Source organism: Leptonychotes weddellii, chromosome 8 (assembly GCF_054177405.1).
Source record: "Leptonychotes weddellii isolate Sample4059 chromosome 8, ASM5417740v2, whole genome shotgun sequence".
Classification (NCBI taxonomy): Eukaryota; Metazoa; Chordata; class Mammalia; order Carnivora; family Phocidae; genus Leptonychotes; species Leptonychotes weddellii.
The window spans coordinates 59,746,745-59,818,833 of NC_138376.1; positions in this window are offsets into that span (position 1 = coordinate 59,746,745).

A 72,089-nucleotide genomic window follows, 5' to 3' on the forward strand; every position below is an offset into this window, starting at 1 on the left:
ACTGAGTAGGCTTACTGTGCATATGACATTATAGGAAGTTAAGTACAGATACCTTGCTTTATGATGGAGATATGTTAAAATCAAGTATCCTTCTGAAAGTTTTGTTTTGCTCCTTTGATAATATTTTACAGTTTCCTTTTCATTAGTGCAAACTTTGTAATTCGAGAAGCATTCACTAAGCACTTATGTACCAAGCATGGTAGTGGGCAACTCGGTGGAGACTCAGAGGAAAAAAAAAATCCATCATTATGCCCTCAAGAAGCTTACCATCTGGTGGAAATAAGACAAAGAGGAGCAACGTGGGCAAAGTCAGAGTATCATGGACAAAGATGAGAAGTTTACAAGGGAAAGAAGTCAATCAAGTTAACACTCAAGTCTTGGCACAGGCATCTTTCTTATTCCTAGGATGCCAGGGATAGTCAAAGGAAGATGACAGTGGCAGTGGCTTGTATACTGTTCCCTTGATTTCATTCCCTGCCACCCACCCAGCTCCTGAGCAAACTGGGGTAGATATAAATGCAGCAGAGTGGTCAAGCTGTTGAAATAATTTGTGGGCTAAAAAGTAGTTATGTAAACTTTCAAGACCTTTGCCCATTATGTTGTATATAACTTGAAGGTAGGAAAAGTGTTTTATTTATCTTCTTGTTTTGTTCTGACACATGATAGGTGTTTTTATGTTATATGAGCAGTGAAAGAATGGATCTGATCCATGGTTACTGAATTTGATCTTGTTCTAAAATATTATTCATATTATAAATGTTATGTTTCCAGGAGAACCTTGTAACACCTGGGATTGAAAAGAGAAAAACATGACAGAAAAAGGAAGAAAGAGATATGAGGGCTAGTAACTTAGAGGTTAAAAAAAAAAAATCCTTGGAACTGAAAGATGCAAAATCAGAGATACCATCTCTTGATTTTTAAAATCTTCAGTCCTCATCTCAGTCTACCAAGCTTTCTGCATATTAAATGGTGACTGCTCTGAATAGTGACTCCTTTCACAAACCATATTATTTAAAGCTCTGCCAGGTGTTCTCTCACAGTTTGCAGCTGATATGAAGCATAGTGTAATAGTCAGAGCTCGGGGGCTACCATGTATTCCATGAGTGAATAAAATACCACTAACATGTTTACAATTTATTGGGGGGGGTTGGGAGGGGCAGAGAGAAATGGTCAAAAATATTCTGTACCACAACATTTGATTGAATTAGCTTCCAAAAAAATTACGATGGCTTCCAATGAAAGTCGAATCATCAATTTAATACAAAGTTTTCATGAAAAAGAAATGTCTTTTTTAAAGCTACTCGACATTTGTTTGCATTTATCCATAAAATTATGTATGACCTTTTCCCTACACCACAGTTAAGGGGTAGATCTAAGTCTCCTTCGTGTTTAGAAGCTTGTGGCAATTAGCAGTTATGCATAGCCTCATGTCTTTAAGCTATTTTTAATAAAATGTGCCTGTGATTTTGAACTCTGGCACTTTTAGAATGAAAAGCATAGTTTCAAGGTCTATAGAAAATACTAGATTTTCATCATCATTTTCTTTTGAAAAGACTCTCAGTTTGGTCCTGTGGCATCACCAACACAGTGCCCGGTTCCCACAGTAGTCAAACACCAGTTTGTTTTCCTAAAATCTAGGTTATTTAGTCTTAAGTAAGACCATCTGTGGGACATCAGCCATCTAGTTCATATGGGGCTACATCAAGTCCAGTCCAGTTCCTAATTAATCTTTTCTCAATCGAAAAAAAAATTCATAGGGAACAAACTCAGCCAGGACTCCCTTGGTACACATGTAAAATCCCTGGCATGGAGTGGGTGCTCAGGAAATGGCCGATCTACTAAGGAAATGAGGCCAAATGAGGGATTAGAATCCCAGTCCTTAGGATAAGTCCAGAATTAGTGTTCCTTTTGATGGAAAAAATTCATCTGAAAAATTTAATTGAGTACATTTTCTAGGCATTAACATGCTTTTATAAACAGATCCATCAGTAGGAACCTTCCAAATGAATCAAACCATTCTCATAAATAATCCTTGAAATTCATATGGGCTTAATAAATAGTGGAAAAATTCACTTTAAGTTTTGCCAAATTCCAAATATTGGCAAAAGAAGTCGCACAACTTTTGATCAACACAAAACAATCTAGATATATAAACATATAACAAGCTAAAAACATGATATAAATGTTTAATGACTATATTTAGAAATTACCATAATTATTTATATGTAGTCTACTCATAGCTTTTGCTTTTATATCACAGTTTTCTGAGAAATATGGTTCATATATTTTGAATTTCTTTTTCTCTCATGTACAGTAGGCATAAAAATATTTGCTTGTGGTATGTCTCATTGCCTTGTACTTTTTAAAACTGTTTTCAGATGTCAATCTGTGTAATGTGATAGCTTACCATAAGGATTTCATGAAATGTTTTTTGTTCTTTCAGAAGACCAATGCAGATTTGTAAAATAAATATTTGTTGAAAATACTACCCTCTGTGCAGGACTAAATGGCTGAGGCGGGAGAGGGAGGGTGGGAGGGAGGGGGAGAGAGAGAGAGAGAGAGAGCGCCTTAATCAATATATGGCCTCTCCTGAATGTTGAAATTCAGTAAAAGAATATAACCCAGACTTGAAAGTATTTTCAATGTCAACCTGGTCCAACTATTATCTACTGTAGAAACCTCACACCAATGTCTCTTGAAAGTAATTTTCCAGGCTTTATATGGATATTCCCAGAGACAAAAAAACAGAGTACTTTATCTTCTTTCAGATAACTATAATTTTATAAAGTTCTTTCTTATAGTGTGAGTCAAAAACTGCCTCTCTGAATCTTCTTGCCATTGGTCATTCTTCTTTTCTCTAAATCATGTAGAATAAGGCTTTTTTTCTTATGTAATAGTCCTTCAAATGACTTAATAAAGCTATTATATTTTTAATGGCTTTTCTTCTCTAAAATTAAAATTTTTCTTTTTTCCTTCTTCCCTCCCTCCCTTCCTTTCCATTTTCCTTCCATTCCCTGTTTTCATTGTAGATATGAGGATGGGCATGAGCCTCCTCCCCCAAAGAATCATGCTGAGTGCTTTAGCCATAGTTAAGTGGACTGCTGTGAAAGTCCCAAAACTGAGAAGTTAGGTCAGGCTTTGCAGAGGGGAGGACAAGTTAGAGAGTGAATGGTAGGAAACATGGCTACATGGGAGGTGTGATGGGGGATTGGTGTTCTAAGCAGAGAAAACAACATATACATGGCCTTAGAGGAACCTTTCTTTCCTCAAAAGACTTCATTTATGTTGTCCTTCCCATCCTGGTGCTTTCTTTGTCCCTGTTCCAATCTGGCTACACTTTATGACTTTTGATATGTAGATTAAAAAATAAAAATAAAAAGGGCTCCAGTGAGCACAGAGATAGTTGACCTCATTTCTACACCTCATTTCTATCCCTATTGAGTGTAATAAAAACATTGAACTAGGGTTGGATTTTAACAGGTTGGTTGTTAGGAAGTGAGTTAGGACATTGGACATTAGGGATCGAGAAAATCTAGTGAAGGGCAAGCAGTAGAAGAAGACACTGAAAAGAAAGGGAGGGGGATAATGGTCATTAAAAGGATGAAAAGTGTGGAAGAACATGAATAAGGGGCCTATTTTATGAGTGAACTTAAATGGTGTGATAATCATGGCTTTGAGTTTTCAACTACGTAGAAAGGTAGAAATTCTGTGGCATTGTTTTGAGTTTTGTTACTTAAAAGTTATTCTGAACTACTGCATCTATGTAAAGAAAAACAGAATACATTTTCCCTATGATTTTCTCATATTAAAAGTCATTCACGTTGGTACATTGCACATCTTCACGGCCTGTCTTTTATCTTTTTCCTCAATCCTCTGTGATTGCTTTACTTAATCTATTTTTCTAGAATACCTTCATGCGACTATTAATGGAATGTCTACTTAAAGAAAAAAAACAACAGCCAATCAACCCATTTTTTTCTTTGACAATTTTTTTTATTTTTATAAAACCCTGAATTGTTATACTATTGTGAGGCAAAATTCAGAGCAAAAATATATTTTTTGTTATACAAAAATTTTTCCTCCTCTCTTTTTGGAATATCTTTCTTAAAAATGTTAAAGTGTTTCCTCTAGTGATAAAAGCACATGAATAGGAACACATTGTATCTTCTTGGTTATTGAGCATGGCTCTAATTTCCCCCAATTTTGAATGAGTGATGTAGTTCTTGGGAATATGGTCATGGTCCCATCTAATTCCAATGCCCATGATGCCTACAGTCTCCTCTCCAGATACCCAATCCCACCCTTTCTTCACGGTCCAGCCTTCTGGGTCTTTTATAAAAACTTTACCTTTCACTTGCACAGTTCCCTGTCTTACTTCCCTGGTTCTGATGATATCTATCTAGGTTTTGTTAGTCTGTTTTTACATTTGATTAGGTTCTGTCATATTTAGGGTTTCTGCTTGCATACCACCATGTTTGTGTGACTTGGTAAAAGACACCTCTTTCCAGAAACCAAATTGCAAATAGGCCCACCCATGGACAGGCAAATCAGAGAAGGGGCTCTTGGGGAAAAATTTCAACCCTCACTTGTACTTTGGCCGAGTACCCACATCCACAACTGCACAACTATGTGCAACAATCCTCCTAAAATCTAGCACTGATATTACTAGTAATGGGTGTTCAGGCAATACTTGCATTTATTTCAATCTTTGCATTAGCAAGACACTTTTTAATCATAAGGAGAAAAATGCCATTAAGATCTTTCTTACCCGCGCGCCCCCCCCCCCGCCCCCGCCAAAGTACAAGAACATCCCGCCAGGATAGTGTCTCTATTTCTGGCCAAATAAAAGCAGGAAAATGTAGGAGAGAGGAGGCAACAACTGGGTAATTTAGTGAGCAGGGCTGTCACTGAACTTATGGTCACAATGGAACCGAATGGTTAGACTATGTTTTTGGCCCAAGTAGGTTATGGAGTAAGAATTTAATTTTTTTTAAAGCTGTTCTCATGCTCGCACAAGCTTGTTTTTATACATCTCATTTAATTTCCTATTTTTTTTGGCTGCGATGTCAAAGTTGTAACATTTCACAAGATAGTGTGGTGCCAAGAGGCGATTCTACACATTGGTCATGTGGTGTGTGCTGTTTGGAGCAGCTGTATGATCCTGTCACAGACATTGCAGAAAGACTACATCCTTTGGCTGGATTTCCTAAGCTCCTGGAATTCAAATTCTTAGCCAGTAGCCAGGGGCAAGTCATCCATGCTTATTATGTTACTTTTTAATATCTAGAGATATGCAAACACTGCCTCATTTTTTAAGTTGGGTCAGTTCTCTAAATTATGCCTTATGCAGTTTAGGATCTACAAAATGCATCACAGGAAATCAGGTGCTGTTGCTATGCCTCTTACCATCTGTCGGGTAGTTATTTTTAGTTCCCTCCTTCATTAATCACCATGACTGTGAAGGCAAAGAGACTGCAAGTGTTGCCCGATTGTGTTTATGGTACCGACAACTTCTGAATCAGCTTTTCCTTTCCGCACTGGAGACATCATACTGGGTTACGCCTGGAAACCTATTTTAGTGGAGGAATTATTTAATAGATTGATGTTAGATGGACTAGTCTATCATGACTCTGCGGAATAGACTGATAAGTTTGAGTATAGCTCAAAGGAATAAGAATAAGTTAATTTACTTGGATTCCCTTCTTTCATTTGCCATTTCTGGAAACATGGCAATTCCCCAGCAATTGCTCTTGTTTTGGTTAAAATCAAGTAGTAAAATAGTATTAGAAAATATATGATGTATAGTAACTCTTTTGAATAGATAAAAATTACATGGGTATGTCCTGAGGAGAGAACAAATTATACCCAGAATTCAAAAGAATAAACTATTTTATTAACGCTTCATGAGACTCAAAACACTTTTTTTAGTCTTTTTGTGATATTATGGCCTATTTATGGACACTTAACGCTGAATAAAGATGCTTGGGATTAGGAAGGAAATTTGTCAATTTGTATGATCAGATCCATGGTGATCAAATCTTCACAAAGATATAAGTTTTGGTTCCATCTAACTTCAATGCACACAATTACACAACTATAGACCACAACCTTGCTCATAAGATCTAGCACTTGTATAACTAATAATAGGCAATCGAGCAATAGTTGCATTTATTTCAGTCTTTGACTTGGCAGGATTTCTTTTTTCACCATAAAGAGAAAAATGCCAATAACCATGCTCCCCCTGCACCCCAAATTATAAGATCATCCTGAATTCTAATGTAATTACCTGGTACTCAAAGAATATCCTTTGTATAATTTTAATCCTTTCAATGCTATTGAGATTTGTTTTATGACATATATTCCATCCTGGAGAATGTTTTCTATGTTCTTAAAAAGAATACATTCTGCTATGCTTGGGGGGAGTGTGATATAAGCATCAATTATGTCAAGATGTTTGGATAATATCATTCAAGTCTTTTATTCCTGCCAAATTCTTTGTCATCATGTTCCTGGAAGCGTAAGTGTTGAAGTTTCAAATTATATCTAATATTTCCATTTCTCCTTTCAGTTCTCTCAGTTCTTGCCTAATGTGCTTTGAAACTGTCTTATTAGTTGCATTCACATTCAGAATTTTTATATCTTCTTAATAAACTGATCTCTTTGTCATTATAAAAATTCATCTTTATCTATAAACCTACTTTGTCTGATATTAATATAACCACACCAGCGTATACCTGATGAACATTCGCATGGTATATCTTTTCCCATCCTTTTACTTTTATATCTGGGGTGTTTTTGTTGTAAATAGTATATAGTTGCATTTTGGTTTTTTATTCAGTCTCAAAACTTTTGCCTTTTATTATTTATTTATTTATTTACTAGAGGTGGGAAGGGGCAGGGGGAGAGAAAGAGAAAGAATCTGAGAGATCCTGAGATCATGACCTGAGCTGAAATCAAGAGTCAGAAGATTAACCGACAGAGATACCCAATCACCCCAACATTTGCCTTTTAATTAGAATGTTAGGACCACTTATATATTTATTCTCTTTAGTACTATTTTTAAAATGAAAACTTAGTAAATTGATTTTTTTTTTTTTTTTTTGGTGTACGGCTCTATAAATTTTAACACATTTACAGTATGTATAGCCAACATCAAAATCAGGATACAGTTCCTTCAAACGCCCTGAAGCCCTCAAGCAATTCCTTTTTAATCATAGCCTCTTTTCACCCCTAAATTCTGACAACTACTGATCAGTGCTTTGTTACTATAGATTTGTATTTTTGAGAATCTTATACAAATAAATTATACAGTATGTTAAATTTGAAACATTCCCTTGATAGTGACCAAAGTGGTTGAGTGTATCAATAGTTCAGTGTTTTTATTGCTCAGTAGTGATCAGGGGAATTGTGTTGATTTACAACACTTTGTTTATCCATTTATCCTTTGAAGGACATTGTTTGCAGGTTTTGGTGATTATGAATAGAGTTGCTATAAACCTTCATGTACAGGCTTTGGTGTGAATATAAGTTTTTATTACTCCAGGGTAAATACGTAGGAGTGGGATGACTTGTACGTATATACTGAAATTTTTAGAAACGTCCAAACTCATTTCCAGAATGACTATCATTTTGCATCTTCTTGACTCAGGGTTTGCATCAGTTTGTTAGTGTGAAGGATTTGAAGGTTAAGTCTCTTCCTCCCTCTCTCTCCGCTCATATCCACATAGACACATGTTACATACTTAATAAGTTAAATATTTGTTAATGAGTTAAATAATAATACTGTCTACTATTGCACATTAATTACATGTCAGACACAATACTAGGCACAGACTCTCACTTAACATATAGGAGAATCAAAAGTCCTGGTCTAATTCTACTCATTGAGAGTCCATGACTATGGTAGATACATGTGAAAAGAAACATGAAGAAATTTTTATTGATTTTTATTTCTCCCTACTTTATTCTATCTATATTGAGACTATGAGTCCAGTCATAATATTCATTATAGGACCTGGTATCTAAGTCTTTCTTAATCCTCACAACAACATTTGGAGCATATTATTAACCCCATTTTATAGAGGAGGAAATTGGGCATCAGAGCAGTTGAAGGATGCGTTCAAGTACTTGTCATTAGGTAAATGACAGAACTTAAATCTGTCTTATTCTAATTCTTTTGTATATATTCCCCCTTTATATTGTATAGTTATGTCCCTACTCAATCTTTTTTTTCCATACAAAATGTGTGGTATTTGGGGCATATTTATACTGAAACATAATTTTCTATTTATCTGAAACTCAACTGGGTGGCCTATATTTTATCTGGCAACCATACTCTTTTTATTTGTTTATTCTATTTTTATATAGATAATTTTCTTGAAAGGCTATCTACTTAAGTCTTACTTTCAGTTTTTAAGTGCCATGAAGTGAAAATCACACAAGTCTGAGATATTTTAACAGTTTCCATTCACATTACTTTGGAGGATCAATGATTTCCAAATTAGAGCAAATTATCACATGTCCTAATCAATTACTAAATGATTCAAAATATCTTTATCTTTGATTTTTTCCCCTTCAACATAGATATGAATCTTATATGAAAATTATTCTTGTCTTTTCAGGAAATTGAGCGATAGAATATTTTGAAGAGGAATATTATACTAAGACTTTTCATGACTTACTCCAAAGAAGAACACTGCCAAATTGACTTCATTTATATAATCTCAATTATTCATTTATGTATATGATGAAGTTATGATGGAATTAAACTATAATTGGTGAAAACTTCCTATGTAGCATCTGGAAATATTGATCAAGAGCATATTGTGGATAACTTATTTTCACTTGGAAAAAAAATAGACTTAAATTTACACAAAGTAACTTAAAAAAAGAAAATATTGAATGGGTTCTAGCAATTCATTGCAGATTAAAAAAAATAGTGATAGCAGAATCAGTGATATTTCTACAGAAGTAAAATAGTTCTGTCTGATACAAATGATTCTACAAATTAAATTTCATTTGTAAATATGGTAGTATTTCATATTTTAAAAGTATAGGTAGTAGATGCCCCACAGAAGAAGAGATATTCCCATGCATAAATCTTATTTAAATCTTATTTAACTTTGAACTGAATTCAATAAAAAAAAAAATGACCCACACACAAAAATCATGAAAAAAAAAACAACAACAAAATTTTAAGAGATAAATGATCAACAGAACTAGACACAGAGATGATCTAAATGTGTGAACTCAGGAAATCTAAAATAACTGAAAAATAAATTAACATAATGTAATGAAAAAGGTGAAGAGAATTTATAGAGATAGATAATTTCAGCAGAGAAATGGAAACTATGAGAAGAGCCAAATAGAAATGACAGAAATTTTTAAAAAGAGGATATCAGAGAGGAACAATTCTACTGACAGATTTATTAGGAAACTCAAAATATAGCAGAGGAGAAAAAAAATCAGTGAACTTGAAGTAGTCCAACAGAAATTACTGAAATGGAAACACAAAGAGAAAGCACATTAAAAAAGGAGGTAAGACAGAGCAGTTACAGGGTGTAGGGCAATATCAAACTATTTATGATAGTGTAGTCCAAGAAAAGGAAGAGAGATATGATGGGGCAGAAGAAATATGTAAAGAGATCATAGCTGAAAATTTCTCCCCTGGTAATAAAAGGCATTAAGCCACACATACAAAGATCTCAGAGAACCCCAAGCATGAGGGATAAAAAATAAGTTTATATACATTCTATTAAGACTGTTATTCATTATTAGAAAATATAAAGACACGCAGAAAGAGATAAAGATTTGAAAGGTAGAGAATGGTATGATAGTCTCATCTTGTGAAATAATCATACAATACTCTTTTAAGTTGAAGAAACAAGAAATAAATTTATTTTATTACTTAAATGTTATAAGAATGTGAGCCAGAGAGGAACGAAAATATCATAACATCAGAATTATATTAAAAGGTGTGGTCCTAAAGAGATTAAATCCTCATCAATCACAACAAGAAGTCCTTAGATAAGTAAATCTCTCTTTAGATGTCTAAATTTGATAAATAGAGAAGTAGCACTAGAAATAATTTTTACATATATTAAGTAACCACTGGAGGAAAAAGTTAAATAACTGAGATTAGTTTTGTTAATTTTCAAAAAGGTAAAATAACGACTCTCATTCAACTATAAAATGAAGGTGTGTCAAATATTTTATTCAACTCATTAATTAAAGAAGAAACTAGTAAGATGCTATGACCAGTTTATAGAACATTTGAGATATTAAATATTGTTAGGCAATTTAAGAAAGAAATGTTAGGGTAAGATTGCTGAGTAAGATACAAAAATTGCTTAATGTCCTATAGACAATGTATCCTTTAGGATTATGTTTTATACTGAACCAAAATTGATTACATTCTCTTTTAGACAAAATTATACAGGTTAACATGTAACTTCACTAAGTCTTAGGCTTTTATCATTAGCCTAAAGAGTTGCTTTTGGGGAATTAGTCTAGATATAGGAAAGAGTACTTTAAAAATGTTATTTTAGCCATTTGCATTTAATGCCTTGATAAAAACAAAAATAAAAAGTAAAAAAATATTTGTCTAACAATATCAGCTAACATTTATTTGATGCTCGGTATGAGCTAATAAGCAAAATATCTGCAAAATATTTTATATGTATTTCCTGGTTTAATTTTACCACAATCTTATGAGATATATGATATTATTTTCTTTATGTTACATATGAGAAAAAAGAGTTATGGGGAAGTTAAGAAACTAGGTCAAGGTTACATATACACCAAGTGTCATTTGCCTAGTCTGTAATTTTAACTGTGTTGGAAGGTGATAAAATTCAGAGAACGAGGAGAAGGGGGATGTTTCAAAATGTGAATAGAACACATTAAGATATGAGAATTGTTCTGGAATTTGAATAATTCATTAGGAAAATAAACAAAACTCCTTTCTGATTTGGTATTTGTGTTCAGGAGCAGCCAGGAACAAGAACTGAAGCAGACAACATTTAAAAGCTTCAGTACTCAAACAGTACCACAGACTTTTCATTTGAATATCCTTATTTTTCTCTTGCACAGTTTTAGCCTTGTAAGCTCATTTCAGCAGATTAGCTCTTTGAAAGTTAATAATAGTACATAATTATTAGCATCTTTAGTGAATGCCTTTGCTTATTTAACTGTAGTTTTCTCTGCATGATTACTCAGCCTACCAACTATTTTGCTGTTCAGAATTCATTTTTCAATTACAATTTATGTGATTGTCTTTTGAATATGGAATATGTACTTGTTGCCAAATAGTTTTGTTTTGTTTTTTACTATAATGGCTAGTGTCTTAATATAGGTATGCTTGAGAATATTTTGTCTGTTTTAAAACGAGCTAATTTTTTTTTTAGTTTTGCTATTCAGAACACTATGCTAATAAATGAGTCAATGATATTTTAGTGCCTTTGTGTTTCTTCAGAGTTAATGTTACTATGTTCTACTTAATGGTTATTGCCTAGAGAACCAAGTCTTATTACTGCTGCATACAGAAAAGGGAACATTAATGCTGAAAGAGGAGGAAAATAGACCTAGGTCAGTGTGTGTGTGTGAGAGAGAGAGAGAGCGAGAGAGACTATCTGTATCACCTACTAGTTTTAGCTGAAACCCACCCCACTCAACCCCAGAGGACTCTGCTTTCTGCTTGCTTTCTTTAGCAGCTTATTTCTTTCTCTCCTATCTCACAGGACAGTGTCAGGGGTGGTGTCTTTCTGCTTCCTTTCACTGCTGTAAATCATAACTTTGGCACTTGTCCACCTGTTCTTTTGGGACTAGAACATTTTCTCTCCATCGTTGGTGTCACCCCCTCTCCTTCTGTCATTCACCCTCACTCAGTGCAGACTATTGCCCCTGGACCTGCACCTCCTCCATGATACCTCTATTCTTTTTGCCTCTTTAATATCCCTGGGGATAAAAATTCTAACCCCCCAAATTATTTATTATTTGGCCTTTCATTGACAATAATCATTTTCTCCAATATGTCTTATGCTTTTTTTGTTCCTCAATTTTCCCATTGTTACTTTATTTTGTATTTTATAGGTATTTTTTATTATATATCTTTAATTTCTTTGTCACATCCTTTACTATATTTTTTTGTTATTCTCTTCCTGTTTTTTTCTGGAGATTCCAGTTAGCATCTTAATTTATAATACATAGTTCAGATTAATATCAAATTAATTTCAATAGCATATAATATTTTCATTTCTATATAACTTGTCCTTCAACTTTTATGTTGTTATTGCCACAAATTATGTCTTTATACATTTGTGACTTCTACATTGTGCAATTATATACATCAACTTCAATTTAAAATTGTTGCTTTATACAGTTCTCTTTTTAAATCAGATTAAAAAACTGAGTTAAGACAAAAGATGCATTTAAACTGTATTTTATCTTTACCTATGTAGTTACATTTTCTAGCATTCTTTATTTCTTCATGTGGAATTGAATTACTGTTTTGGTGTCCTTTCATTTCAGCCTGAAAATGCTAGTTAATGACTTCTCTCAGTTTTTGTTTACCTGGGAATGTCTTAACTACTCTTTCATTATTGAAGGATAGGTTTGCTGGATATAGAATCCATGTTTGACAGTTTTTTTTTTTTCCCTTTATCCTTTTACGTATGCAATCCCATTGTCTTTTGGCCTCAATGGTTCCTGATGAGAAATCAGATGTTACTCTTATTGGGCATCCCCTATATGTGACAAATTATTTTCTTGCTGTTTTCAAGATTGTCTTGGTCTTGGGTTTTTCAACAGTTTAATTACAATGTGCTTGGTGTGGATCTCTTGAATTTTTCCTACTTGGAATATTTTGAACTTCTTGGATATGTAGAAAAATCTTTTTCATCAAGTTTTGGAAGTTTTTGGTCATTATTTCTTCCAAAGTATTTCTTCTGCCTCTTTCTCTTTCTCCTCTCCTTCTAGGATTCCAATGATATATATATATTGTTGCCCTGGATGGCATCCCACCAGTCTTCTAGGCTCTGTTCATTTCTTTTTATTCTTTTTACTTTTTGTTTCTCAGACTGGATAATCTCAAATCTCAACTGATTTATTTAAAGTTTATTAATGCTTTCGTCTGTTGGCTCAAATCTGCTATTAAGTTCCTTTAGTGAATTTTTAAATTTCAGTTATTACATTCTCAGCCCCTTAATTTTTATTTAGTTCTTTTTTATAATTTCTATATTTAAACTGATGTTCTCTATTTGGTAAGACATTATTCTCATACTCTCTTTAGTTCTTTAGACATGGTTTTCTGCAGCATACTGAACATAATTAGAATAGCTGATTGAAAGTCTTTGTGTAATATCTGGGTTCCCCAAGCACTTTCTATTGATGGGTGTGTGTGTGTGCATGTGTGTGTGTGCATGCCACACTTTCTTATTTCTTTGCATGCCTTGCAATTTTTTGTTGAAAACCAGACATTTTGAATATTATAATATGGCAACTGTGGAAATCAGATTCTCAACTCTCCCCAGATTTATTGTTGTTGCTTGTTATAGTTGTTGTTTGGTGACTTTTGTAAACTAATTTGGTAAATTCTATGTTCTTTGTTGCATGTGACCCTGAAAGTCTCTTCTAAAGTCTGTGTTCTGTTAACTAGTTATTTTACAGAGAGTTCCTTAAATGGCTATAGCCAAAAGCAAACAAACAAGCAAAAAATCTCCCCGTCTTTGCAATTTGACTCTGTGTTGGGAAATCCTTCTCACCTTCAATGTTTAACCAGACTGTTTCAACTCTTCCTTAGCCTTTATTTCCTACTTCTACAGAGCCCCAAGGTGGGAAGGAAGTGAGATCTTAAGACCTTATGAGATTTTTTCTGAGCATACCCACAGGTCAGAGCATGTGTATGGACTTCTGTATTCCCAAGAGTATGTTGGAGCTTTTCAAAGCCCCGATGTACTTTTTATTCCCCAGCCTTTCCCTTCAAGCTCCCTGGCTGGTCCATAATGGTCCTTGACAGTCCTTGACAGACACCTATTGTTTAAGCAGCAGTGTTCAATATATGGGCCTTCAAATGTATTTTGGAATGTCCCCAGGAAGCAACTTTAACACTGGGTCAGTTTCAAATTAGGCAAAGTAAATCAAATTTTTTGAGCTGGTTCTCCAGGAGCCACCAGAAAGGTTTAAGCAAATAATTATAATTCTTTGTGAATGAGATCCATTCTTCTTCCTCTAGTATGGGGAATGCAGACTGTTATTTGCATGGCTACCACTGAACAGAGGAGAGGGGAATGAGAATGGGGCAAGTTAAAATGCCACAAATGTCACTATTTTTACTGAAAACCAGCTGTTTTCCTTGAATAAATGCTATTCATGTTGCTACACGTCCCAGTGTTCCAAATAAGTTGATTCTGACAGTGTTTGCCCTTTTTTTATGGAGTAGTAGAATTTGGAACTTCTTATTCTGCCCTTTTCACTGGCATCACACTGCATGCCAGATTTTGATGTTACCACTAACTGCCCCATCTCTGAAAATTATGCTATTGGGAGAGAAGCAAGCCAAATTACTGGAAACTCAACATTCCAATGAACAATTTGAGGAACTCACAAATTTGCCAACTTGTTCAAAATATTTTTCAAGAAATCATTTTATTGAAGATGATAAATAAGTTATCTCAAGAATATATTTGATTTACTCTTTATTATCTTTTCACTGTCTTTTCATTAATATGTACCTTATGAATATATTCACGGATGTTTACTTTTTAATATTTTCAATGACAATGTAACAAAAATATAATCCATATGGGAACTTTTTAGTTTACATTAATTTCTTTTTAATCTCTTTTAAAGTCATTTTTGGTTTCACTTATTTCAAAATTTAGAGGATTAGCTGAATGTTTTCAGGTTGACCAATTTGTCAAATTAACAAATTCATAATCACCAAAATTTGTTTTAACTATTTCAAAAGTTTTTCAGATATTTAGCTCAGAGTGGTTTTGACAGCTTTTTAATGTTTTAGCAAAACTTTAATCAGTAAGTTTTCATTATGTATTCAAAACATCTTTTCTTTTTATTATGTTATATTAATCACCATACATTACATTATTAGTTTTTGATGTAGTGTTCCATGATTCATCATTTGTATATAACCCCATATCCACATCCTAGATCTCTCTGCTTCTGCACCTACAGGAATATGCAGCATAGACAGGGATTCTTTGGTGCAGTATTTTAAGAGAAATAAGTTAAAAGGAGTAGAAATCATAAGGGTAAGTTGAATAGAGCAAACAGAGAAGACACTCCAAGGAGATACATGTTAATGGAGGCTTAGAAGATATGAGGAAGAGGTGGTCATGCAAAGCATTTGGGGAACTACCTTCTAGTGAGAAGGAATAGCATATTGTGTTTTCAAAGACCTAAAGCAGGAAAGATCCTCGTGTTTTTTGTGAGCTGAGAAGACCAGTGATTGCTACATAATGTTTTGCATGTGCAAATACTAGATATGTCTAATTGCATGCAACTATACATGCAATTACAGTTGATTCTTGTTATTTAAGGATCCTGTATTTGTTAATTTTCCTACTCACTGAAATTTATTTGTTATGTCAAGTAATACTGATGGCACTTCCATGGTCATTCACAGACATGCACAGAGTGGTGAAAAATTGAGTTGCCTAAGGTGTACATTTCCAGCCAAGGTCAAACTAAGTGACGCTCTTCCTTTTTATTTCATCTCTCCTATGGTAAATAAGTGTCCTCTTTGTGATCTATTTAGTGTTACATTTGAGATTTTTTTTTTTTGCATTTTTGTGTGTTTTATTGAAAGATTTTGCTGTTGAAAATGATTCCCCAAGTATATATTTGAAGTACTGTCTAGTGTTCCTAAGTACAAGAAGCTGTGATATGTCTTATGGAGAAAGTATGTGTGTTAGATAACTTTCATTCAGGCATGAGTTATAGTGCTATTGACCATGAATTCAATTTTAATGAATCAATACATTGTAAATGAGGTGTCTTTAAACAGAAACACACATAAAACAAGGTTCTGCACTGATCAATTGATCAAAATGTGACCAGAGGCTTATAGGAACCTAATCCTATATTTCCCCTCAGAGCAATGATTTAGTTTTTGCTAAGCTGGTGTTCCTGGCAACTTTATAGAATATGGCTACAGTAGATGAGAAGATTCAATTGTACTATATCACATGTTGACACTTACATGACTACTCAGAAGGATAGGAGCTTTATTTGTCTATCTGTTCCCAGTCTCTAACATTGTACCTGCCCCAGAGGTAGTGTTTGATAAGTATTTACTTTAGTGCACAAAACAATGGGGACCATCACTGCATATCATATTCAATCATTTGTACTGTATTTGCTTTATACACTGCTAATCCAAATCACTGTTTATCCTAGAACAATACTTCAGCAACAGTACTTCAACCCTACCACATGGAAACTAATTTAGCTTTGTTGCCTCATTGAAAAATGAGAGCATTTATGGATCTTTAAAATCAAGGTTATCACTAAAGTGTTGATGTCTGTTGCATAACCCAACATGGCTTTTGATTGTTATAAAAGTACCTTCTCTAAATAAAAGCAATAGGTTTGAAACTTTACACCGGATACATGTTGATGTGAGTAGAGTGGAAGGGCACTTCTGAAACTGGTAGCATGAGGGAATAAATCATAATCCTGATGTCTTTTTAGCCAATATTTCCTCTCAATGTTTATGAATCACTCAAAAGATTATGTATACCTCAGAGTGTTTTGCTGAATTGTTAGCAGGAAAGATTTACATACATTTTAAACTGATGATAAGTTGAAGCTAATTAAATTGATTCAACTGAAGTGACCCACTAGTGATTTTGTTTTTGTGGCTTTTATTTTACATTTGTGAAAACCTGCCATTGATCATATATCATGAACTGAATTATTATTAACTAAGTATATATCTTTCATATTCTTATTTTCATCTGTGTCTCAGAGAGTTTTATGTAGAACTTCCTTTTTCACACCTGGAATCACAAAGATAGATGAACTTGTTGGGCTCAGAATAGTGAGGGGGGCAACAATTTCCCTCAATTATTTTATCACAAGGAAATTGTAAGACAATTTCTCTATGTTTAGGGGGTCTCTAATTTTCTTTTCAAGAAAGTGACTTTGCCAGTCTAATCCAAATTTACACTTGTCACAAGTGATTTACCAATTTGGTCATATTGAAGTGAAACAATTTGTAATGCTGGTCTCTAAAGTCTGAAGAAAATTTAGTATAAGAAAATCTTTGACTTCTTTGGAAAAGAGTAAATTTTTTTTCTACAAAATACCTGAGAGAGGCCAATATATATTAATTAGCCTTTCCCTGAGTTTCATGCAAATATTGACAAAACAGCATTCACATTGAGGGTAACTATGATATAAATATTAAGGTTGAACCATGTGAATTGCTAATATTTGAGCATTTTTGATATACAAAATGGCAATTTCATATGATTCAACTTAGTATGATATTACTTTCTAAACAATCAAATACTATTACTTTTCATCTATTTTGGGTATTGACAAGAAATGTTTGAAGACATCAGTGAAATACCTAGAAGAGACTGCCTATTAATTTGTGGCTATTTAAAATATTGATTATTACTGAAATAATCAGAATTACTAGCAAAGAGCTTAAGGTACTTCCTTCCTCAACATTTTGAGTGTTTACAATATGGCAGGCATTGTATTAAGTAATTTATAAACATGCTATAATTTAATTCTCACAGTAATTTGTGAGACTGGTGTTACTATATTTCAGATAAGAAAACTAAGTCTTATTTAATCCAAGTAACTTTCCCAAAGCCACAGGGGAAACAGGTAGGCTCTTACTCCTTTTGTTTCAGACGTCACCTTGGGAAATCTTCCCTAACCTCCCTCATTAGGGGAAGAGCCTCCCCAGACATCCTGTGCTCCCGTGGCATCATGCATCTCTACTTGCTTGTGCATCTATTTGATCACTAGACAATCCAGGAGGGTATGGTCCATGAACATATCTGCAACATTAACATGATACTGGGCATGTAATAAATAAGCTCTTCATAATTATTTGTGAAATGAGTGAGAAACTGGGGAAGCCACTGTTTGATATCACAAAATTTGTTTTGGTATTGGTGCTCTTTACCACAATGCTGTATCATGCTTATATTTGAGAAGGACAATAAATGAAATGGTTAAGTCTTATATGCATATGAATTATAGGCTTTATTTAGTTTGAATAATTGCTTCTGGACTATCTCATGCATGTTAAGAGAAAGCAGACTAAAATTCACTTTCTCAAGTTATAGTCAAATGGGAAATTCACTATTCAATATTCAAAAGTTCTGAGAAGATAAACTAGTCATCTTTAAGATAATCTGCTACTTTAATTATCCCTATCATATTTCTATCTGAGAAAATTGTGTTTTCATTATGCATGTTGTAAAAAATATATTGTAGAGATACCTGGCTAAAAGTGTAGTAGGAGACTAAATTTGTAATGGAAACTCCTGAATGGAAGGTGCATAAATTATTTCACAATTTTTTTCTAATTAAATTCCTTTGTAAGTTTGAACTTTGAAATATAATGAACTTGCAGTCAGGCAGATTTCAAATTCAGCTACTTTAGGAATTATTGACTCTATTCCATTTTTTAAAAATATGAGCTTATTACATACTTTTAAGAGTATTTTTCAATAACTTGATTCCATTGACTCATATTTTTATGTATTTACAAATCAAAATAGTTATAATCAACATAATTACCATATGTCTTATGTGTAAACGTATTTCTAAGTGTTATGAGATAACTGTATTTTATGTTTTTATATCCTACTGCTTTATATTGGAAAATTTCATGTTCAAAATATGTTGTTTTATGCACAGTAGGAAGTAAAACTACTTTTGTTCACCGATAAAACTTCCTCTGGAAAAGCAGTAAAGAAACATATTTTCAGAAACTTTCAAGGCATATATTCATGGTTTGTGTCCAACAAATGGAAAATGATTTATAAATGATAATGTTACTTAATACCTTGCAGTCGGAACCTTCAAACTTATAGAAATAAACCATCTGATTTAATACCCACAGTTTTTAGTTGCTAAAAAGAAAGACAAGCTAAGCTAAAAATGTATAATTTTATATCTTTATTGTAATTACTTTACCTTTACAAGTCTTTGTCTTCTAGTGTTTCTTGTTTCATTAATATTCTAATAATTAGCTCCTAAGCAGAATTCAAGTCTCTAGAAACATCATTTTCTGGAATTCCACTGAGAATCTGAACATTAACAAACAAGACCCCTGGTAGCCATGTTAGAGGCTCTAAATTCCATATACCCCAAATCTGTGTATTTTGTACAGGGAATATTTCAGGCCTACACTCAGACCTAATTGATGTACATTTTAGCCTCAAGTTTAACAACTCAGTTATTTACTTTCCAAGACAACAAAAAATTAGAAATAATCTTGGAAGTGAAAATAAGAATCAGACATACTGAAAGCCATGATGGTGGATCTGAGAAATAGTATAGGGAAACGCAAATCAAAGCACAAACCAGAGATAATCCTCTCACAAACCAGACCAAACAATAGCAACAACAGCAAAAGATACAATACCAACAAAAAGAACCACAGAAATGTAATTTAAGATCATTTAGTTCAGGGGAAAACTTCTGTCCTTTAATCAGTTTCTTCAAGTATCACACTATAATAACTGATGTTTATAATTATGATACAAAATGTTAAACATGATTTAAATCAAGTTAAAATCGATTCATATATTCTAACTGTTTTGCCAATTTATTTTTAGAATAATACACCAGGAACTCTGGAATTCTTAATCAGCCAATACCTATTTTTTTTTTCAAAGATTTTATTTATTTATTTGAGAGAGAGAGAATGAGAGAGCAAGCACATGAGAGGGGGGGAGGGTCAGAGGGAGAAGCAGACTCCCTGCCGAGCAGGGAGCCCGATGCGGGACTCGATCCCGGGACTCCCGGATCATGACCCGAGCTGAAGGCAGTCGCCCAACCAACCGAGCCACCCTGGCGCCCCCAGCCAATACCTATTTTATGAGAACTTCCTATAATCATGAAGTCACTTTACAGTGCTCATTATTGTGATACATGAAGGGGGCCAAAAATAGAAAAGGAATCATTATGTTTTGAGTGTTTACTCTGGGCCAGTACTCTGCTGGACTTAAATATATTACTTAATAAAAATATTTTCCGCCCAATTTGTCCAGGTAATTTGAAAAAGAAAATTAGAAGGTAAACTGGAGACACATATCATGACATATACTCTCAAAAGGTCTGGAAGAGTGAGGCATTCCAGCAACCCTCAGGGAGGAACAGTGAGCTGATTAGGTAAAACTGACCAGAATGTCACATCTGAGCACCATAGCACGCTCGTGTTGGATCCAGCCTTGGATAATATGGCAGGAAAGGCCCAATCTGTGAAAGAAGGAAGGGGTCTTCAATGAAGCAGAAATGTGCATTATACAGTTTGTTAACTAGACTGTCACTAAGTGCCCAACTAACTTACAGTCTCAAGTAAAAGGGAACCTTCCAGTGCAGTTCTGTTGAACGCTAAATGTAATGATAAGAAGCGTAAAGTCTTCCCCCATAACTATATATATATATTTTTTATTGTGAGTGTCCCAAGATGGAGAGGAAAAGGGACTAGCAATCATAACTACTTTTGTTTGGCCCTTTCTGTATATCAAGCACTGTGCTAAGCACTTTAAATTCATGACTTGATTTTACCCGTAAAGTAAGGGGTAAAATTTTAGTCTCCATTTTACAAATAAAGAAGCAAAAGAATAGAGAGGTTACACAGTTTTCCAAAGTCATGGAGTCAGATGGAGTAGAGTGGTCAGTCTGCCTCTAGAGCCCATGCTCTTAAGAGCATCCTAAGTTTATTTGACCAGGGACATTTTGTTCACATAACAGTCACTAACATTTCTAAGAGTAAGGGTGTGTGGAAAGACATTTAAGAACCACTGGGCTAGACTGTGAACAAGTCCAGTTGAGAAACTGCCCCATTCATCTTTGTGTTTCTAGTGCCTTAAGTAGTAGTTATCACAAAGTAGTTAACTAAAATCTAACCAGAATCTGGCCACTAGACATATGTCTTTTCAACATGTGATATAATGACATCTGTTGCAAATACAAGATGATTTCAGTTCTTGACATTGAACTGTACGTGCTGTTGAAGGAGAAAAGGTACAAAATTTTTTTAAAATGAAGAAAAAATTAAAACATTTCAAAATGGTACAAAAGTTAATAAAAATATGTCCAAGATTTCCAATGGTCACACCTAAGGCATGATATTTTTAGCATTTTGAAACATGATTTATAAAAGCCAAGGATAACAAGATTGATAAAATATATTGGCCTGTGGTACCAGTGTTCCAGTAGATACTATCATGTCACCGTTAGGCTAGGTTGGGCCTATACGGCAGTGTAAGTTTCCTTGAAACTCCAATGGCTTCAGATCATAAAGATTGATTTCTTTTTTTTTTTTTAGATTTTATTCATTTGAGAAAGTGAGAATGAGAGAGAGAGAACACATGAGAAGGGGAGGGGTCAGAGGGAGAAGCAGACTCCCTGCGAAGCAGGGAGCCTGATGTGGGACTCGATCCCGGGACTCCAGGATCATGACCTGAGCCGAAGGCAGTCACTTAGCCAACTGAGCCACCCAGGCGCCCCATAAAGATTTATTTCTTGCTCTCACTTCTGACCATTGTGGGCAGTCAAGGCTCTGCCTCACGTAGCCCCACAGGAATCAAATCTGATAGAGGTTCTACCATCCTTTAGTTGCCTCATCTGGAACATACAACCTTCCGGTCACTACCACAGAGAAGAAGACAGGCTGGATACTCACACACAGGCTTCTCACTGTCTCAGTTTGGAAGTGATGTGCATCAGTGTCACCTTCATTTTATTGGCTAGAAAGAGTCATACACTTCCATATAATTGCAGGAGGACTGGGAAATGTGAGAATAATTGGTGGGCATTTTTGGTTAGTTAGAGTAATACCGTCTGCTACAGGCACGTGCCCATGTATTGATAAAATTTTCACTCATCTAAAAGATAAATTGAGGTCATATGCCTGGTCATAATTTAGAACCATATCCAAATGTTGTTACAGAATATGAAGTAATAGTTTTCCAGAGCCAAATACAACCAGAGAGTAGATAAAGAATATGTGCCTATCCCAAATTAAGACACTCAGTCCTCCAGCATTTGAGCAGGAAATAGTCATCCATTTATCAGCAAATGGAATTTTGAAAATACTCTTTAGTAAGACATTGTTCTGTTATTCCTGGGTCCATGTCTATCTAATTATGCAGCGATATCTGACGGAGACACCAAATATTTTGCTGCTGTCTCACAGATATGAAACAATTATAAACAGTAATTTCAAATTAGATGTTATTTAAATTTTTCTAAACTGTTATGTAAGTTTTCAACCTGAGAACCAAAGTCTATTAGGTGGATCACAGATGTCAAAATTTTGAGAAACAGTTCTAGAAACAGTGTGGTTAAGCTCCAGAGGGTCCTCAAAGCATTTTAATTATATGTGAGATTTTAGTGTGAATGAGCATGTTTTCTGGGAAGAGTCATTAATTTCTGAGAGAATTAAAGAACATCACTGACTTTAAGCAATATTTGTATTAAATGAATAAAACAAATACACACAGGTATTATTTAATTAAGAATTGTATAAAATGTGAATTATTCAAGATTAAACAATATTTTGGAGCTATTCAGGCTGCAAAGGTCCCATGTAAGAGTGTCTTAGTACAGCAGTGTACTTGTACAAGAGGGTTTTCTCAGGGTGTTCTGTCCTCTGAAACAAAGAAGAGAAGCAGGACCCCACTGGATTTGAGTACTATGTGAAGAAAGGAAGCAGGAAAAATTGACAAGGAGCAAAATGGTTAAGATATTTAAAAGTTTAAAACATTGCAACATCTCCAAGTGTATTATTTGTATCCAGTATATAAGGAGAAAGTACTAAAAACACATTCAAGACCCTGAGTAACAAATGAATGAGAAAGTAAGAAGCCTGCTCTTCTTCCACTTACATTTAGCACGGAGCAGGTCTGGAAAGCATTTCTTTGGCAACATTTTAAAGAAATGATCAGAAGGCACTTAGTGATGAATGAATAGTTTTAAAGACTTCAGGAAACCTTGGATAAAGGGATTAGCTTGGAGCTAGGGGGTAGAACACAGCTTTCCCGAAGAATCAAGCACCTGGGCTTTAACTTTGCAACTTGAGTTCAAGGCCTTTTTGGCCCCTTTCCCACCGGTAGTCACAGGCTGAAGAAAAACATCTGGACATTCAGGCACCCTGTTAGTACTCCACATGAATCTGGGTCTAAGATTCAGGTTATATATTAATAGGAACAATAGTAATTTCAGAAGAACAGCCAACACATCAGTCATGTTTACATTAAAAGAACCTTATTTATTCTATTTGTATTGCATGGGCATGTCATCCCGGTGGGTACCAGATGTAATTTTGACTGATCAGTACATGAGTATCAAAATACTTTGAAGATGAACTTTCAATTACTGGCAGTGTTAGTCAGCTATGTTTCTCCCTGTATCCTTTTCTGTTGTTTCCCTCAGTAAGGTTACTTAAGAACGATCTTGATAAATATTCAACTTGATAAATATTCATTCAATATTCAGTGGGAAGTGTTTTAAATGCCATGGGAAAGGCATATAGGGGTTTTGGAGAACATGGGGAAGGAAATGAACTCAGAAAAAAAGAGAGAACATAACAGATTTTATAAAGGAAAGCTATCGGGAGGGTTTTGGAAAATAAGGAAGAGCTGGAAGGTGAAGATAAATAATGGAAGCAAGAGAACAGCATATGTCCAACGAATGGTAGAAATTTCAGTAGACATGTGTGCAGTGCCTACACAGTGGAGACACTGGAATGAAAACAGAGATTCATCTACCAGTTTCAGGTGGCAGAGCCAGATCATAAAGTCAGTGTGCCCTGAAGGGCATGAGATAATCATATTCAAGCGCTAGAGCTATTCCGCTGGGCTAGATGGAAAGGGTGGAAGGGATGAGAGAAGAAAAGGGGCAAGAGGAAGGCTAAGGAGACTTTCCAGTGGTCCGAGGTTGAAGCTGACATAGTCCTGAGCAGTGAGGATGGAAAAGAGAGGAGGGGTTTAGAGATCTAAGTGGGGAAGTAGGCAGGACTTCATGATCTATGTGAAGTGGATGATGAGAGAGAGGCAAGAAAATAGAATGACTTCCAGCTTTCTGTCTTAGGTGATTGGGTTTCATTAGCTAAGAAAGAGAATATAATCTGGCAAATAACATGTTTTAGAAGCATCTGACAAAATTCTCTTTCATTATGAATACAATATAGCACATGCCAGACTGTAAATTATACCCAACATATTCTGTAACATGGAGATACTGTTAAGCTTTTTCTGCATAAAAATAGGAAATCTATAACTAAACATCCATGAAGAAATTGTTTCAGCATGGGAATCTTGACAGACCCATCCTCTCGAAAGACTCTGGTATAACAATGTGCTGCTGTGTATTTCATAAGAGGAACGAAGACCTCTGTTTGGTTAAGAAATTTGCAGAAAACAATTTTTAATTAAAAAGCGTCCTTTCAGCTCTTGCCAATTGTGGGGTAGAATGCAAAGTGTTTTTCTACCCCTCCTATTGCTTAGAATTTTTCTCACTATTCTCTGTGCCTACGGATCAATAGGAATCACCACTGGTGAATATATTTAGTCCTGTTAAGGTCACACATTTTTTAAGACAATTTCAGTTTGACCTTCTTATTAATTCATTTGTTTTTTCATCATTAGAGGTGGGATAACTAAGTTTGCTGTTTTGGCCCTCAAGAGATTTTGGGGTGGTCCTTAAATAAAGTGATATTATGATAACGTTATCTCCATTTTACATTGTTAGCAAGAGAGTGATTCAAAGCCTGGCAGTGTTGTGGTGGTGACTGTAATGATCTGGCAGGCAGATGCATCCTTTGCTGAGGATCTGGCTATGAGTTGATATATCCCTTGGGTCTTCCTCCTTGCTATACTTGGCATTTTCCAGGACTCTTCCTGCATGCCTGCTTCTGGTTCTGCTGTAATTTCAAGAATTCGGCCCTTCAAGTTAAAAAAAAGTTAGTGTTGTGACGTAGGATCAGGCAATTAACACTAAACACCTAATTTTGTATTCTAACTCTGATCATGAACCACTGGAATATAAATTAAAATAGGATTTGGGGAAAAAAATCTACAGATGTTTGTCTTGATTCTAGCTACCTTTTCTTAGAGAGCATCTGCTTTTCTTTTATGTTTTGCAGATATAAACAACAAGCTATTCAAATTAATAACTTATTCATTATTTAAAATTAGCAGTAGTCTAACATGGCATCTATATGCTTTATTTTTTCAAATAATTCACAAGTCAGATGAGGAACTAAGGTGATAAATGACTGAGGTCAGGATTTCTTTTCCATTGATATAATTTCATCTGTAGAATTTTCTTATTAAAATAAACAATGGAATCATACGGCCATTGTTCATGTCTTTCCATTTAAATTTCCTAAGTGTGTAGGAATACAGTTCAATTAAACAATAAATTTTTTGTTGTCCTTTAATCTTCTTTACATAAGCTTGATTATGACTAATCTGCACAATTGTAAATTGTTCAAATGTAATGTGTTTTGGAATTTTTCAGAGAAGTTCCGGAAGTTCAAGATAAAGTAATGAAAAGATTAAATCTGATCAGATCACACAGTGTCTTTAAAAAAATATATATTCATTAACATTTTTACACTCTATCTCTTAGTCTTTATTCTACCCATTGTAAACTCCATTGGCTCTTGTTTTTGATTTGTTATTAACTTACATTAAAATTCCCTTTTTGGAACTAAAGGAGGTGAGATCTCCATAGTGTCTATTGAGGACTACTGAGGACTGCGGGATTGAGGCCTACCAAGTTAGTGTTTGCTGATGGAGATATGTCCCTCCCCCAGCCATAGTTAGCTTAAAAGGTTTTTGAAGTAAGAGTCAGGAGACGAGTTCTACTCTTAGAACTGTAATTTACATTTTATTGTCACTGAGAAAATCACTTCAGTTCTCATAGATCAGCTAATAGTTAGATCCCATCACCAACATCCATGACTGATTCTAGTGGCTACGTACATTACCTTACTGTGAAGTGAGGTCGTTGAACCTCTCGCTCTTCAGGCTGCTCATGATGCTTTCAAACCTGAGGCGTCTCCCTGCTAAGGAGGGAAGCACAGCCCACTTGATGGTCATAGGTCCTTGATGGTCAATATTCCTCCTGGATTGGTCTTGGCAAGGTATAATGATGTCTTTTTTTCTTCTTTCCCTCTCTTTTTTTCTTTATTTCTATAGCTCAGGAACCTAGCAGTCTCCTTAGCCCAGCCTCCCACACCAGGATGCGCCATGAGTTTCCAGCTTCTAGCAAAATCTAATAAATGTCTTGTTTCTAGCCCTTTGGGGGCACTTCAATATGCATCCTTTAGTAATAAATCAATGATGGCTTAGTGGCTTGGTGTTCTACTTGTTCTGGGCAATGTATTTATATTTTACGTTTTAGGAAATAATAAACTCAAGGGAATGTCAAGAAAAGTTCTGACATTTGTCCCTGACAGGTGGGTATTAGTGAATATTAATTTCCAGTAAAAAAGAATATCCACTAAAAATAATTTAGATGGAGAAACACTACAGGGGCCTTAGGGAATCTTCCCATTTACCTGACTTCATTCTTAAGCTCCATGCCTGATTGAATCTATGAACACCATTAGGCTGTAACTGGAAGTTTTGTCATTAGAGTACCTATGAGAGTAGAAGGCAGTCAATTCGAATTGCTTTCTTTGGTTCACACATAATTTGAAGTTTTAAAATACCAGTTTAAAACATTGTGATTTCAAAAACCCCTCTGAGTATGCTCTAGGATTTTACTCACTGACAAGCTTAAAATTAATTTTTAATTTCTTTGTTTTTGTATTACTGTGTTAATTCCAACTTTCAGACCTTAAACTCCCAGAGGCTCCCTCTTAGGTCCTCCACAGTCATGAATGTCCCTGTTGGAGAAGTAAAGTGCTGTGGGTTGTAAGCCATGCATGCATGCCTGGAATTGGGGGCTGGATAAGATTGTACTAGCCTATGGCTATAGGCATGAACAAACTAAAAATAAGATTTGAGTTCCTTGTAAGAGACAGAGGTAGGAGGGACACCTGGGTAGCTCAGTCGGTTAAGCGTCTGCCTTCGGATCAGGTCATGATCCCAGGGTCCTGGGATTGAGTCCTGAATTGGGCTCCTCGCTCTTTGGAGAGCCTGCTTCTCCTGCCGCTCCCTCTGCTTATGCTCTCTCTGTCTCTCTGTTTCTCTCTCTGACAAATAAAGAAAGAAAATCTTTTTTTTTTTTAAAAGAGAGAGACAGAGGTAGAAGTTTAGCATTAGAAAGTCTGTTCAAAACACTATTCTGAAACAAGAATTGGATCCATAGTGGAGGCTGACCATCAAGGTAAATGAGAAAAAATGAAGGAGATGAAATATCAGCCATGGAATACGAAAGGAAGAGAAATGTGAGGAGCATTTACAGTGGAATCTCTAGGAAGGAGATGACTGGTAAAGGCACTGAGCATGGTCAGAGACTTTCAAGTTCAGCAGATACTTATATTATCTTTAGTTTGATTTTCCCCATTAAATACAACTCATGTATTACTAAAGAAATGGAAAATGCAGAAAATGGAAGGAAATTTAAAAATATGATATGAGAGTAAAGGAAATGGGTGTGAGCCTCGATATGGGAATGTTTGCATAGACATGCAAGTTCAGATCTCTGAGCCCAGCTGCTGTGCTTCTGGTGCAGTTGGGAGTTTCTCTAAATGGCGGAAGTCAAGAAAGGAAAAGTACAGGGTTGGAGAAACTGTGGATATGAGAATGGGCAACCGCTCTTGTGTGCCCTTGTGTGTGAGCTTGTTATTTTAAAACATACTGTTTGGGAATTGAGAACAAGTAGAACTGTCCATTATAGAAGGAGGACTCATTGTCTACAACACTGAGGTTTTCAAAATTTTGAAGAAACAACCTGAGTTAATATGACAGACTGTCTCTTTCTATAAAGAATACAACATGCCCTCTTGCAGCTGTTTTTGGACTGAGGTCCATGGAAGCTAGGTTTCCTTCAGTGTACCATGTGCTTTTTGAGAGAGGGGTGTAGACCAGATGCCACTTCTGTCAGTTTTAGGTACAGTTTATACTGGGCTTCTTTTAATTTCCTACACAGAGCTTTAGTTCTTCTCTAAAACTCCACCCTGTTCTTCCTCCAGCCACAGGACTCTGTTGACCCATTCATTTTTTTATTCCCACGAAGTCCCAAATTACTCTTCTTCCATTAGCATGGCTCTAGTTTCCAGTGTCCTCAACCTCACCTTTCACACAGACAATTATAGATATTCAGAAATAGACATTATTTGTGAATGTGAAATATTTAAAACAAAAACATAGCAAAGAGAACGAGAAGACTAGACAATTAGGCTAGGAGTGTTTAAGTGCCATGATACTGTCTCTCTCTCCTTTCTCTCTCTCTCTCTCTATCATCTATCTATCTATCTATATCTATCTACGTATATATACAATTTATTTCTGTGGGTTTGGTCACCACTTCTAAGGACAAGTGGGACATCTCAGATATACCATTGTTGTGTCCAATGCACTGAAGATCTCCCTTAAGCCACACCTTCTGTCCTCCAGTTATCCATCCATTTAACACCTCTGCTAGGTTGTAGAATGCAGTGACACACACATCAGACACAAAGTCACTCCCTGTCCTCACAGGATCTGGTGGGAGTGGATAATAAGATTTCATGAAATCACCACACAAATATAAAATTTAAGCCATGCTGAATGATATGAGGAAAAAGTACAGTGAGCTATGATGTTTGTGTTGATGTTGCAAAAGCAATTCCTCCACACATGACACCTAAGGCAAGAAGTGAATCAGCCCCACTTAACTTGGCTGGATTTGATATTTTGAATCATCAAAAAAAAAAAAAAAGCTACAGTAAATAATAAGTGAAGATTAATTCACTTGTGATCCTTATATCTCTAGTTGGTTGCCTAACAACTTTATAACTTTCTTTCAGTTTCTATAAAAATCACTCTCTGCAAAAAGAGGTGGAATTTTTATTACTAATCATCCGGTATTTACCTGGGTTACATATATTCTCAATTTACTTGCCTTGGGGAAATCTCACACATCACCTAAAAAATATCATCTGGCATATAAATGAAGACCTTTTATGTTCAAAACCAGGAGACTGAATGTTCAGTCATAACCTCATAATCATGATAGGTACACAGTGTATTTGGTACATAGTAAAAGGAGTCATTGAACATTTCACTTTTGATAAATGTGTTTCTCAGTTCCTATGGTCTGGTCACGCTTGTGGTAAGACAACCCTGTAATGTGAGCCAAACCGTGCCCTCAAATTACATACTGAAATTCTCTAAAATTCAACTGTAGCTATTTATATGTTGCCTGATCACTATTACTATAGCTAAATATCTTTTTAGTTAATGGAGTTTTTTATAAGGTTGAGTTTATCTGCAAGAACTATTTTATATATAATACAGTATTTAATATATCATTATATATTACATGAAAAAATTTATATGAAAAACACAAATATTCAAGATAGCACATTTTGGATTGTTAATTTTTATTACTTTCTTTAACTGGCTGATATCTAGTATATAGCCACCAGCTTTTATTAGTTATGTAATAGCTAAGTTTTACACACAGAAAGAAAATAAGAAGGGGTAATTTAAAAGATAAAGAACACACTCAAGTTCATTTTTATTTTATTTTATTTTTTTTTAAAGATTTTACTTATTTATTTGACAGAGAGAGACATAGCAAGAGAGGGAACACAAGCAGGGGGAGTAGAAGAGGGAGAAGCAGGCTTCCCGTGGAGCAGGGAGCCTGATGTGGGACTTGATCCCAGGACCCTGGGATCATGACCTGAGCCAAAAGCCGATGCTTAATGACTGAGCCTCCCAGGCGCCCCTCAAGTTCATTTTTAGAGCTAGGCAAAGTATGGTATTTTCCTGGGCAGCTTTTCTTTGTGCTTTTGTCAATTAATTCCATCTGTATTTCTATATGAGAGCATATATTTTTACTCCCTTGTTATTAGAAAACACCCATGTTTGGAATCTAATACCAATTTTAGTTTTATTGCCACTTTTGGTTTTAACCTTAGCTCTCTCTCTAACTATGCTCTTAGAAGAATCCTATTCTCTCTGAATTTCAAACGTTTCATCTAAAAATGAGAATAATAACGTCTTCATTGAATACTTCAACTGGTTACTCTAAAGAGCAAATAAAATGACCTTGGTAAAACAACTTTGTGATCTATGAAATCCAATGCAAATATATTATTTAAGTAATCTCCTTTCTTCAATTTCCAGTGGAAAAGCTGTCCTGTGGTAGAAAACTACTTACAATAAGATGTTCTTAAGATCAGTCATTTTCAACTTTAGGCTGAGTTTAGAAAGTACAAACCAAGGGTGGGAAGAGATTGAGGAAATGTTCTCAACATGAACAATGCTAAAATAAGTTGTTCTAAAAATCTCCCAAAATCTATTAGGATACTCTTTCATGTCATGAATAAAAGTTTTCCTTCTTTGCAGAATTGGTTCTAATTTTGATTTCTGGGCATGACTCTCCATACTTTCTTGTTATTTCCTAAATGACAACATTTTATTCTGTTACATATTGTCTTCCTAGATTTCCCTATCATTCTGTGCTATCCTAAGACCTCTTTGTATCTTATTTTAGTCAGTTAGTAAAAATGAGTGGTCTTCTTGATTCTAGGTCATTTTTGAAATTGATAAGCATATCAACTATATTTTTATTGCATTTTCTTTTCTTTTTTTTTAAGATTTTTAAAATTTATTTGGCAGAGAGAGAGAGAGAGGGAGAGAGAGAGACAGTGCAGCAGAGGGAGAGGGAGAAGCAGACTTCCCCGCTGAGCAGGAAGCCCGACGTGGGACTTGATCCCAGGACCCAGGGACCATGACCTGAGCCGAAGGCAGACGCTTAACTGACTGAACCACCCAGGTGCCTTTATTGTATTTCCATAGGAGATTACATGGATGCGAGTATATGCTAGGTTCTGTGCTAGGTCTTGGGGAGAATGCAAAGATAAATCAAACTCATGGCACTTGACCACTATTTAGATTTCTTATAACCTACTGGCAAGAGAGAGATAATATATTGTAGTAGTTCAGAGAAAATAGTGAATTTATATGAAACAAGGCCAAAGTTATCCAGTTGGCATGTAAGCCAACAAACTCAAGGCTTTAAAGAAAGCCCTCTAAATGTAAATGATATCAGGAAGTTGTACTAAAAATTTTGCTACTTCTTTCTTTTACTTGTTTTTGATTAAATTTTTGTTTTATTCTAAGAAAGGTATTTGTATTCCTTAAAAATTAAAATGTTGACATTTTCTGAATATAAGGGTTGGCAAGCGCTGAGCTGCCTAAGAAGTCTCAGGGAGGCTGTTTTGTAAGCTTAAAGATGAGCACCGGGTGTTATATGAAACTGACAAATTATTGAACACTACATCTGAAACTAATGATGTATGGTAAGTTGGCTAATTGAATTTAAATTAAAAAATGGAAAAAAAAGAATAAAGTGAAGAAATGAGAGAAATCAAAGAGGACTGGGAATTTCTATGAGAAGAAGAAGAAAGAAACTGTAAGAACACAGGGGCATTATTGAAGGTAAAGAAAAGGTGGAATAAATACAAGATTCTTGGTTCTATGTTGAACTCATATTCATACTCAGCCATTGTGCTAAAAACTTTATGTATACCTTGTTAATTCTCATGAAGGTTGTGATAGAAGAACTCTTATAATTATTTATGGATCAGGAACAAGGCACAGGGAAGTTAAATATCTTGCCTCAAATCCCACAGCTGTTTAGTGATGGAGATGAGCTGCTGACTCAGCATCTAACTCCCAGGAGTTAACATTTTCCCTAGAGCTGCTCTGCTGGTGTTTACCTTTTCTGACATTTTTGAAGAGATTGCCTTAGGACAAAGCCAAGAGAGAAGGTGAGGGAAGGAATGAAAAAGTGAGAAATACAAACCAGAAGTGGAAGATGGGAAGAGACATCCCTGATTGTACTAGGTTAAGCTGTGTCTGAAGACTGACCTCTTTTGGAGTTTTGATTTCCTTTGTGGTTGTTCTTAGAATGACCTTAGAGGCTGTAACTGAAGGTTAAGACACATGACAGAATCTAATAATAGGGAGTTTTTAAATTATTAAGAGTCATAGATCTAGCTAATAAGAATAACATAAATTATTATGTACAAACAATGAATCATGGAACACTACATCAAAAACTAATGATGTATGGTGATTAACATAACATTAAAAATTGAAAAAAAAAAGAATAACATAAATTAATGCAAGATTTCTTCAAATTAAAAGTGTCTTGAAGCCCCATGCAATAGCATTACTATCTTTGTAGAGGTCCGTCTAGGTTCACAATTTCAGAAGGCCCAGCTCACATTATGGTCTATCATGCTTCCTGGAGTTGTGCATGTGTAATGTGGCATCCAGTCTTAGAGCTACAATAAATGACACACAAATATCTCTAGAGAGCTCAAGAATACAAAATCAACAGATCATGTAAGGAATTTAGTTGTATGGGTGTGCATATACACACACATATAGCTACATATATATGCAGTGTATGCACACATATACATTATACTATAATGTATCACACACACACAATTGTTCACTCAGAGAAATAGTAGTTTCTCTGAAAAACTTAAATTTCCTGGGATAATGTAGAATTAGGAAATGATAAGATTTAACCCACGATGTAGGCTCTGTGGACTTCTAAGCAAACCCCATGACATGTTAATCATAAAAATAAGTTTAGCTTAGTTTTTAGAGTCATGACAAAAATAACCCTGGATATCCACAATTCCAGATTTCACACCCAAGTCGAAACCATAGTTTTCAAGCCAAATGGTCTTCAAACCATTTCTGCCTCACCAGATGACAAGATGGTTGCCTCTTGGGGGTAAGTGTCATTAACTCTAAGAAGAATTAAAATTCTAGCTTTGAGAATTGAGTATAGAGTGATGAAGCAAAACAAACCTACAGTATTACATTTTCTTCATAGTGAAATATAACGTGCAGATTTCAGCATTTTAAGCTTTTTAAAAACTTATATGGGAGATTTTATCCTATTAGAGTAACAAATGAGTAACTGAGGAACAAATTGACTAATTTGCTTATATGATTTTTGATTGAAATCTTATAGCATTTTAAAATTATATTAGCATGTGTAGGAAATCTCAAGGTTTATATTTATAAGTATAGGTTTATGAGTATTGCTGAAGTATACCAGTAGGCTTCTTTAATCAGCAGAAATCAGATATATTCCATGTGTAAGTACAACTTAAAAATATTTAAGGGAATGTACATAGTTATCTTATAAAACCTCTATTACAAATTATTATTAAAAGAGGCTCAATTGGTGAATAGAATAATAAGATTTATAAATTGAACTGAAAAATTAAGGAATGAATCTTTTGAATTGGTAACTTTAAAAATGGAATATTAATATATTATGGTTCCCAGTAAATAATTGTTTTGATACAAAATTCCACCCCCTAGGGCATCCAAAAAACTCAACTTGACAATATAGCTATGCTTAAAGTCAAAACCAGCCTTGGACTTTTAGTTATATAAACCAATATGTTTTCTTTTTCTTTTTTTAAAGTTGGTTATCTAAGACTAAGAACTGAAAGTATTTTGACTAATATGCTCAGATTTTAGGGGATTTTGGAGTGTGGAGGCAAAAGAAATCCTTTGGGTGTTTGAGAATGGGAAAATAGGATTTTAGAGTAGTTTTGTGTTTATTTGGATAAAATTCCACACTGAGACCAAGCAATATTAGGAGTCTGCTTTTTGAGAGTTGTAGAGAAAATTTGGAAAATCCTAAAGCATATAAAATAATTCAGCCATGATTCCACCACTCAGAAGTAACCAGCATTAATAGTTTGGTATCATTTCTTATAGCCTTTCACTCTTTGTATGTATATATATTTGTGTTTATATAAAATATATAACAACACCCTGGCTGGCTCAGTTGATTGGGCATCTGACTCTTGATTTTGGCTCAGGTCATGATCTAGGGGTTTTGGGATTGAACCCTGATGGGCTCTGTAGTCAGTGTGGAATCTGCTTGTCCATCTCACTCCTCTTCTGCCCCTCCCCCCCACTCACACACACTTTCTCTCTCAAACAAACAAATAAATAAATAAAATCTTTAAAAATATAATATCAATATATCTGTTCTATCTCTTTATGTATGTATGATATATATTATATGGACATATACAGTTTTGTATTCCTTTCTTTCAGTGAACTTAATGCTATAAAATATTTTTAAATCTATATATCAAAACTCTTTTTGGGGGGGTGAGCCTACCCTGGTTTTAATCATAAAATTGAATTCCTACCTATTTCACATTATGCAGATGAAGTGATCTAGATTCTCTCCAGGCTGAAGAGTGTAGATTCAACCATTTATCTATATCCTATGGAGTATAACTGCCTAGAGTTTTAGGTTCCAAAGGATACTGGTCCTAGAATCGAGGCAGCTGTGAAAATGATCCCCTTGATTTGTAAAACAGGCCATGTGTTAGAGTTGATAAAGGAGACACTAGTAAAGCATCTTGAATCCTTGACTCAGTTACTACCACCACCTACCCCCCTTTATGCCACCCACAACTAAGATGCTCAGTGTAAGTTGAATTTCAGATAAACAATAGATTTTTTTAGTATAAGTATGTCCCATGCGATATTTAAACCATAGTCAAAAATTAGTTATTTTTGTAAAATTCAAGTTTATTAGGTGTCCTCTATTTTTTTTTTCTATTTTTCTTTGCTCCATCTCCACACTCCACCACAACTCCACTAACTGCATCGGTTTGAAGCAGAGATGGGTCTCAGAATTCTGGTTAACATGCTCCTCTCTAGTCCATTTCCAAGACTTCCTTGTGGGTTGTCAATAATAGTTTAAAAGCCTGTGTTTAAAGTGAAAGGCAAGGGGACACCTGGGTGGCTCAGTCGTTAAGCGTCTGCCTTCGGCTCAGGTCATGATCCCAGGGTCCTGGGATCTAGCGCCGCATTGGGCTCCCTGCTCCGCGGGAAGCCTGCTTCTCCCTCTCCCACTCCCCCTGCTTGTGTTCCCTCTCTCGCTGTGTCTCTCTCTGTCAAATAGATAAATAAAATCTTTAAAAAAATAAATAAATAAAGTGAAAGGCAAGGAGATCCTGACCTAAAGGGGTTGTAGGAGGACTAGAAAAGAAGAAACAGGAAAATGTTCATAATGAATTACTATACTAAATTAAAAAGTTATAAATATTATGCCCACTGTATTCTACAATTTTCTTAAAAATAATACACGCATATTTTCCTTCCTTTAATGATGCCTCCAAAGCTGAGGAGTGGGAGGGATCATTAAAGGAAGGAAAATATTGAAAACAGGGGCCAAGATAATGCCCTGAGAATGTTGAGATAAGCACCACAGTGGGCAAGAAATTAGTGAAAGAGACTGAGAAAGTGTGGTCAGAACAGGTCAGAAGAAAATGGCAATAGTCTTTAAATGAAAGGTGTTTTATGAAGGGGCTGGTAACAAATACTTTTCAGTTCTTCGTAATTTTAGAAAGACTACCAAAGAGATTATGAAATATCTCATAAAAGATCAAGTAAGATGATGAATAGGTAAGATAATTAACAGTGTTTTGGGAAAGGACATTTTAAGTAGAGTGGTGGAGATATACACTGAATAATAAACAAGCTAGAAAAGATTGAGTATCTATAAAATCAAAGAACCAAGTGATATTTAAATCTCTCTCCTACACTGTTATTTTATAATAGGGAAAACCTCAGAATTTAAGATACTGAAAGATATTTATTAAAATATAAAAGTTAAATTTAAAAAGTAAATGCATAAATATTCATAGAAAAACTGGAAGGATATGAAAAAAAATGTTAATAGTATTATCTGTGTGGCAAGATTATAAGTGATTCTTATTTTCTTCCACCTACTTATATTTTCCAGTTTACTACAAATACTATGTATTACCTTTAAAAATTAAAAAAAAAACTATGCTATTTAACAAACAACTATTTAAATAAAATTACAGATTAGTACTGCATGCCTTTAAGTCTTAACTTTGGTGGTTAAGAGTTAAGAGTCCTATTAAAATCATTTGCTTATTGACTTAAAAAACTGAAAGTAGACTAGCAGGAAAGAATTTGGTTCTTCGAACCCAGGAGCCCACCTAAAATTCTCCCATTTGGAAAGGTGATCTAAGTTTGAGCTCATATAATTTTGCCAAAAGATGACCTCTGGCTTGTAGAACGATATTTTAAAAGTTTCTCTAAAATGCTAGAAAGATTCTTTTTGGACTTAAAAATTGCTCTTTAAATAACATTTGATGACTTACATGTAAAGGAACTAGAAATATACTTCTGCCTTTAAGGCAGAATGCTTTGCAAAATAGCTTTTAGGGTATATTCTGACCCCATTTGAAAAAGAACTTTAAAAAGTGAAGCTAACCTAAAATGAAAGTCACTGTAACTTGTAACTTGATGTGAATATCTAAAGCAAAATTCACCATTTTTACATGATTCACATAAACCAAGTAGATTCCCCATGAATCTATTCAGTCCCAAATCAAATGAAAATGCTTTTAAACCAAGCTATAATGATGCTTAAAATAGAAAGTTTCTTGAGGTTTTGGGGAACCACAACCTTCCAGCCACCCAAAAAGCATTCTACAAGTAGGAATAGGAGTCTATTTTGGGTGAGATATTTTGAGTCCAATTTTCAGCAACAATGCTGAAGTTATTCTTTTGGGCATTTTTGGGGTGGTGCTAGGAAGAACTAATATTGTGTGTGGTCTGCGTTCCTGTAGTAATGACAACTGAATAAAAAGATCTCAGAAGGCAGGATAATGCACCCAAATCTCATTTGTGACAGTGTTCTCTGAGCAATGAAATCTTCAAGGGATGCCACAACAGATTCCTTGGACTTATTTTGTTAGTTTTAGTGGGTATCAATGTGATATCATGCCCCTGAAGTTTGTTAGGAAGAACAGTTATTCATTTTACACAACGGCTCATCATGTGGTTTGGAGACTTTCTCAAGATGGCAGCATAGGGAGATCCTGAACACAAACCCTCCCATGGACATTCCAAATCTACAGATCATATTGATCATTTATCTCTGAAAAAGATTTGAAAACTAGATGAACTGCTTCTCCACAACAAAGGATAAAAAGACCACAATGAGAGGAGAGGCAGAGATACAGTTTCACCAAAAGCCCCAGTCCCAGCATAGTCACACACAATAAGGAGGGATCTCACCAGTCTGGTGCTTTTCCCTGAAGAGGAAGGGGTTGGTGCTCCACATTGGGCACCAACCCCTAGAATCTGCACCAGAGAGATGAGCCTCAAAATGGCTTGTTTAAAAAACAAACAATCTGATTTCCAATGGACCCCAAGTACTATAGGAAACTGAGATTTTAATTTTGAGGGCTGTGTGCAGTTTCACATGCTCAACATCCAATGAAAAAAACAGCAATTTGAAAAGCACCTAGACTACACATTTGAAGGAGATTAATTTGCTATATATATATATTTTTTTACATTTTCTAATTGAAAAGCATCTGCCGAAGGGGCAGGAGACACCTGAAATTCTCTCTGGAGATGGAGACACTGGCAAATGCCACTTTGGCACTTTTGGCTACCATGCTATCACAAGCAGATGAGCTCAGACACAGCACCCTCTCATCACCTTGCTAAGACAGGTGGAAGTGAGTGGTCACTGCTTTATTGGAGCTGGAGAGTCTGGGAAGTTGCAGTACTCCACTGCTTCCTGGCTGTGGCATGGAATTCTCCTGCCCTCTAGTAAAATTGGCAACTGTGGGCAGTTGTGACACTCCCCCACATGCTGGCTGGGGCTGGAAAGTGTGAGTACTTGAGGCATTTTCCCACTTCCAGCCTAAAGTCAGTGCATATGCACAGACAAAGCACTCTTCTGCTGTCTTTCTCAAGCCAGTGAGTGGGCTGTGCCCCCTACACTCTCCAGTTGCCTAGCACGGCCAACAGGTGTATAGATTCCACACAGGGATGCCCCCTTATTTCCTGACCCTGGTGGCCAAGGGAGCTGCCATCCCTGAGCTCCATGGGAATGTGACAATTAGAAAGACAGATCATGGCTGGCCACCACCACTATGGTACTGCACAGACAGGAGATTGAAATACAACCCCAGTATTCCTGTGAGAAAGACCTAATTATAGCCTGGAACTATAGCCTGAGGGACAGGTTACAGGTTTCGCATACATGTAGAGGCTAAGGAGGCACTCTCAGAGAACATAAGTAGGGGGATACCATCCTTGTACACCCTTTTATCCTTGTCACAGCTCAACCCAACATCCCAGAAAGGAGCTTATACACGTGCCTGGAGACTCCATTTTTGCATCTGTCACCTAGGGGACAGCTCCACATCTAATCTGGAGGCCAGGAGGGATTATGACACATTAGACTAGAAGGACTTAATAGATATATACAGAATATCCAGCCAAAAAGCAGCAGGATACACATTCTTCTCAAGTGCAATGGAACATTCTTCAGGATAGATCACACATTAGGCCACAAAAAAACCTCGATAAATTCAAGAAGATTGAAATAATCAAGCATCTTTTTTACCATAATTTTTTGAACGTAGAAATCAGTTCCAAGGAGAAAACTGGAAACACTACAAATATGTGGAGATTAAACAACAAGTTACTGAACAACTACTGAGCCATAGAAAAAATAAAGGAGAAATTAAAAAAAAAAATACCTAGGGGGTACTTGGGTGGCTCAGTTGGTTAAGCATCTGACTCTTGATTTTAACTCAGGTCATGATCTCAGGGTCCTGAGACTGAGCCCTCTGTTGGGCTCCGTGTTCAGTGGGGAGTTTGCTTGAGATACTCTCCCACTCCCTCTGCCCCTCCACCTACTCATGTGCACTCTCTCTCTCTCTCTCAAATAAATAAATAAATCTTTAAAAAATACCTAGAGACAAATGAAAAATGAAACACAACATACAAAATCTCTGGGGATACAGCAAAAGTGGTTCTGTGCTGGCCTACCTCAAGAAACAAGGGAACTCTCAAATAGACAATTTAACTTTACACCTAAAGGAACTAGAAAAAGAAGAACAGATGAAGACAAAGTTAGTAGAAGATAGGAGATAATAAAGACCAGAGTAGGAATAAATGGAATGGAGACTAAGGAGACAATAGAAATGATCAATGAAACTAAGGGCTAGTTCATTGAAAAGATAAACAAAATTGGTTAACCATTAGCTAGACTCATTAAGGAAAAAAGAGAGAAGGCTGAAATATAAAATTAGAAATGACAGAGAAGTTACAACTGACATCACAGAAACATCAAGGATCATAAGAGACTACTATGAACAATTGTACATCAACAAATTAGAAAACCTAATATAAGTATATAAATTCCTAGAAACTTACAATCTTCAAGAATGAACTATGAAGAAATAGAAAATCTGAATAAGTCAAGTACTAGAAAAGAGATTCAATCAGTAACCAAAAACTTCTCAACAAAAAAAAGTCCAGGACCAGACAACTTCACTGGTAAATTTACCAAATATTCAAAGATGATTTGATACTTAGCCTTCTCAAACTCTTCCAAAAATTGAAGAAGAGGAAATACTTCTAAATTCATTTGAGAAGGCCAGAATTACCCTCATACCAAGACCAGGTAAGGACACCATAAAAAAAGAAAACTACAGACCAATATGCCTGATGAAATTTGATGCAAAAATTTTCAACAAAATATTAGCAAACCAAATTCAACAACATTAAAAGGATTTCACACCATGATCCAGTGGAATTTAGTTCAAGGATGCAAGATGGTTTAACCTCTGCAAAACCATATTAACAAAATGAAAGGTAAAAATTATATGATCATTTCAATAGACTCAGAGAAAGCATTTGACAAAATTCAATATCTGTTTATGATACTCTTACCAAAGTGGATATAGAGGGAACATACCTCAATATAATAAAGGCCATGTATGACAAACCCACAGCTGATACTCAATGGTGAAAAGCTTAAAGATTTTCCTCTAAGATGAAGACTAAGACAAGATGCCTACTCTCCTCACTTTTATTCAACATAATCCTAGAAGTCCTAGCCACAGCAATTAGGTAAGAAAAATAAAATGCATACAAATTGGAAAGAAAAAGTAGAACTCTTACTATTTGCAGATGACATAATACTATAGAAAACCTAAAAATGCCACTAAAAACTGTAGAACTAATGAACAGGTTCAGTAAAGTTGCAGGATATGAAATTAATATTATGTAAAAATCTGTTGCATTTCTACACACTAATAAACAATCAGAAAGACAAAACAATAAGACAATCCTATTTACAGCCACATCAGGTAGAATAAAATCCTTAGAGATAAATTTAAACAAAGAAGTGAAAGACCTATATACTGAAAACTAAAAGACATTAATGAAAGAAATTGAAGAAGACATGAATAAATGGAAAGATATTGTATGCTCATGGATTGGAAGAATTAATATTGTGAAAATGGCCATAGTACCTAAATCAATGTACAGATTCATTATAATTGCTATCAAACTTTCAGTGTATTTTTCATAGAACTAGTACAAATAATTCTAAAATTTATATGGAACCACAAAAGACCTTGAAGAGGCAAAATAATCTTGTGAAAGAACAAAGTCAGAGCTTTCATGCTTCCTGATTTCAAACTATATAACAAAGATATAATAATAAAAACAGTATGGTATTGGCATAAAAAGAGACACATAGATCAATGGAACAGAATAGAAATCCCAGAAATAAACCCACTCATATGTGGTCAATTTACAACACAGGAGGCAATAGTATACGATGGGGAAAGAACAGTCTCTTCAATAAATGGTGTTGGGAAAACTGGACAGCTAAATGTAAAAGAATGAAACTGGATGACTATTTTACACCATGTACAAAAATTAACTCAAAATTGTAAGACCTGAAACTGTAAAACTCCTAGTAGAAAACATATATGGTAAGCTCCTTGATAATTAGCCTTAGCAATGTTTTGTTTTTTTTTTTTGGAGCTGACTCCAAAGGCAAGGAAAACAAAAGCAAAAATAAACAAGTAGGACTACATCAAAATAAAAAGTTCTGCACAGTGAAGGAAACCATTAACAAAATGAAAATGTAACCCACTGAATGGGGGAAGATATTTGCAAATCATATATTCAAAAAGGGTTTAATATCCAAAATATATAAAGAACTCATACAGTTCAATAACAAAAAAATATCAATTCAATTAAAAAATGTGCAGAGGATTTGATTAGACATTTTTCCAAAGACATGCAGATACCCAACAAGCACGTGAAAAGATGCTCAGCATCATTAATCCCCAGGGAAATGCAAGTCAAAACCACAATGAAATATCATCTTACACCTGTCAGAATGGCTATTATCAAAAAGACAAATAAAAATTGTTGGCAAGGATATGGAATAAAGAGAATGCTCATGACCTGTTGGTTGGTGCAGCCACTGTGGAAAACAGTGTGGAGGTTTCTTAAAAATTAAAAATAGAACCACCATATGCTCCAGCAATTCCATTACTGGGTATCTATCTAAAGAAAACCAGAACACTAATTCAAAAGGATATATACACCTGTATGTTTATTGCAACATTATTTACAAAAGCTAAGATAGAGAAATAACCCAAGTGTCTATGGATAGGTAAATGGATAAGGAAGATACTGTGTGTGTGGGGTGGGGGGGGCATGCATGCACAATAGAATACTACTCAGCCTTTAAAGAAGAATGAAATTTTGCCATTTGTGACAACATGAAAGGACCTTGAGGGTATTTTATTAAGTGAAATAAGTCAGACAGAGGAAGAAAAATACTGCATGATTTCATTTACATGTGGAATCTAGAAAAAAAAAAAAAAGGCAAACCTCAGACTCAGATACAGAGAACAGATTGGTGGTTGCCAGAGGGTGGGGATTAGGGGGGTGCAAAATGGGTGAAATGGATAAAGTATACATTTCTAGTTGTAAAATAAATGAGTCATGGAGATGTAATATACAGCATGGGGAATATAGTCAATAATATTGGATTAACTTTCTATGGTGACGGTAACTAGACTTACTGTGGTGATCATCTTACAAAGTACACAAATGTTGAGTCACATGGTATTGTACACCTGAAACTAATGTAATATGTGCCAATTATATCTCAAAAAATAAAAATAAAAACAAAAACAAACAAACAAAAAACACAACTGCTTTCCCAACTAGGTTATTTTTAAACTTAGTGCATTGATCACTATTTATCATTGCCTAGTTTTATGGTTGCATATGATACTGCTGATGTGGTCTTTCTAAGCTAGTCTTCCTGTTAACAGCAGGACTTATGCTTGAGCTGTTTCTGGAGGAGATAATTTGACACATGGCTTCAATCTCCTTTCTCCAGCAGCTTGTGATGCCAGCCAGTTGGCAGATTTCAGGTCTAAAGTGGAAATATAAGGCTGCTATTCTTGCACGAGCTGAGGTTCTGTTGTTATAGCAGAAATGAGCTTCTCACAACAGGGAATATATTACCTGAGAGGAAAGAAAAAAAGCAGGGGTAGTAGAGGTGGAAGGTTTCATGGAGGCAAATATAAATTATGAAATATAGAAAAATAATATAAAGATGATTCTATCCATTGCATATGGGCAGCTATTGTGCAAGAATGGGGAGATCTCACTGATTCAGTTGCCCATGTAGTGTAGTGTCTATTCAACATTGTTGCAGTAATCTATTCTCTCTCAAGCTTCAAAAATTTTTTCCAAGATAAAAATCATTAAAAATATATTATTCCATTTCCTTGTTTCTTTGTATGGATGAAGTAATAATTGAACTGGAAAGAGTAAAAAATCTGGAGTTCTAATCTAGTTGTACTGTCTGTTAGTTATATGATAGTAAGCAATTAATTTACCCTCATTGGGCTTTAGTTTTTCTTACCTGTATAATAAAACATTTGGAGTAGATGATTTCTATTGACTCTTGAAGTTAAAACCCATTGTTCAGAATTTTGGCTTCCCATCTGGAACACAGTGGATAGTGTTCCCAATCCCAATAACCTAAAAGATTAACTGGAAATACTTTATTAAATGATTTTTTAGCAGATAGAAAACTGATAACTCATTTTACTAAATGTTATGGATAGATTTTTTTTTTCCTCCTAAAATTCTGACACACATTCTCATTTATCAATCTTTTTGCCAAGAGCTAAGCAGCTGTACATATTTGGAAAATAAAAAGTGGAGCAACTTCCTTTTAAAAATTTTTTGGAAGTTGAAATTTCCTTAGCAAGCTCTGTGGTTCATATTGAAAATAAAATTTGATGGCTCTTTTTAAATTCTCTTTTGCTTTGTCGGTGCTTTGGCAATGAGTTGTGTTTATGTATTCCATCCCTGTTTTCTCTAGGGATTATACAAAAACTCGGCATCAATATTATTCTTGGTACTAATTGCCTCAGAAGTTAATTTGTTGATGGGTATTTGTTCATGGATTGATGTCCCAGAGTTAGTCCTGACATTCAAGATCTAGTACTTCATGAAATATTGTGGAAATATTTGTAAAATCTCAGGCATATTTTTTCTGCCTCAAAAAGATTTCATCATACAGTGACAAAAAGATGGCTAAACTGGGCTGTGGAAGGGTACCATTTTTCTACCCTAAAGTCAATTAGAGATGAATCTGGCTTAATACATTGATAATAATACATCTTAAAATTTCAGTCCCAGTGTTTTAATGTAGCTTTTATCAGAAAAAATAATGTGGAGTAATAATGGTGGATTATGCCTTTACTTTTCTAATCAGTTGAATGCACGTCCATTCATTATTTTCCCTTTTGTACTAAATTTTGATATAGTCAATAAAATTCTATAACTTATGATTTTTATTATTATTGATTTCTCCTTCCATGGCAGTAATGGGAAGTCAGTCACGCTTAGCCAAATTCTCTGTTTTTTTTTTTTAACTTGGATCATACAATTGGAATATACAAAAAGCCTCACACTGACATTAGGGCTCCACGATATATTTGAGCATATGAATCCTATGAACCCAGGAAGATCAATAAGGATCTATTTTTTTAAGATTTCTGTGATTATTTTTCTTCTCTTAAGAATTTCTATAAATTTAGGGAACTATCACTTAAAAATTCTCTCTGATAATCAGCTAATTTTACATTGTATTCCAAAAATTATTAGGACCTCCGGAGAGTATATAACTCATTGGAAAAATATCCAACTGATCAATCATCAGTCAACTTATTGTTTTTTTATATTGAGTACCTAAATATGTGACTTGACAGATTACTACTTTGGCCCTTTTGGTGTTAGATTAACAAACTAAAACTGCATTTTCCTCTATTGATATTTATCCTGAAAGGGCCTATGTTTCTGGTTATTCATGATTTCTATTAACTCTGTCTAAAGGATGCATTTAGTTACAGCTGATGTTAATTTTATATAAGATGATAAATGCCAGATCAAAATATCTGGACAAGCTGTGATATTTGTGGCATATCTGTGAACTCTGGGCCCAACCTGACCTTGAGTTTACCATTCCTGGCCAGGGTCAGCTATTGAGTCCCCAGGCAGATAACAGTGGGTGTCTGTATATTGTAGATAGTCAGGCTGGGCCCATGACAGCCTCTCATGGAAGCCTTTCATGGAAAAGATTTTTTATACTTCTCTGATGAATCTTGTAGCCTTTCTGCAGCTTTGTAACTGTCACACCAGGAGTTGGAAGTGTTCTATAAGAAAAAGACCTAGGGGGCAATTGAGTGATCACAGGTCTGGGATGTAGCAATGGCAGATTCAGAAGTGGCAAGGTTGATCCTCAAAGGAGAAAATGACAAGGTAGAAAAAATTCAGGCAAAGAACAAGGGGAAGAGATGCAGAACAAATCAAGAAGCAGGAAGTGTGGAGGGAAGGGCAGGCTTTGAGGTTAGCAGACCAGAGAGAGGAGGCACTAGAACTCTTCTCCAGATAGAACTTAGAAGAAGCAGTTTTCACTTGAAAAGGAGCCAGGGACTTGTCCTGAAGTTGCATTTCAAAGCAAATGCATTCAGTTAGAGCAGTGGTTTTAAACTGGAGCATGCAGCAAAATGACTTGGAGGGATTCTTAAAACACAGGTTGCTGACTGCCACCCCCCAATCCCAGTATTTCTACTTCAGTAGGTTCCAATGGAGGACTGAGAATTTGCATTTCTAACAAGGTCTTTGGTAAGAGTTCTCCTGCTGATCTGAGAACCACTAATATAGAGAGCATGTTACGTGAGGTGCTTGGAGAGTTCTGTGGAGATTTTGAGGGTACTAAATCCTGCCTGGCAAATGGCCAAATTTCTCCAGGCTTCACTCCCCTCATTGACAAGAGGAAATAATATCTACCTTGACTCTCTGAAGCAAAGATTAGAGATGACGCCAGAATGGCTAGAATAACAAAGACAAGAAACAACAAGTATGAGCAGGATGTGAAGAAAAAGAAATCCTTGTGCACTGTTAGTGGGAATGCAAACTGGTACAGCCACTGTGGAAAACAGTATGGTGTTTTCTCCAAAAATTAAAAATAGAATTATTATATAGTTCAGTAATTCCACTACTGGATATTTACCCAAAGAAAATGAAAATACTAGGGTGCCTGGGTGGCTCAGTTGGTTAAGCGACTGCCGTCGGCCCAGGTCACGATCCCAGAGTCCTGGGATTGAGTCCCACATCGGGCTCTCTGCTCGGCAGGGAGTTTGCTTCTCCCTCTGACCCTACCCCCTCTTGTGCTCTCTCTCTCAAATAAATAAATAAAATCTTTTTTTAAAAAAAGAAAATGAAAACACTAATTTGAAAAGATATATGCACCCCTATGTTTTTTTGCAGCATTATTTACAACATCCAGATATGGACACAACCCAAGTGTCCATTGATAGATGAATGGATAAGATGTGGGATATATATATCTCTCACACACACACAATGGGATATCACTCAGTTATAAAAAGAGGGAAATCTTGCCACTTGCAGCAACATGGATGAATCTAGAGGGTATAATGGTAAGTGAAATAAGTGAGACAGAGAGAGGCAAATACTGTATGATTTCACTCATATGTGGAATTTAAGGAACAAAACAAACAAAGAAAAAAGGAGATAAACAAAAAACCAGACTCTTAAATGCAGAGAACAACCTGGTGGTTGCCAGAGGGGAGGAGGGGGAGGGATGAGTGATATACATAAAGGGGATTAAGAGTACATTTACATTAAGAGTATATCATGATGAACACTAAGTAATGTATAGCATTATTGAATCATTATATTGCATACCTGAAACAGATATAACACTGTATATTAATTATACTTCAATTAAAAAAAAGAAAAAATTAAAGATGACAAATGTCAAGTGCCTAACATGGTGCCAAGTTCATAGTAGGAATTAAAAATATGGTAGCTACAATTAGAATTCTAAATATGGTAGGTAAAATTAACAGATGCAAATGAGGGGACCTAATTGCAACATTGAAATTTTCAGCACCTCTGGAAGTTCTGAGGCTTCATAAAACAACATCCTGATAGTCTTTGTTGACTTCATGCACTTCTAGGAAGCTTCTAAGAACAAATTTATTTTGTTAAAATACATCTTATATAGACTATTTCTTCTGATGTATAAAACCTCCCACCCCATATGCAGGTATTTGAAAGCAGCATCTAAAGGGAAGAAAATGAATGGCTATTTTTCCTGTGAAATTTGTACAGGAAAAAAATGTGTTTTCTTTGTTTTATTGTGAACTGATCTTTTATTAAGTCTATCACTTATGGTCCTAATATTGTGATTGCTACATAACATTCTATTCCAGAATATAAGCACGGAAGGATGATTGCTTTTAATCCAAACACATGTTTTACTTTTTCAAAAAAAATAAACTATTTACAAAGAATGATTTTTCCTGCCTCCACACCCTTCCAAGTCTCAAACTTTGCTTTCAGATTTTGAGCTTGTTATCAACAACTTGGTTCAAAGAGAATCTTTTCATTGTTCAGAATGACAACTGAAACAATTTGGAGGTTTTTATGATTAAAGTACATGCACCCTTCAGCAACAGTGCTTACCAAATTAGTCTGTTTTACTTCACAAAATGATTTCAAAGCCAGAGTTTTTGACTAACATTTTCTGAAATCATAGACCATGATTGTATGAAGTTCCAGATGTTTTTTGATTTTGCTATAACTGGGAAAAAGAGTAAACAAGAACACCTGAAAGACACTGGGCTTTGAATGAGAGGCTATGACTGTCAGCACAAAACTAGAACTTTAAGTCCTAACATGTTCAGATTTGTTCTTTAGATACAGAGTGTTTAAGTCCCCCTTTATCATGGATGTTACCAAAGCAGCAAGAGAAATAAGTTATCTATGTGAGTACTCTGTCCATTCATTCAGCACTTATTTTTGAACACCTTCAAGGGCCTAGACACTGTTCTAAGATTAGATTTATACATTTTGTGGGTATAAAGACATTAATCAAAAATTTAAATATATTCATTCATTCATTTCACATTTATGGACAATTTATCTTATACCAAGCATGACACTTGCTTTCAAGGAGTTTATGGTGTAACAGGGAGAGAAACCTAAGCAATTAATTAATTAAACAAATATTTAAGGAGCATCCATCACGGATGGGTCAGACAGGGAGGTGGGACTGGAGGATATCCTACTGCAGCATCTAGTCAGACAAGAGTCTTCCCTCACGAATCCCTCATGTTCTAGGGAAGACACAGAGAATGAGCAAGTGAACAAATCAACACATAATATTTCCTATATATGGCAGAATGGGGTAATGTGATCTAGAGTAATCGAGGAGGGACTACTTTATATAAGTGATAAGGGACTCTTCTATAGGTTATATTAAGCAGAGACATGAGGAATGACAATGAGAATGCCACATGGGAGCTAGGAGAAGTTATAGAGGAATGAACAAGGACAATTTGGACTGTTTGAGGAGCATAAGGATTCCAGTGTTGTTGGAGAATGATGAGGTGTTGGGGGTTGGGCGTAGCGATCTGAGATGAGGCTGGAGAGGCAAGATGAGCCAGATCATACAGGCAACAGAGGAAACAGGAACATATTAAAGGACTTAAAGTGGTTATTGATCTAATTTGATGACATTTTTAAAAAGATCACTCTGCCTCGAGTATGGCTTGGAAAGGAATGGAAGGTGCCAGGGTGGAAGAAGGGAAATAAGTTAGGAGAGTATTGTAATCAACAAGACCAGAAATGCTGTTGGCATGGATTGAGATGAGTGGTAGTAAAAGAGATGAAAAGAAGTGGGTAATTTAAGATATGTTTTAGAAGTAGAACTAATGGGGTTTGCTGATGGATGGAATGCAAATTGGTATATCCACTCAAGTGTTTATCGGTATTATGCTAAATGGCCCAAATGAAAGAGTGGCCAATCCTTCTCAGAGTGTGTGGCACACCAGGAAAAGGCTTGAAAGAAGAACACTTAAGCTAAGTCTATAAGATGAGTTTGTGATCACAGGCAGTCAGGGGATGTGCAGAGAAGGGTAATTTGGACAGATGCACTGGCATGAGTGAAGGCAGAAAAAGGACGGGAAGGTGGTGACTGAAAGTAGACATGGAAGGGCAGGGTCAGCCACTGCTGGTCACACTGAAGAGGTTAAGTGTCATCTGGCAGGTTATGGGGAGACTCACTACCTGGAAGAAGATGGCATAATGGTAATGTAGGGAAAGAGTAGTAAATATTTCTATCAGTAGAGAATCTTTTAAACCTAGTGTTAAGCTCAGTTGTCAATGAGCTTTAAACCCTATTAGTTTAAATACTGTATTCTTAAATTTTTATAGTATGTAAATTTTAAGTTCTCTAAGTTGCTAATGTTCCCTAAGCAACCTGCTCTTTACCAATGAATAACATTTACTCTGGCAAGAAAATCAGCTTCATTATTTGTGGCAAGTAAATATAGTACAAGGACAGCATAGATCCTTTATATAAATTAAAATATCTTCCTTTTACAACTTACTCCCAAATTTCATTATACCAAGGCAGATGCTAATTGAACATTAACATTGATGAACTCAGAATTTTTTTTGTATTTTCTTCTCCCTTGTGCTCATTAGGTGTGATTCTGATCATTGAAATAACCACAGTAGTCTGAAATCTTCAAATTTTGTAGCTAACTAATCTCTGATATCTTTAAGGCTTTTTTTATTTTAATAAGAGGTGTTTTTCCCATTTTTTAAATGTAAAAGGTAAACTTAAGTCTGTTATGTTGTATGAAAGTTTCTCAGTGGAGAATTTTGAAAGCAATTGTAAGTGAAAATGGGATTATATCATAAATTGCCTTGAGACTATAATGAGGTAAAAGTGTTTTGTACCACAAAAGCTACAATCATATTCATTTCAGCATGACCAGCATGTCAAGCACTTTCAAGGTAATGAATGCATTCCAGAAGATTGTTTGTATTTTTTCCACACTTTAAATAGCATGAAGATGGTTGAAACAATTTTCTGTGGCATCAAAGGCATCGTAATGGGCGTTGCCCTCACAATTCCAAGGCAGAATTTAGCTTTGGCGAAAAGTGGGTATTTTAATGAATACTAGCTTACATTTTTCTTGGCATTAGGTTTATATAGGGCCATATTTCTCCCCCTTTGGAAAAAGATACAAAAATGCAAAAAATGACTATAATGGTTAACCAAAATGAATGTCCATTGCTGCTAGGTATTTTAAAGAACATCAGGTAGCATTTTGTGAAAGATTTAGTGACTTGTTACTATCATGTGGGTGTTGTTTAAGTGAGAGAAACAATTTTGAAAATGTCAGTAATTTTTTCTCAGGACTTTATTACATACAATAAGGTAAATTTCTGAAGAGTATTATATCTACAAAAGTTATGGAAGTAGTCAGAAATTTGAGTTGCTGGTATTCTGATCTGCTACATTTGGGCACAAAAAGAGCTACCATTCTTTTAAGTGGTAAATACTTGAGTTTCCCCAAACGATATCCTGGGCAGCCTTGTTGACTCCATAATCCCACCTGGGATTATTTTTATATGATATTTAGGCACTTTAAGGAAACAGGTTTAATGTCAACCCAAGTAAAGATTTGATAATAAATTTGAGACTTTAGGTTGTCTCTAATTTTAGTCTTATGAAAAAATAGAAGAATATATTATTTTTTCAGAGAAGCAAACATCTCTCAACACATGCCATATAGGTATGAGGGACAAAATTCTTTCCAAGATTATGTATTTAATTGTACAAAAATCTTCTAACATTTTAGGGAATTCTTATGGCCTTTTTTTGAAGTATCCTACTTCATAGTCTTTATATTTTCAGCCCTATTGTATGCTGACATTTGGTATTACTTTTCAAGTTAGTTTAAGCTGTAATTTTTTTTTTTTTTTTGAGAGAAAGAGCGCATGAGCAAGGCAGGGGGGTGGAGGGAGACAGAGGAAGAGGGTGAGAGAGAGAATCAAGTTGGCTTCACACTCAGCATGGAGCCCTATGTGGGGCTCAATCTTAAGACCCTGAGATCATGATCTGAGCCGAAATCAAGAGTCAGAGGCTTAACCAACTGAGCCACCCAGGCGCCCCAGTTTAAGCTGTAATTTTAATTGTGGTTTTAATTGTTCATAATAATTTACTTGAGAAATTTTGTGAGCCCACGAAACATAGGAGAGAAAGTCCTAACATAGAACTAAGAATATGTGGCTTGCAAGTTTTATGTTATCTGGCTCAAGGATCTAAATTAGATGGCAACAGGGAGAAGAAAAAACCCTATCAGGGCTGAACTAATGGTATTTTAGTCTATATAGAGCCCATATGAAGGATAGAAGTATAATTTGAAGCATAAGCATTCACATTTTATCAGCGTTGTAATGAGGTACATGGTGTAGCATTATTATGATGTAATATTATCTTCAGGTAGGATAAACAAACAAACAAGCAAATCAAATAAGCAGATGCTTTTGAGACATCTTCCATGTGCTTAGACTGTCTTCGGTGCAATTGGAGAAGGAATTACCATTAAGATGCAGTTTCCTCTCTCAAGGAGCTTCTAAGGTACTAGGCTTATATTTTCTTATATGAACTAAAGATAATACAGGTGGATATGGTAAGTGACATCAGGGTAAAAAAGTGCGAAGAGGTTTTAGAGGTGAAAAGCATCACACTGATTGAGGGGAGCTAGCTGAGGTAGCATTTTAAATGGGATTTGAAAGATTGAAAAGATTTTGATTATATCAGGAAGAATACATTTCAGATGGATAAGCAAAAGTGGAACTGTCCAGGGCATAGTACAAAAGAATCAAAAGAATGAGTGGGTGGATTTGGCTGAGACAGGTTCTGTAGAGGGTAGCATGAGGCTGGAGCAGAGGGCTGGGTTTCCTGTGGAAGGCTTTGACTAGAAGACAGATGGATCCTTAATTCTCTAATCAGTAGGGACATTAATGAATTTTGAGGGTAGTGACATGATCAGAGTTTTCTTAGACAGATTAAAATCTCCAATAGTATTCAGGAAAAACAATTTGCTCAAGGAAAACGCTGGAGTCAATAAGACAACGTAGGAGGTTTCTGCAATAATCTTGGTGAGTAGCAAGCATCAGATGGCATCAGGAAGATGGGAAACTGGATATTGATCCAAGGAGTCCTAAGAATTTGACCATGGGAAGTTGGGATTCACAAATGCTGTAAGCTCTTTTCCTTTTATGTCCAGAATTTGTCTTTTACTTTAATAAACATACTCTATAAAAATTTCATGCCCAAGTGGAAATAAATTCCTTGTAAAACAAGCTGAATTCTCCAGTTTATGCATAAAACTTAAAAAGGAAAATAGTGAAAAGATGCTCTCACTTATCAATTTAATCTGTTCCTTGGTGGGTAGTCAGCAAAAAAACAATAAACCAGTAATGTGGTTAATTAATCAAATCAATGCATTTATGTACTATTATACCTATTGGTTTAAATGTAAATTATTTAAAAAAATTTGATAGTGTTCTTTTTTTTAAAGATTTTATTTATTTATTTGAGAGAAAGAGAGAAAGAGCTCACAAGCAGGAGGGAGGGTAGAGGGAGAAGAAGACTCCCTGCTCAGCAGGGAGCCCAACATGGGACTTGATCCCAGGACCCAGGAATCATGAAGGCAGACGTTTAACCGACTGAGCCACCCAGGTGCCCAACAAATTTGACTGTTTTCTTAATAATTTTTCAATAATTACAATTTTTCTCCTTATCAAGAAAATTTCGACCCATATGCTATCAATAAAGATTTCAAGGATAGATGGGGATGAGTAGCATATTTCAGTCTGTATTGAACACTTGAAAAATTACTAAGAAGAGTAAATAAAATAAAGCCTTGTCTTTTTATTATAGAAGCTTTCCTAATAAAGAAAAAATCATTGACAAGGAAGTTCAGTTTTCTTTAACCTTTATGAATCAGTAAGATGTAAATGCCATCCATATTAAATCCAAGGTACACATTGTATTGCCCTATAATTTCTCTGTGAACTCTGTTTATATCTTTTGGCTCATATATAATATGTATATATTAATATTTGCTGTCTAAAATGGCAAGCCTTGATTGTTAGCAAAATAATATCATTTCTCAAATTACACCTTGACATTTACTCTAAAGCACTTGCCCCTGGTCAATCTATTTCATAATAAAATCATAGTCAAGGTAGCACAAATAGTTGTAAAGTTTTTGAAAATGCATTGAAATAAAAAGATAAGAATTTGTTTTTCCAACAATTCTCAGATTTCAGATAGACAATAAACTGTGTGTAAATCAGAATGATATATATTTTTTAATTTGCTGAAAGCATAGTAAACACTTGAATGAATATGTAGAATGTAACTATAAAGGTCGATCATTCAGTGGGGAGTCCACTTCTCTCTTTCTCTCTACCCCTCCCCCTGCTCGTGTGTGTGCGCACGCATTGTGCGCGCCCTCTCTCCCTCACTCTCAAATAAATAAAATTTAAAAAATGATATGGCTATGTGGCATATTTTCCTTTGCACCAGTTTGCTCTCACTTTAATTTTGGAAATCGCTTCAGTGCAGGGGCATATTAGCAAGATGTTAGCCCATGGGACCTGTGTTGTAGCCTTCCTCCTCTGCCCCTGTGTGAATTAGGGGCGGAGTTTCCCTTTAGCACGAGAACGAGTTTCATAGTATACACAATACCTCTGAAACCAAGGCTTCTTGTACCACCTGAGTTTCACTCACCTTTCTACATCTACAGTATCTGCTGCTGCCTTTCTTAGCTCATTTCCCTGAGATTACTACCTTATGTACTCAGTGACAGTTAAAGGTCATCCGTGTTTATCCGGACTCTCATTCTTCTATTCTTGACAAGCTCCGTCCGTTTGCTCACGTGTCCTGGATGTGGCTGAGGAACGTTGTGGACTGAATTGCCATTTCCACATTGTCTGTTTTTACTAAACCAATAGAAATAATAAGAAATTTCCTAGACTCCAAGATATTATTGATTATAAAATATATCTTCAATGTAGGAACTTTATGTTAAATATATGCAACAGTGTTATTATGAATATACATTTATTCATTCTCAAAAAGCCTCTTTGCTAGTGCCATAGTCAATGCCTTCTTTCATAATCCATGCCAGATTCATTATCTCTGAGGATTACTAAATTATTTGGGAGGTGTGAAAGTATATTCTTAGCTTAATATAGGAATCATTAATTTGTGGCAGACTACTACTTTAAGACATCTTAAAATATGTAAGCTTCTTCTGCAACGATCCTTTCCTCAATTCAGAGTGGAGACATGAAGTTTTCCTTTGATGGGGGTCATCTGGAATCTAAATCTGCCAGATTGTTGACATCTGAGATTAAATATGGGTGATGGATAGAGAAGCTTTCAAATAATATTAAAATGAAGCAATCAGAGATGCCTGGGTGGCTCAGTCAGTTAAGCATCTGCCTTCAGCTCAGGTCATGATCTCAGGGTCCTGGGATCGAGTCATGCATCGGGCTCCCTGCTCAGCAGCGAATCTGCTTCTCCCTCTGCCTCTGTGATCCCTCTCCCTCTGTGATAGCTTTTGCTCTCTCTCAAATAAATAAATAAAACCTTTAAAAAATAAAATAAAATGAGGCAATCTGATAGGTTGGCTTGATCCCCTCTATAGTGTGGTCAACCACTCCAATTTGCCTAGGACCAGGCTTTCAGTGCTAAAAATTGGGAAAGTCCCAGACAAATGGGACACTTGGTCATCCAACCTATCCCTATACTGCTTTTTGCCTTTAGACAGAGGCTGAGGGGTCAGGGAAGTGTAAAAAAGCTAAGGTGAAGACAATGAGGGTTTGTGCTACCAAAAGTAATTCAGGTGAAGAGAAGAACAGGTAGAAATACAACTGGATTTTCGCTTGATTTTTTTTTTTTCAGGGGAATTGGAGAGTATAGATGTGTATGACACTCTGTTTTACCTAGATTTCTAATATATGGAAGCCCAGCAGTTGAGCATCACCCCATGAGGGCTTGGGGAGATACCAAGAGTGACCCAATGGAAGGGCAGTGGAAGAGAAAGAAAGCAAGTACCCTGCCTTGCATAAAGATTAGAAATGTTTGAATGTTTCGTTCCTATAGGCTGACATGGTAGAACAGAAAGTATCATAGGAGTGTATTAGTCATGATTCTCCAGAGAGACAGAACCAATAGGGAAATTACACACATGGAGAGATTTATTTTATTTTATTTTATTAAATTTATTTTTTTAAAGATTTTATTTATTTATTTGAGAGTGAGAGAGAGAGAACAGAGTGAGAGCACGAGTAGGGGGGGAGGGGCAGAGGGAGAGGGTGAAGCAGACTCTCCGCTGAACAGGAAGCTCATGTGGGGCTTGATCCCAGGACCGTGGGATCATGACCTGGGCAGAAGGCAGACGCTAACCAGCTGAGCCACCCAGGCACCCCATGGAGAGATTTATTTTAAGGAATTGGCGCATGTGGTTATAGGGCTGACAATTCTAAAATCTGTACTGCAGGCCAGCAAGGCTTGAAATTCAGGTAAGGGTTGATGTTGTAAGCTTAGCTCAAAACTTGCAGGCTCAAAACCCAGGCAAGGTATCTATGTTGCAGTCTTGAGGCAGAATTGCTGCTTCTTCTGGAAGCCTCAGTCTTTGCTTTTAGGCCCTTCTACAGATTGGATGAGGCCCACCCACATTATCAAAGGTAACCTGCTTGACTCAGAGTCTGATTTAAATGTTAATCCCATCTAAAAAATACTTTCACAGCAACATCTAGACTGGCATTTGACTAAACAACTGTGCACTGTAGCCCTAGTCAAGTTGAGACATAAAAATAATCATCACAAGGAGCAAATTCACTGACTCAGTGAAGGGAAAAGCTATGGACTCTCAGCTAGGTTCTCCCTGATGCAGAATGCACCTGGGCCTCAGGAAATTACTCATACCAAGAAGCAATACAGAGGCCTAAGGGACACCCACACAGTCCCCAGTGTACCACCTGATAGAGCCAGCATTAGCTATCACTCCCACTTGAGAAAACAGATGGCAAAAGTTTCAGGAGCTAGACCTGTAGTAGACTTGAGCAAGCAAAACGACAATAACCTGTGATCTCCTTACAATGAATGCAGGCTCAATTTTTGAAGAGGTCCTTCCTCATCCCTCTGCTTGAGAATGAGCAGCAGGGCCAGGAATGGAGGAGGGAGAGAAAGATTATAAGGAGGTTGAGATAATAACCCTCAGCCAGCTTTTCAAACCATTGGCTGGACGTGAATTTACCTGAAAGCATCTAGGTATTATTGATTATTTAATTTAACATTTTTGCTACCAGCAAAACTGGGGTCTTGAGAGTTAATTTCAGATATAGAGACTTTTAAAAGAAAAACAACAAATCTCTATCTTTATATTTCTGGGTTTCTCTGATTTTCAGTCATCATAACTGAAATAATCACACTTGTTACACTGAAGACTTATTGTTGGAAGTTAAACAGTTTATCTTGAAATTCATCCAGAAGTCTTACCAACCTCTTCTAACTTTGGAAAGTATTCTGCCAATTGCTTTTCAAACCTGGATGCATATCAGAATCACCAGGGGGTATTTTTTTAAAACTTCAAATGCTCAGTCACCTCCCACACTCTTCCACAAATCTGATTTAATTGGTCAAAGGCAGAATCTGGAGCATTGGTACTTAAAAAAAAAAAAAAAAAGCCAAGTGATTCTAATATGCAGGAAAGCTGAAGACCGCTGATAAGAATATGGTGATTTCTATGCCTTTCATTGTGTTGGCTAGTAAGTGGCAGGCATCTTGTCATTTCAGTTGAAGGCTGAAGATCTATTATACTACAGTTAGGGGATCTGAATTTAAATTAAAATTCAACTGTGTGAGGTACCACTAATACAAGTAACTCAAATGTGGTATAAATTGAATGAACAGAAAACTTTTTATTAAAGATTTTATTTACTTATTTGAGAGAAAGAGCAAGCGCAAGAGGGGGGAGGGTCAGAGGGAGAAGCAGACTCCCCGCTGAGCAGGGAGCCCAGGGATCACCACCTGAGCCAAAGGCAGATGCTCAACCGACTAAACCACCCAGGAGGCCCTGAAAAGATAACTTTTAATGTTCTCATTTAAAAATCATATCTCAAACTGTCTTATTGACACATTTGTAGAATGCTTTACCTTCTGACTTATAAATTTGTAATATTTATATTATAGGTATTATCTCTAAAATATACGCAAAAGAAGAAAAATTTCATAATGTGTTAAGATACTTCAAAATCCAGCTGTAAACTCAGAACTCACTCCTAACTTCTTGTTTCTTTCCTGCCTTTTCTCCTTCCTTTTCTTATCAATACTGAGATTATAAATGGTCCATTATATTAAAACTGCTATTCATACAAATATTTTAGGTTATAGAACTCTTCAGAAATAAATCATGAATTGGGGGATTTCTTAACTTAAATCTATTTTGAATGTTTTCTATTACAATACTCATATTAAATGTAGAAATAGGGGCGCCTGGGTGGCTCAGATGGTTAGGCGTCTGCCTTCGGCTCAGGTCATGATCCCAGGGTCCTGGGATCGAGCCCCGCATCGGGCTCCCTGCTCTGCGGGAAGCCTGCCTCTCCCTCTCCCTCTCCCACTCTCCCTGCTTGTGTTCCCTCTCTTGCTGTGTCTCTCTCTGTCAAATAAATAAAATCTTTAAAAAAAAAAATGTAGAAATAAAAGTCAGTCCTAGAGTGTATTTTCTAGGTATGGCTGGGCCAAGCAGCCTGATACAGGAAGAGTGAAAAATATATCATCTTCAAGACAGGAGCCAATTCTTGATCCGAGTCACTTTTGATGTGGCTGGCAGTATATGAAGTGTTCATATTTTTATTTTTAAGTATTTACCTCTGACCTCTGAGGATTTGATAGGATCAGAAACAGAAATACAGATGTCTCAGATGAAAGTCATTTTGGAAAGATATTCTGCCTAGCTCTTCAAATTCAAGATGTTTGGACTTTATATAAGCTAAAGAGGAGCATTTTAATGGAATCAATTCAAGCCTAAATGTCATGGCATAGATGTCTCATCCAACTGAAAAACGAGTGTATCTATTTTTTTAATTTGAAGTGCAATATACAAAAAGAAAATGCAGAAATTATGGGGGTACACTTTGGTGAATTATCAGAAAATGAAAATTTATGCATTATTAGCACAGAGATTAAGAAATAAAACATATCTGTATCCCATTGTACCCCCTCCTAGTGCTATCCCCCAAGGATAACCACTGTTCTAACTTCTAACACTATAGATTAATTTTTCTTGTTTTTTTGAATGCTTCATTAAAGGAGTTGTACATAATGTATTCTTTTGTGCTTGGCTTTTTAAATTAGTGTCAATGTTTTAATATTAATTCTTTGCTTTTAAATGTATACCGTGCAGGGTAGTATAGTGAACATAAATGTTTAAATTGGGCAAGCTGGAACGCAGATCTGGAGTCTGCCATTTGCTAACTGTATTAGCCTGCAGAAAGGTACTTAACCTGTTCGAGCCTCAGTTTCTTCACCTGTAAAATGGAAATGGTAATGCTCTCTTCAATGACTGCTGAGAGGATTAAATGAGATACTATGTGTAAAGTACCTGGAAAATCGTAGAAGCTTAATAATTGCTAGTCTCCTCACCCCACATTCCTTCACCCTCCCACCTTTTCTCTTTAAATGTAGTGGTGGGAAAAAAAAGTTATTATTCCACTTGCAAGCTCAAAAGATTTTGTCATGGGAGATCCATGTGTTGTTTAAAAGAGCACAAAAATCTTTGCTGGAGTTTTTAAGGAACCATCGTATTTTTTTTCTCTTTCTTTAAATTCTGGCAAATTAAGTATGTTGCTGTTCTATGATGTAATGTTGGAAAGACTTCATGTTTTAGCAAATGCCAAAGGAAATGTCAAGTGACCTTATGAGCTGTGCTAATTGTAGGAAGTTATGAAGTAAGGAGACTGAATGTAAAGTTCTACCTCCCAGAGGTGATTTCGTTCCTCTCTCCTTCTCAACTGCCTAATGAGGGATTATCAGACATTATTTTAGTCTTAAATTTAGCGGAATAAGTGTTTCTCTCTGAGACATCAGTGTATTCAAAATAGGGTATAATGTGAATAGCTGTATTTATTATCATATTCATATTAAAAATTAATGCTTGAAAATGATCAAATGAGATAAACTTATCTAATTCAAAATATCAATGAATTTATATATGTTCTGAAAATTATTTCCTTTTTTAAAAACACTGAGTTTAATTTTCAAAAAGCCTAAAAGTTACTTTTTATAGAAATGAAAATGATAAATATAATGTAATTTAATTGCTAATAATATTATCTAATTATCCCCTTACTAGGAGGGCATCTTAGTATTTTTGCTGTTTTAATTTAAGTATAATTAGAGGTAGTTTTGCTTTCTCACAAAGTAGGAAGTATATCACTTGGTGTTCTTCCTTACTTATTATTATTGTGAGCCTCAAAAGATTATGTTAGGGCGCCTGGGTGGCTCAGTTGGTTAAGCGACTGCCTTCGGCTCAGGTCATGATCCTGGAGTCCTGGGATCGAGTCCCGCATCGGGCTCCCTGCTCGGCAGGGAGTCTGCTTCTCCCTCTGACCCTCCCCCCTCTCATGCTCTCTCTCTCTCATTCTCTCTTTCAAATAAATAAATAAAATCTTAAAAAAAAAAAAGATTATGTTAAAGCTCTTTCCTAAACAATATAAGATGAAAATATTTAGAAATATTTAGATTTTTCTTTATATGTAGGCACGATTTACTAGTATTTTAGGTAAAGCATGAATATCTGCCTATGCCAAACAATATCCCCAAATTTTATCCTTTATTCATAAAATGTTAGTATGGTGTAAGTCTTTTCAACGACTTGTTCTATCTGCCCAGTCTAACTATCCATATCTCTCACCTAAACCACTGGCTTAGAAAATTGTTAAAAGTTAAAAAATCAGACAGGGACTGTGCAGAAGCCTGATGGCTCAGCTGAGCAGTAGACTGTAGCTGTTTCTCTTCTCTATTACCAAAACAACTAGTCATTTCATTGAAAAAGATCAGTCTCGGAGGAACGTATGTTATTCTTCTCACACATAGATGGCGCTACTGACTCACCATCACAGAGACCTTCACTCAGTTTCACTATTGGCTTTGGATAAAGGTCAATCCATCTATGTCTGGTCCCCAGATAGTTTCTATTTCTGGAGAGTTAACTGGGGTTAGGGGTGGTTATTATTATTAGTGGTTATTAGCTGTTATTATTATGTGTAACCAACCGTGTTAGTATTTAGAAACAGCAATATATTGGTTGACTGAACTTTTCATGTTTCAACTGATTAATTGGTTGATATTGTGAATGAAAGCGAAGGAGCCTGATTTGGACCCTTTTGCTTTAGTGAATTGTTTATGAGATGCTGAGTACTGCATCTTCTTTGCATCTGTTTTGTCATTTGAATGGGAGGGAAGGAACCAACATTTGTCCATCATCTAGTACATACCAGTCACTGGGACTACTTATAAATATCTTATTTAATCCCCTCATCCCTGTGGGGAATGGCTTGTTATCTCTATTATCCTGATTCCACACATAAAGATGAAAGTCAGGGATACTGTATGGCCTGAGATCTCCCAACAGATAAGTAACCAAGACTAGTTATATGACTTAAGATCTGACCTCAAATGTTCTTTCTATTTAAACCTATTCTGGGAATAATAATACTAATCTTATAAAATAAGCTTAAAACAAACCTTGTACTAACATTGGCTTATTGCTGCCACGGGGAAAGGTAAATAATAGCCCTGTGGAAGGATAAAATATATCAGAAGCTCTTTTAAAAGCCTTCACTGAATTGAGTCATCAGATTAACCAATGTTTTCTTTTCTTCCTTATGGAATATACTGGCTGACTTGTGTGAGTGAAGATTTAGAAATATATAAAATATACCCCCCCAGTTGCTTTATATTATCTAGTGCAAACTTACCAGCTAAAAATGTGATTTTTAAAATTTATGAACAGACATGCACAATTTTATTAAGGATTCCAAGAAGTTGGACATTTCTAAGTTCATGAGAATTATACATACACACACGAAGATATATGTAATACATACATATAAATTTCATTTTGGGGTTGAGAGAAAGCAGTATATCAAAATTGGCTACTTTTAATGATTTGATATTTTACTTTATAATTTATGATGACTGCTTCTAAAAATTATCAAGACCATTGTCTTTAGAGACAGAGGGGATAAAAGATTTGCTACCCATTAGTTTGAAATTAGAAAATATCTAGAAATGCCTAACTAGGTTCTCTTTCATATACCCTGTCTAACATGATTATATCAGATATACTTATTTCTCATTTCTAAGACCAGGTTAGTGGGTTTCATAAAACATGATGCTTTCTCTTCTATTTTTTTTTTCTGAATAAGAAAGGTGTATTTTGATTGTATTCTGTAATTTGATTATATTGTTCCTAAGTCTCTATCATTTGGTTAAATTATAAGTTCTTCTCAATTCTTTGCATTTAAGCTACTTGTCATAACCATTTAATAAAGAAATCCCAGGACAGAATCTATGGCGATCCTTAGGGAAGGATGCCTGACAAAAATCATCAACAGCCAGTGATTCTAGGCATGGAGATATGAAGACTTTGGGGCTAAGGAAAATTTAAAAGTGAGATATCCTTTAAGAGGTAAACAACAGACAGGGAATGATCACCAAGAGTCAAAAGTTCAAAGTGACTCAAAGAGCTCTGATGTTCATTTAAGCAGATATACAGCTGGCATTTGGTAAATGGCTCTAGGCAAGACCTGGTGATCTTGACAACTAGAAATGTAAAGATAGATAAAATGTAAGGCCTCAGGCAGGGAGATAGGGTGATGCAGGAATGGAATGCCCAACTAACTGGGGTAGCCAGATCTTAGGGAACTTGATAATTGGGTAGAATATTGACAAAGAAACTCAGAACTTAGATAATAGAGCAGGGTTTTCTTGTTTGTTTGTTTGTTTTTAACCTGGGAAAGAAAAGTTCCACATACAATCTCTTATATATTATCTTTCTTTGCTGGAGATACACTTCTACTTATACACTGGCTCTTATTAATTTTACTTTTGCAAGCACTTTTCATCTATATTTATTTTTCTCCTTCTTCTACTTTAGCTTCTTCCTCTTTCTTGGAATATTCTTAACAACATTCCAAGATTCAAATATATCCAAAATCTTTCTGTATAATCAAAAGAGCTCAAAATTTTCTTCATCACAAGTCTGCTTCCGGATTCTACCACATTTCAATATTTTCCTTAGTAGCATAAGCAAACAACAGAAACAACAAAAAAATCCAACTTCTCAAGAGTCCTTTACATTTCCAGTCTTCATTTTTCAACTTCTCATTCACTCCCCAGTGGTCTGGTTTCCATCTCCATGCCTCTCTAAAATTGTTATTTCATGGACACCAATGATTCCCATGTTATCATATCTAAAGGATACTTTTCTGTCTTCATTTTCTTGTACTCAGCAGTATTCAACACAGATGACCACTCATTCTGTATTGAAACAATTTTTTTCTTGGCTTCCAGCATACCATATTCCCTTGGTTATCCATACAAGGAATAATTTGACTTTGGAATAGCAAAAGAGATTTCTGGATATTCTTTTAATGTCATTCTGGAACCTCTGGGAATTGACTGGATTCTATGGGACCTGTGACCCTTGCCTTTGAACAATTTTATAACTGGGAATTATAGATAACTGAAAACAATGGAAATAATTCTTGTCTATAGACATGAAAATAAGTTCTGCCTGGTAGGAGAAACACCCTCCTCCTCCCCCCTGAAAAAACCAGTTTGGGGTCCATTTGTAAATTTATTTCATCATTCCTTTACTTTATATAAACTTGTGGTCCTTTAGCTTCTCCTTCGAATTGGTCATGACATCTTTCTGGATTCCTTCAATTAATGAGTTAAGTAAGTTTTAACACATATGCATTTTATATGAGAGTTAGGGATTTCACTTTTTTAAAATTATTGAAGTATGATTGACATAAAATGTTATAATAGTTTCGTGTGTACAACATTTGATTCAACAATTCTATACATTACTCAGTGCTCACCATGGTAAGTATAGTCACCATCTGTCACCATACAACATTATTACAATATTGTTGACTATATTCCCCATGCTGTATTCATCACCTCTGTGTCTTATTTATTTTATAACTGGAAGTTTGTACCTCTTAATTCCCTTTATCTATTTTGCGCATCCCAGCACCCACCTCCTCTCTGACAGCTACCAGTTTGTTCTCCATATTTAAGAGTCTGTAACATCAATTCTCCTTAACCTGACCTTAGTCTTCTTAATCAATCTGACCACTTTGTGATGTTCTCATTGTATGGCTTCTACTTCTGCTACTGACAGTTACCTTCTGCCAGATTTTTTCTGTAAGTGATATCAGTCAGGTAATCTCAGTTTTCAGTGATATCTTTCTGCTCATTATTCCCAGAATTTATCTATAGCCCTAACCTCTCATCTGAGCTCCTGAATCATATGTCCAATTCATAATAGGAAAGCGAGATCTTATTGATATCTCACATTTTACAAGAAAAAAATGGAATTCTTGAATTCTGCTGTCTCTCTATCAATAAAGCAACAACAATAATGAGCAATCAATCAAAGATAACCTGTTCTCTCCCAGGCTTCCCCATTTCAATGAATGTTAATACCATCTGGCCAGTTGCTCAAGGAAAAAACTCAAAACTCTTATCTCCTTTTACCCATCTGTCTTCTATCTTAAAGTATCTCAAATTTGTTACTTGTCTCAGTTTTCACTCTCAACACCACATCATCTCCTGTCTGGACCATAGTGATGGCTATCTAGTTTGTGTTGCTCACTGTTCCTATTCTTGCTCTTCTATATTCTATTTGCTACCCGAGCAACCACACTGATCTTTTTATTTTATATTTTATTTTATTTTAATGTATCTATCCATCTATCTATCATCTATCTATCATTTATCTATCTATCTATCTATCTATCTATCTATCTATCTATCTATCTATCTGTCATCTATCTATCTATCTGAGAGAGGGAGAGAGACAGAGTGCAAGTGGGGAGGGGAAGAGGGAGAGAGAGAGAGAGAGCCTGACATGGGGCTGTACCTCATGACCCTGAGATCATGACCTGAGCTTTCAAAACTCAGAGTCAGATGCTTAACTGACTGAGCTACCCAGGCACCCCAGACTGGTCTTTTTAAACATAGATCAGATTACTACACTTTAATACCTAAGACCTTTGATACCTCCCAGTTTCACTTGGAATAAAATTCAAATTCCTTATATGAGGAATCCTACCTTGATCTCTCTGCTATAGAAGATAAAATTAGCTTATAATGTAATTTTTGTCATTATTATATTCCCATGATGGGTATCATAGTGGGTGCTAGGTAAATTTTTTTAATAAATTAATGAATTAAGTAGTAGGTGCTAGGTAAATATTTTTAATAAATTAATGAATTAAGTAATATACTTCTTACATAAAGGACTTACATATTCCTTTGTCTATTTCCCCAAATCATCTCTTATTAATCTCTACCTTGTTTACTATGCTCCAGCTATAGAGAACTAGTTCTTTTTTTTGAATAATCACAAATGTTCCTGTTTTTAGAACTTTACCCTTACTGTTTCTTGTATCTAGAGTGTATTCTTTCTGGCTTTTCATAATTTGACTCTTCCCTGTTTGAATCTGAAAAAAGCATCTTCAGATTTCAAATCACTTTCCTCAAAGAGGGCTCTCCTTACCCTACCTAAAGTAGCCCCAGCTCTTCTTTTCCATAGTAGTCTCAGTCTTTTCCCTTCACATTTACCACAAACCACAATATCTTTTTTGAATTTTTAAATTTAATTTTATTTGGTTATGCCCAATTCTGCCTTCTCTCCTTCCCTCTCCCTCCACAGAATACAGAAATCTTGCCTGCCCTTTGCCTCCTCCTAGTCTCAGAATCCAGGTTATACCCTGGATCATAATGCAGACCTAAAATTCTTTTTAAAAATGAATATGTGAAGTGTTAAGCTTATATTTTTAGTGTAATAATTTGTCAATATCTACCTTGATCTCCCTGTTATAGAAGATGAAAAGTAAATTGTAATTTTTTACTCATTATTATATCCCCATGACTGATACCATGGCTGGTCCCGTAGTAGGTGTTCATTAAATATTTTTAAAATGAATGAATGAATGAATGAATGAATGAATGAATGAAGTAGTATAATCCCAAAGCCAGAACAGATTCCTTGCTGCTACTTTACTACCATAGGCCAGTTTATAGTTCTAGTCTATGAGGCCAAATTGTTGCCCAAATCTGGGTAGGACCGAATCCGGAGATGAGAGATGATTAGACGTGGGCCCCTTGGTTAGAGGAGTAGGCAGGAAACAGACAGACCATTGTACTACTTCTAGCCCATAGGTCATTTTTTTTTTTAATGGCTCATTTTTGACTCAAATGGGATCTCAAATTCTTTTCACCTATGAAGTTAGAGTTCTTTTATATTCTTCTCAATTAATAAATAGACTTATATGGTTTACATTCTATTTATACAACTAGATTTAATAATGGTATACATTCTATTTTATACACCTTTCTCTCCAACCAGAAACTTTCCTGATTAGAGGACTAATTTTGTTGGCTATCAGATGACCACATTCATAAGTTTTATTTGAGTTTATTTTAGTAGTTACAAGAGTTGAATTACACTGCCTAAATCATGATAATTTTTTCCTAACTCCAAACACTGAAAAACATCCAGTTAAAAATTCAATACAATCTTACATTTCTGGGAAAGCTTAAGAGAAACTACATTAAATGTAACAGAGATTTCAGATGTATTGTAAATATTTTTCTGGAAGTTATGTATAAAAATATAAATTATTTGTAGGAAAACCAGACAAGGCTAATTTTTTATTGCATTCATGTTTCTTAAAAAACACAAAAACTGAAATACCTGAAACAAACTCCAAATGGAGGAGGAATGGAAGGATAGAGCACATGATTTCTTTTGTTTAAAACAGAAATCTTGAATGGGGAGCCTTTTTAGGCAAGTAGAAAATTATTTTTAATGAAACCAATACAGCATAGACTTACACAAATCTATTATATAAATGATGTCTTATCTTGCTTGATTCTGATTGTTATATTTTAGAATCAATCTGGCTGGGTAGGAAAATTTGAATTTGGATAATTTTTAAATATAAATACTGATATTTTTAAAAAGAGCCTGTTTTACTTTAGAGCAAAAGAAAATTCAGTGTTGTTGGTGATGGTTCATTAATGTGAGAGTAGAAGAATTAATATAAATTCAGAGAAGACCTAATTCCTTAAACCTATCCATAATTTAGGAATAATCCCTTGGTAGAAATTAACAATATATAAACATATAAAGTAAAAGGATACAAATTAAGTAAGAATTTAATAAATTCAATGACTATCAGGTCCAACTAAGATAACTTCTAGGGGTAATTTGGGATAATGGAAAGGATCTTAGACCAAGAATGAGAATTCTGTATTCTAATTTTAGGACTCACCTTAACTTATTTTATTTTAGGACAGGTAAATTTATTCACGTGAACTAGAAATCTTCCTCTACAAAATAAGGGGATAAGTCATCTTAACTTTCTATGTTTATACTTAAAATTCAGTCCGTTATTGAAAAATAGGATATGAGTCATGATCAAGCCTTAATATATCCACTACTGTACTTCAAGTTTATATTCATATTGAGAAAAAAAAATCAAAGAAGCTAGTCCAAGGGTCTTTTTGTACATCATACTTCTTGAGAATTATCTAAATGATTACTTTTGCTTTTTTCCCCACTTTTGATTTCCTCATCCAAGTGGGTCTTATGGCTATGATCAGTTCTTGGATTCCATATTCTTAAGGAAAATAAGGTCAAAGGAAAGAATAGTCTTGATTCTAGAAATTTTTTTCCACTTACTGTCCTTGAAATTTTTTGTTTAATATACTGCTTCATCCACTCTGCTACTTACCTGGATTTATTTATAAAATTTTTAAATTAATTATGTTTTTTCTTGCTTATAAACTCTTTAAAGAATATTGGAACATATGTGTCTATGAATATAGAAAATATAACTAAATACAGCAAATAGTTATTGGACATTTAGAAAAAAATTATAACCTCATGCTAATATTCTTTTTTGGACAAAAAAAGTAATATAGCTGATTCAATAATCTTGTGAAGCATATAAGAAATGTCTTCTATTGCCTGCACACAGATGAAAATAAAATAACAAAATGTAAATAAATTACCTAAGATACTTAAATGAGTCAATGGAAAACAAGGAAATTAACTTCATAGGTGGAATTAATATAAAAACACTAAGACAGTGTATTAGATTACAGCTAAGCTTGTTTTAAATCATTGGAAGCTTGAACTCATTATGCATCACACAGTATATAAAGTGATTCATATAAATAGATCAAGAAAACATATGTCCTATTATTTAAATTAATCCAAACCATTAAGGTTGGTTAATAATGAATGTTGGAAAGGAGAAGGATAAATATTATGGTTTAGAGCAGACACAATTTTTTTTTTAATTTATTTATTTTTTATTCTTATGTTAATCCCCATACATTACATCATTAGTTTTAGATGAAGTGTTCCATGATTCATTGTTTGTGCATAACACCCAGTGCTCCATGCAGAATGTGCCCTCCTCAATACCCACCACCAGGCTAACACATCCTCCCACCCCCCTCCCCTCTAGAACCCTGTTTGTTTTTCAGAGTCCATCGTAGAGCAGACACAATTTAATGTTAAGTTTTTCTGTGGAGGAGAATGAGCCTGAAACATCATGATCCAGTGTGCCTATAGTAAATTTATAATTTTAACAAAGGCATATAGTTTTCTCTGAATTTCTTTTGGAGAAACCATGTTCACTACACTGGGAATTTTTTTTTTTTTCTAATTTCATGCTCTGTGAATGACAACTTTTATGGATTGAATGTTTGGGTTTCTTCAAAATTTATATTTTGAAAAATCTTAATCCCCAGTGTGATGGTATTTATTAGGTGGTGGGGCCTTTGGGAGGTAATTAGGTCATGTTGGTGGAACCCTCATGAAGGGAATTCGTGCCCTATAAGAAGAGAAGAGACAAGAGAGAGAGGTGTCTCTCTCCCTCCTTCTCTCTCTCTCTTTCTTTCTGCCATGTGAGAAGCCAGTCATCTGCAAACCAGGAAGTGTATTCTTACCAGACACTTGATCTAGCACCTTGATCTTGGACTTCCCAGCTTTCAGAAATGTGACAAATAAATGTTTGTTGGGGCGCCTGGGTGGCTCAGTTGGTTAAGCATCCCACAGTTGGTTTTGTCTCAGGTCATGATCTCAGGGTTGTGAGACTGAGCCCTGCATGGGGCTCTGCACTCAGCAGGGAGTCTACTTGAGATTCTGTTCCTCTCCCTTGGCCCATGTGCATGTGCTCTGTCTCTCTCTCTCAAATAAATAAATAAATAAAATCTTAAAAAATATATAAATGTTTATTGTTTAAGACCCCCAGTCTTTGGTATTCTTGTATAGCAACCTGAACTGATTAGGACAACAACTTATTAAAGTTATTTCATAATTACAGGATTTGCCAACAGCACCTCCCTGTGCCAAAATCTATTATCTATGCTCAGTTACTAAGTTTTAGAAATGGAGCCTCTTACTCAATCCTGAAACTACTTAAACTGTTGTAGTCTTGAAATAGCTTGGTACTCTTGATCTTTGGTCATGAATTCATTTTGACATAATCTGCAGTTTTTCCCAACTGATATATTCATGCCAGTTCCTATATCAACTACTTTATGGACGTTATTTTGCCATAATGACTTTTATCACCTCACAATAAATGGATTTGCCATATTGTGTTGGTTAGGCCAAGTAGACCAAGATACAGTAGAGACCTCAGACCAACAGGAGGCAATGAACCCACAGTATAAGGAGATCTCAATAACTGGGTAGCCACAAAACTGTAAAAAAATGATTGTTTTGTGGAAATAGTCTAGTTGAACTGTTTAAGCTTGACTTTATTGTAATAGAATTATTTGAAAGGTAATTGTGGTTCCAGGTATTTGATAGATAGTTCAGGCATTTAGCCATTTGGGATTTTTATATTAAAATTTTAGTCTTTATGAGTTATGTTATATAACTATCTTAATTTACTTTCCAATTGAATTGTTAAGGTGAATAATTTTATTTTGAATTTAACATGCCAGAAAGCATATTTTTGGTGTGAAATGTCAAAGTATGTTTTTCTTCCCTACATGAAAATAGCTTGCAGATTTGGTTGACATTTGATATAAAGTGATTTCTATAGTTTGAAGCACAAGTGAACTTCAATTTTAACCTTGTAATGATTATACGTGTTTATGGAAAATTAGTTGAAATGCAGAACTGCAATCATTATCTGCATTTTTCAGGTTTTGCCAGGTCTAAATGCCTTTTTATTTAGAGAATTTTCCATGCCTTTGGGTTACCAAAAATCAAAATAATGTAAACTGGTACATTTTTATTTGGTTGAATCTCTAGCCAAATAGGCAGTGACCATGAGCTTTATTCATAATATCATATTTTGCATGGGTTTTGCCTATGGCTCTTGGAACACATTGGTGGCATATCAGGAAAAAGGGAATAAACCATTCTGGAGGAATGGCCTGGCTTAGGGCTGACAAACAAGGAGGGAGGTTAGAAAGCAAAGTTACAGTATTTAAGAGCATAATACAATCTCAGACTATTTGTAGTGGTGCTCATAGTTAAAAGGCAAGTAAATACATGGGTATTTGTTCATATTAAAACACTGCCTTGCTTTCAAAAGGATCAACTTCAATCTTTTTTAAAATTATATTTTAGAACAAACTTATTTTTACAAAAGTTTAGATTTACAGAAAAATTGATAGGATAGTACAGAGGGTTCTCACCCCACATATAGTTTCTCCTAATATTATTACCTTACAAGTGTGGTATGCTTGTCACAATTAACAAACCAATATTGATACATTATTATTAACTAAAGTCTATAGTTTATTCAGATTTCCACAGATTTTAAAAGGCCCTTTTGCTGTCCCATAATCTCATCCAGGATACCACGTTACATTTAGCAATCATGTCTTCTCAGGCTCTTCTTGGCTGTGACAGTTTCTCAGATTTTCCTTGTCTTTATGAGTGAGAGTTTTGAGGAGTACTGGTTGGGTATTTTTTAGAATGCACTTCCATTGGGATTTTCTGATGTTTTTCTCTTTTTTTAATTAAAAAAGTTTTAATTGTGGTAAAGAACAAATCACATAAAAAATATGTTGACCTTTTTCCCAATATGAACATATCCCTTACATCATAGAGTTACCATTTTTTTTTTTTTTTTGGTGAGAGCATTTAAGATATAGTCTCTTAGCAATTTTAGTACACAATACAGTATTACGAACTATAATCACCATGATGTAATTAAATCCCCAGAACTTATTTATTTCATAACTGACAGTTTGTACCCATTTGACCCGCATTCCTATTTTTCCCATCTCCTGATACCTGGAAACCACTGTTCTACTCTCTGGTTCTATGAGCTTAACTTTTTTAGATTCTATACATAAGTGAGATCATACAAGTATTGTCTTTCTGTGTCTACCTTGTCATAATACCCTCCAGTTTCATTTGTTGTTACAAGTGGCAAGATTTCCTTCTTTTTTATGGCTGATTAATATTCTACTCTATATACATACTTTATGTATATCCATATATATGGATATATCCCACTGTATATATATCACATTATTTCTTTTTTTTTAAATTTATTTATTTGAGAGAGAGAGAGTGAGAGAAGGGGGAGGGACAGAGGGAGAGGGAGAGACAGAATCTCAAGCCGACTCCGTGCTAAGCACAGAGACCAATGTGGGGCTCTATTTTGAGACCCTGAGATCATAGCCTGAGCCGAAACCAAGAGTTGGACGCTGAACCGACTGAGCCACCCAGGTGCCTCTATATCACATTTTCTTTATCTATTCACCCATCAACAGACACTTAGGTTATTTCCATATCTTGGCTATTATGAATAATCCTGCAGTGAACATGGGAGTGCAGATATCTTGTTGAGAAAATGATTTCATTTCTTTTGGATGTATCAAAAGTGGAATTGCTGGATTGTATGGTAGTTCTATTTTTATTTTTTGGAAGAGCCTCCACCTCTATACTGTTTCCCATAGTGGCTGCATCAATCTACATTTTTACCACCAGTGCATAAGAGTTCCCTTTTCTCCATACTTTCACCAAAACTTGTTATCTCTTGTCTTTTTGATATTAATCATCCTAACAGGTGCAAAATGATATCTCACTGTAGTTTCAATTTGCATTTCTGTCATTGGTAGTGATATTGAGAATCTTTTCATATACCTGTTAGCCATTTCTATGTCTTCTTTGAAAAAAAATGTCTAAGTTTTTTGTCCATTTTATAATTGGGTTATGTGAGCACTTTGTATATTTTCGGTATTAGCCACTTACCAGATAGATCTATTTTTTCCCATTTTGTAAGTTGCCTTTTAATTTCATTGACTGTTTTCTCTGCTGTACAGAAGATTTTTAGTTTGATGTACTCCCACTTGTTTACTTTTGCTTTTGTTACCTGTGTTTTTGGTGTCAGATTTAAAAAAATCATTGCTAAGACCAATATTAAGAGCTTTTTCCTTATATTTTCTTTTTTTTAATTAAAGATTTTATTTATTTATTTGAGACAGAGAGAATGAGAGAGAGCACATGAGAGGGAGGAGGGTCAGAGGGAGAAGCAGACTCCCTGCCGAGCAGGGAGCCCGATTCGGGATTTGATCCCGGGACTCCAGGATCATGACCTGAGCCGAAGGCAGTTGCTCAACCAACTGAGCCACCCAGGCGCCCTTCCTTATATTTTCTTCGGAGAGTTTTATGACTTCAAGTCTTACATTTAAGTCTTTAATCTATTTTGGGGCACCTGGGTGGCTCAGTCAGTTGAACATCTGCCTTCAGCTCAGGTTATGATCCCAGGGTCCTGGGATCGAGCCCCACGTCGGGCTTCCCTGCTTTGTGGGGACCCTGCTTCTCTCTTTCACTCTGCCTTCAGCTCCCCCTGCTTGTGCTCACACTCTCTCTCTGTCAAATAAATAAATAAAATCTTTTTAAAAATGGCTTTAATCTATTTTGAGTAAATTTTTATGTACAGCATGTGTCCAGTGCCATTCTTTTGCATAGTGTTTTTGCAAGACCACTTATTGAAGAAACAATCCTTTTCTCATTGTGTATTCTTGGTATTCTAGTCAAAGAATAAAAATTT